The sequence below is a fragment of the Oncorhynchus nerka genome, linkage group LG14 (assembly GCF_034236695.1).
Source record: "Oncorhynchus nerka isolate Pitt River linkage group LG14, Oner_Uvic_2.0, whole genome shotgun sequence".
Taxonomy (NCBI): domain Eukaryota; kingdom Metazoa; phylum Chordata; class Actinopteri; order Salmoniformes; family Salmonidae; genus Oncorhynchus; species Oncorhynchus nerka.
Window position 1 is genome coordinate 58,189,331 of NC_088409.1, and position 71,280 is coordinate 58,260,610.

Below are 71,280 nucleotides of genomic sequence, written 5' to 3' on the forward strand. Positions count from 1 at the left end.
AAAGGCCATGTTAACTGACTGATATTATCTGATAGAACAAACTTAGAAGATGGGATCCTAAGCCTGTGTTTACCTCAGACCTCATTTTCGGGGTTTATGACAAAACCCTATTCTTTCCCCATAGGAATGGCTGAACGAACCAGTCGTGACTCATTTAAATTTTTATGGACTACAAGCTGGCAAGCTCTGGGGCTATCTATTCTGGACTGACAGTATGATGATTTATTAGCATGGCAAACTGATCCTAACCCCCATTCCTTCTTGCAATGCCTTTAGAGACCTCTAGGGGTCTGCAATAACTCACTTTGCCTTGTGGCCTAAACCCAAAAGAATAACTGTTCTTACAGAACCTCGTAATGTGGACAGAGGAAGGACAATGGGATCAGAAAAGTCTTATTTTAAGCATAAGGTTTCCTCTGGCAGAGTGGGTTTTACCTGTGCCCTGGCAGGGTTGTCTTAGTGCAGACAAGCAGATCCATAATCAGAGGCCAAAACCCCTCCCAACATCAATGTTTAACCACTAGAAAGAGATAAAATATAAACAAAATACATTACTCCATCAGCGTCATTGTGGACCGTCAAGACCCACCCCCACAAGCAAACAGGAAATAGTAGGCCTAATAGACAGTCTACTATTAGGAAACAGTGAAGCCTTACAAAACCAAAAAATCATTTGAATAAAACATTTGCTAGTGTGGACATTGTTTTGTTTGGCAGACAGGGCATCTAAAAACACGTATGGCTAAAGTATGACTAAAAGCAATGTTTTGAACAAGGTATCTAATGTCTTTCCATTTAAAAAAAAAAGACATCCCTAAAACACATCCTTCTACGTACAGTAACAAACACGAACAGGCAAACTTTCTATAGAAACACTAGGAAAGTTCATTCAGGAGCACCGCAATGTGAACCGTTTGAGAGCAGTCAGTTTGAACCACTCTCTATCAACGTTTGCTGAGAGGTGGTTGCTAGAGCAGCAGTTCAAAGGTAGAACTGGTCTATTTGCACAAGTTACTGAGGCAAGACAAGATTAATTGCAAAAGTCTCTTGAAACAGGCGTGCTCAGCGTCATGGAAACAAGTCTGGTTTCTATTCTGCCGATGCAAGTCAGTGTCAAATCCTATCAAGTCTCCTCCGGCCAAGAACAACACAGAGGGAGAATTCTTACATATCTAATGTGGAGCATGTGGGCACAGCAATATGAGCTATGGAGAAGTTATTGCAACAGTCACATTTATTAAGCACTGCTACAGTTTTGTATTTGGAGTCAGGCACGTTCAAGGTTGAACGGTGCACTCCCTATGCTATTATAATCATTCAGGGCTGTCTATAAAACTTCACCCAAGTCAAATCAAAGGTACTTTATATTGAACGTGTATTTTGGCAGGTGTGTGTATAGGCAGTTGGCACATCTTTGAGCCAAGTGTTTAAGCTAAACAAATACCTGAACAATGGGGGAAATTGACTAAAGAATCAGAGAGTTAGGAAATGGGCTTTAAATGTGTTTGGCTTTATGAATCAAGTTAATCTGAGGGAGCTCCATTGAAGACTTTGGACTTTGTGGTGTGTTGACTTCATTCACTGGGTGTTATGCGGGAAGTCAGGCCATGGGATACAGGCTATTGTACGGGACAGATTGAAATGTAGTGGTGGTGGTGGTGGGGGGTTCAACTCAAGGTGTCGCCAACGTAAAAAAAAAAAAATCTGCATGACCCTCCCTTTGTCTGTAAAAGAAATGTAACACCCTCCCCCATTATAGAATTAACTAAAAATAATGTTTACGACCAAAAACAACAACTGTAGCAACCCTGTGTTTATAAATATGGATATCGACTTTGCCACTTCAACATGCCATTGTGGCACTGTTGATACCATGCAGGGGTATGGGCCAGAAGGTTCCCCGACCACCACCGATGAGCTCACTCTCCCTGCCTGTCTCATTACACTATGATCAGAGCCAGCTGGCACACAATGATCAGCTAGGGGGGAAATCAGACTTTCAACATTTTGATGCCATATTTATAATTGTGTAAAATATATGAAAGGAATTTTCCACCAACAGGTTTCCATGCCAATGCACCAACACAACCAATAAACAAAGAATACCGCCTTCGGGGACTTCAAAATCATGGTTTGCATTTTCAACACCACAATAAAAAAAGACTATGTCAATTTTGACAAACAGAAAACACATCCCTTGTCACGTTCTGACCATAGTTCTTTTGTGTTTTAGTATTGGTCAGGACGTGAGCTGGGTGGGCATTCTATGTTGTGTGTCTAGTTTGTCTATGTCTAGATGCATGTTAGCACTATGTTTCATTAGCAGTCACGTTCTGACCATAGTTCTTTTGTGTTTTCCTTGTTTTAGTATTGGTCAGGACGTAAGCTGGGTGGGCATTCTATGTTGTGTGTCTAGTTTGTCTATGTCTAGATGCATGTTAGCACTATGTTTCATTAGCAGTCACGTTCGTTTGTTGCTTTGTTAGCTTGTTCAGTTTACGTCGTGTTTTTCGCCATTGAATAAAAGAATGCATTCATACCACGCTGCGCTTTGGTCCGCTTCATACGACGATCGTGACATCCCTCCCTACCTTGTAGGCTTCCCCAGTATCGAAGGCTTGGCTTGACAATCTCCGAAAGTCATTCAACTTTTTGGCCTTTTGTGACGGACGTCTCTTTCCGTTCATAGATTGATTGTTTGATTGATTTTATTTGTCAGTAAAAACAAATACATAAATACATAAAGATTTTCTTAAGTGACTGAGATTGCGCAATACATTCAGGGACTTATTTTCATTGTGTGTCACGTTCTGACCTTAGTTCCTTTGCTTTTGTCTTTGGTTTAGTATGGTCAGGGCGTGAGTTGAGGTGAGCAGTCTGTTTGTTTTTCTATGTTGGTTTTTGAGTTCGGCCTAGTATGGTTCTCAATCAGAGACAGCTGTCAATTGTTGTCCCTGATTGAGAATCATACTTAGGTAGCCTGGGTTTCAGTTTTGGGATGTGGGTGTTTGTCTTCCGTGTCAGTGTTTGTCGCCACATGGGACTGTTTCGTTCATTTCACATTTATTGTTTTGTATTTCGTAGTGTTCAGTTTATGTTTTAAAATAAACAGTATGGACACTTACCACGCTGTGTTTTGGTCCTCCGATCCTTCTCGCTTCTCCTCAGAGGAGGAGGAGGACGAGATCCCTTACATTGTGGTCCCTATGTTTTGCATGAACACATAAACAATTACATAGATACAAGACACATTACAGAGATACAGACACATTACAGAGATTGAGGTGAAAAAAAATGCTCAATCTCGAGATGAGTGTGAGGGGGGAGTTTAGGTACAATTCTTCCAAGCTTGTTTGGCTGGTAGCTTATTCTTTAGATGTTTGGGGCTGTTGGTGAACCATGATGTGCAGGCATACGCACTTGCCAGAGTATTTAGGGTGTCTATAGCTAGGTTCCCATCCAATTGGAGACAGATTTTCATGCAAATATTCTAAAATCTTAATAAAAACCCATATGCCATTGGTGCCGGAAAACATGACAGGGAAGATTTTAATTGATCAGACATTTGAGACATTTTACAGACGTCCATATGCATTCAGATGCGGCCTGGCGCAGCCAGCGCAAATCAATAAAAGAGGGATGTTGTCCAAATGAGCCCCATTTACATGTCCTTAAAAACAGCCTGTAACAAATGATAAAAGGGCGGATGCAGTAAAAAGCAGCAGGCCCGACTAGACAGGGCACAGAAGAGGGCCTTGAGGCTCATCCCCAGAGGTGGAGCAGCCCAACCACGGCCCCCGCCACTGCAGAGCAGGTGAGAGCAGTCTGCGGTGCGCCCTGAGAAACACCCACGACCTGTCCTGTATAACCGCTCGTACGAACTGCCTGCGAAAATGCCAATCTACCCGCTGCTGTCAGACTGTATGTTACGTCCGTCGTCGGAATGAAAAGCGCGGCATGGAAAGTGGACATCTTTCTTTATTTTAGATGAACACCAAAAAAACAACAAAAGATCAATGAACATAAAGTTCTGCAGGGCTAATACAGCAACTAATAGGCTGCCTAAGTATGGTTCCCAATCAGAGACAACGATAGACAGCTAGCTGCCTCTGATTGGGAACAATACCCGGCCATCAAAGAAATAGAAAACTAGAATGCCCACCCAGATCACACCCTGACCTAACCAAATAGAGAAATAAACAGGCTCTCTAAGGTCAGGGTGTGACACTGTGTAATAACTCTCGCTCTTAAATGGTTTTCGCAAACATTTCATTTTTTACAATCACATTTTAACATTTCAATTTCCACCATAAAAAAAATATCCTGTAATGTTTCTGTATTCTGTTTAAAGTCCATTCGGAAAGTATTCAGGCCTTTGGCACTACCCTCTGTAAAGCAACAGCTTGGCATCCGACCGTAAGGCGTTTACAGAGGGGAGTGCGTACGGCCCAGTACATCACTGGAGCCAAGCTTCCTGCCATCCAGGACCTATATAGTTGGCGACTGTCAAAGACTCCAGTCACCCAAGTCACAGACTGCTCTCTATGCTACCGCACGGCAAGCAGTACCGGAGCGCCAAATCTAGGTCCAAAAGGCTCCCGATAACAGCTTCAACCCCCAAGCCATAAGACTGCTGAACAATTAATCAAATGGCCACCCAGACTATTTACATTGACCCCCCCCCCCCCCCCACTCGCTGTTTGTTATCTATACATAGTCACTTTAGCCATAGCTACATGTACAAATTACCTCGACTAACCTGTACCTCCGGTCAATGACTCGGTACCGGTAACCCTTGTATATAGCCTCGTTGTTGTTCATTTATTTTTTACTTCAGTTTATTTAGTAAATATTTTCTTAACTCTATTTCTTGAACTGCATTGTTGGTTTAGGGCTTGAAAGTAAGCATTTCACGGTAAGGTCTTCACCTGTTGTACTCAGCGTATGTGACAAATACAATTTGATTTGATTTAATTACAGCCTCAATCCTTCTTGCATATGACACTACAAGCATGGCACACCTGTATTTGGGGAGTTTCTCCCATTCTTCTCTGCAGATCCTCTCAAGCACTGTCAGGTTGGATGGGGAGCGTCGCTGTACAGCTATTTTAATTTCTCTCTAGAGATGTTTGGTCGGATTCAAGTCCGGGCTCTGACTGGGCCACTCAAGGACATTCAGATACTTGTTCCGAAGCCACTCCTGCGTTGTCTTGGCTGTGTGCTTAGGGTTGTTGTCCTGTTGGTAGGTGAACCTTCTCCTCAGTCTGAGGTCCGGAGCACTCTGGAGCAGGTTTTCATCAATGATCTCTCTGTACTTTGCTGTTCATCTGTCCCTCGATCCTGACTAGTCTCCCAGTCCCTGCCACTGAAAAACATCCCCACAGCATGATGCTGCCAACACCATGCTTCCCCGTAGGGATGGTGCCCGGTTTCCTCCAGACGTGATGTTTGGCATTCAGGCCAAAGAGTTCATTCTTTGTTTCATCAGACCAGAGAATCTTGTTTCTCATGGTCTGAGTGTCCTTTAAGTGCCTTTTGACAATTCCTTTGACCTCATGGCTTGGTTTTGCTCAGACATGCACTGTCAACTGTGGGACTTTTATAGACAGGTGTGTGCCTCTCCAAATCATGTCCAATAAATTGAATTTCCCACAGGTGGACTCCATTCAAATTATAGGACCATCTCAAAAATGATCAAAGGAAACCTTAATTTCGAGTCTCACAGCAAAGGGTCTGAATACTTATGTAAATAAGGGGTTTCTGTTGGATTTTGGTTTTATAATTAGTAAATATTTTGTAGGAAAAAAGGCTGTAACGTAACAAAATGTGGAAAATGGGAAGGTGTCTGAATACTTTCCGAATGCGCTGTATATCACATTTTGTGTGTTTTTAATTAGTGTTTTGCCATTCTTATTTATGTAAATTCTACATTTCTTCAGTTGTATCTGTGAGCAAGAATAAATCAACTGAAAAACACCATTCCTTGTGTTTCGAGGTGTAGGTTATACAAAACTTTATAGCCAATTCCTTTTATTGCTTTTCAGGCAACTTTCTTTAAACAATAATTGTCCACCTCTCAGTTCAGCTGTCAGATATTTGAGCACTAATTGCATCAAGGCACTGCATGCATAGGCCTATAGCCTTAGGTGTCCACTGTGTGATATTCATATTTTAATAAATATATAGTCTATATAAAAGGAAGAGAAGCTTAGGCCTAACCCCAGAGAGAGTGAGAGAGCGAGAGATATGCCAGTGGCATGCTACGACACCGATATGCATTTCTTTATGTCAGATGGCTACTGCATCTGCTATGCAGATATAGATGACCAGAATTGTTTTTTTATAAAGATTATATTGTTCGATTATAGGAGTAACAGTCTTCCTCAACTCAACTCCAGCTGTTGGAGTAAGTTGGAGCGTTTCCTTCATATCAAAGGCCTACAGTAGCGAAAACGTAATAATAGCCACACCATACCAAACCTTCACAATCTTTTCGAAATTTATTAGGGTAACATCAAAGGTAAGTCAAGCCATTGTTTATGGGGAAAATACCAGCAGATGAGTGAATGTAAACCAGGGAAAAAACACACTACCCTCCCCTGTGCCAAATTTTAAAAAGCACACAACCCTCCCCAAAGCAAAAAAAAAAAAAAAAGTTTGACAACCCTCCCTTATTTTGGACATCCCTCCCCTTCAAAAAATGTCGACATATCCCTAACAATATAATACTGGGGCATGTGAAAACAGAATATGTATTTATGTATTTAACATTCTGTGCTTTCTACTAAATACTAAATCTTCTTCACGGTGTAAGTGCAATACGTCACGTTTTGACAATGCTGAACAGATTCAGTAGTAGTCCGAAGGAGTCTTCCTTGCCAAGTCTTAGTGTGACCTCAGTCCATTCTAAAGTAAAACGTGTCTTACATTTCCTCAAAGATAAGGAGCTTTGAGTTGATTGAGCCTGTCGAGTGAAAGTAAAAGCTTTGGGAGGGGGATTTTTTCTTCCCTCACGGACCGGCATGTGCCAACTTCTCTCTTTCTCCCTATGTGTGCGTCACGGCCCTCTCCACTGCTCCTGTACGGAATGCAGAGAGAGCGAAAACGTGGCTATAAAAGGAGATCACTTCCACTCATGGGCGTTGACGTCAGAGGACAGTTATTTCCCTCTACTCTACTCACTTTAGTACAAGCAAAACTAAAGCAGCTCATTCTCTGCTCTGCAGCTACATTCAATGCGCTGACTCTAAACCAGTTTAGAAGTTTGCCATTTTTGTCCTCACAGTCTCTGGCATGCCTTTCAATAAAACACACGTTTAGCTTTCTAGGGTGGAAATAAGTAGTGGTCTTTGGAGGACGCCCTTGGTCACCGGAAATCAAATGATGGTTAACCCTAGAAAAATATATATGTATCTTACGGGAGTAAAAATATATTTTAATAATTCACCACTGTGACATACCATCTCCCAAGCTATGTTTCTTTGTCTTGTGCTTTTACTATTGAGCATGTAAAATGAAGTGAAACAAGGGTCTAAATGGACTCAAAAAAGGGAAACAAGACATCAACCCCAAAGCAATGCTCTCACATAGTGAGGCCATCTCCTTTTTGAACCCTGCCATTGGCTGATGATCTGCACACGGCATACCTTGTGTCACTCTCTTCTGCAAAATAAATACCCTGTCAGCCTGTTTCACATCTCCAGTTTTAAAAAAAGACATCTTTCACAAACCGTGTGTTTAAAACCTGCAGAAGTTCAGACCGACGTTCCTGTTTGATGTTCCTTTGTGAAACCCTAGCCCTGGGTGGTCATTACGACGTGCATATCAAAAAAGGCAAACACAATAAAATCACATTTCTGGCTCCATTTTCAACTTGACCTCAGATATCTTGCACCGGGAACCCTTCAAGTATTGTCCCAGAGTTTTTTCCACTCGCACAATAAGCATCCACTGAAATAGCACGTACACAATGGTGTCCTGAGGGAATTTGACTCCACACAGTTAAGTTATGCCTTGACAAAGCCATGCACGTTTGCAGGTGTTGGTTGCACAATGAGAGTCACGCATAACAACAGCAAATAGGTTTACCTTATTATGGACTATGGGAATCCTGTGGGTGGGAATGGACCTCTGATGAAGCTTGACAATCAGATGGCATAGACTCAATAGTAATGTGCGTCTGAAGCTTTCATTGCAGCTTTATGATGTTTCTATTGTCATGTCAATTTAACGAAACTGGCAACCATTCATTCTTGTTCGTGACGATTCCCCCCAAAATACATATAGAGCCCCCCCCCCCCCCCTTCAAAAACATTTGCATTACATTGAGATCCCAAAGCAGCAATGACAGTCATGCATTTACTTTATAGGTATAGCTGAGAATGCAGTTTTGCATACAAGAGAGGAACTGTCTTAGCATAGCACAGATGGTCATACTTCAAATAGGTCATTACAATTCTGTGTTTTTGTTAGGTCTAAAATAAGCACTGGTTAGTGTTTGGAAATACAGCACATTACATTGCCATTACATGGTAGCGGACAGTGGTGTAAAGTACTTGAGTAAAAACACTTTAAAGTGCGTACTACTTCAGCAGTTTTTTTGTGTGTGTGGGGGGTGGTGTATCTGTACTTCCCTTACTATTTAAATTTTTGGGACACTTTTACTTCACTATATTCCTAAAGAAAATGACATACTTTTACTCCCTACATTTTCCATGACATCCAAAAGTACTTGTTACATTTTGAATGCTTAACAGGACAGGAAAATTGTCCTATTCACACACTTATCAATAGAACATCTTCTAGTCATCCCTACTGCCTCTGATCTGGCTGACTTACTAAACACAAATGCATCTTTTGTAAATTATGTCTGAGTGTTGAGGTGTGCCCCTGGCTATCCGGACATTTTTAAAACAAGAAAACGGTTCCGTCTGCTTTGCTTAAATTAATATAAGTAATTTGAAATGATTTATACTTTTACTTTTGATACTGAAGTATATTTAGAACCAAATACTTTTAGACTTTTTACTCAAGTAGTATTTTACTGGGTGACTTCCACTTTTACTTGAGTAAACTTTCTATTAAGGTATCTACACTTTTACTCAAGTATGACAATTGGGTACTTTTTCCACCACTGATAGCGGACAATTCTCCTTTTGTGGACAGGCTGGGTATTTGAACAGGTGTGCGAATTCTGTTAGGGTGGTATGTATAGTACGCTTTGAATGGTATATCACTGGCAGACCTCCCCAGGCATACTGTGGTAACTCGACTGCAGAGGACAGCAAAAATGATTTCCTCTCTCAGTGAAAATAATCCATCATTGGAAAAATGAAGCTAGAACCAAAAAAAAGGATGGAAGAACAATGGAAACATACCGGGAATGTCAAAACTCAACGTTAGACATCTGTTTCCAGTAAACTTCCTCTCCATCCACCATTTCTTAACATCTCTCTGGACTTCAAGAATGTATCAATTTACATTTCTCTGGTTGATTAAACAGATTGTCAAGGACCCAGTGAAACATTGGAACTGTTCCGTGGAAGAATAACTGCCCTTGTGTGTTTTGAAAGTGGCTGAGACTAAATTGCCATCTTCAAGGCTCATTATTTGCCGAGCCTAGTCTCAGAGTATCAGTGGGCCACTTCAAAAGGTGAGCACCAACTCCCAGCAACTCTTATCCTCCTGGGGAATGGGACACCTGTGTACTCACAACGTAACCCCCACTTTTCTCCCTCAGTTGGGCTTCATGATAGAGTCTACTGAAAAGCCTATTAGGACCATTCATAGTCGACGAAGGTCTACATATTACCTTATTGGCAGAGCTGCCGGTCAGACTGGACTAGGGTCCAAAATATGCAGCCCTCAGAGCTTAGTGAGTTTTTGTTGACAACTTCAGACTTGATTAACCTACGGCTGGTAGTTACTGACGACCATGAAAGGGGAACTGATACTCATGCTGACGCGCTGTGTATGATTTGCTCAATAAGCTGTGGTTTTTGTCGTAAATGTTGAACTAAGATATAGCTTATTCTCAGTATAATGTAATAATCAAGTCTGGGCTTTTTACTTCAAATCAAATCAAACTTTATTTGTCACATGCGATGAATACAGTAAGTGTAGACCTTACCGTGAAATGCTTACTTGCAAGCCCTTAACCAACATGAAGAGTTAAGAAAATATTGACCAAATAAACTAAAGTAAAAAATGTAAAATAATAAAAAGTAACACAATAACGAGGCTATATACAGGGGGTACGGGTACCTAGTCAGTGTGCAGGGGGACAGGTTAGTTGAGGTAATTTGTACATGTAGTTAGGGGTGAAGTGACTATGCATAGATAATAAACAGAGAGTAGCAGCAGTGTACAAAACAAATGGGAGGGGGGGGGGGTGTCAATGTAAATAGTCCAGTGGCCATTTAATTAATTGTTCAGCAGTCTTATAGCTTGGGGGTAGAAGCTGTTGAGGAGCCTTTTGGTCCTAGACGTGGCGCTCCGGTACCACTTGCCGTGCGGCGAGAAAACAGTCTATGACTTGGGTGACTGGAGTCTCTGACAACTTTATGGGATTTCCTCTTTGAGTTAGCGCTTTTTGCCCCTGAGCTTCTCGGTTCAAGGCATTAAATCTTGGGAAATCTTGGGCCACTGGGTGGCGCAGAGGTCTGCATCTTAGTGCTAGAGGCGTCACTAAAGACCCTGGTTCGACCCTGGGCTGTATCACAAACGGACGTGATTGGGAGTCCCATAGGGCGGCGCACGGTTGGCCCAGCGTCGTTAGGGTTTGGTCGGGGTAGGCCGTCATTGAATTTGTTCTTAACTGACTTGCCTCGTTAAATAAAGGTTATATAAAATTTAAAAAATATTGGGAAATAGTTTCAGGCAAAAAAGTGTCTGCAAAGAAACGGTTTCGATGTTTCAACCTGTTAAAATAACAGAAAGACAACGGTAACACATTTTGGAATGCTATTGCCCTGCAGCCATTCAGGCAGACAGATACAATCTTCCACATTAGCCTTAGGAAAGTAAAACAAGTTTACATGGAGACCGTGAGGGTTGCCAAGTGTTGATAAGTACAAGATACACTTTTAGCGTCAACATTGGTTCTGGCAGTACGTCAACCTCTCCCAGACATTGCGAGTCGAACTGCTACTACCCGTTGTGTGTCCACGGAAGAGTTTGGTTACTCTGCTGATGTGGGCCGAACTGAGTACAGGGGACAACGATTGAGCTGTTTTTGGGAAAGAGTTTCATTTTCTATGGTAATACTGGAGGACATGACTGGGCAACACATAGGGCAATAGATATGAGAAAAGTCTATTGCCAGGGAGAAGACTGACATGACCAATGATGGTCGTTTGTGAAGAGAGTTGAAACAGATATGATTTTTTTGTTTGTTGCCCTCATCCAGTCAAGATGCCTAGAACTTTAAGAAAAGAGGACAAACAACTAAGAATGCCTTCCTAGTATTGAGTTGCACTCACTTTTGCCCCCAGAACAGCCTCAATATGTCGGGTAATTCACTGGACTCTACAAGGTGTCGAAAAGCATTGGCCCATGTTGACTGGCCCATGTTGACTCCACTGCTTCCCACAGCTGCGTCAAGTTGGCTGGATGTCCTTTGGGGTGGTGGACCATTTTTTTTTATACACACGGTAAACATTTGAGCGTGGAAAACCCAGGAGCGCTGCAGTTCTTGGCACCTACTACCATAACCCATTCAAAGGCACTGAAATGTGTTGTCCTGACCGTTCCCCCTCTGAATGACACACATACACAATCCATGTGTCAAGTGTCTCAAGGTTTAAAAATCCTTCTTTAACCTGTTTCATCCTCTTCATCTACACTGATTGAAGTGGATTTCACTAATGACATCGATAATGGATCCTAGCTTTCGCCTGGATTCATCTGGTCAGTCTATGTCACGGAAAGAGCAGGTGTTCCTAATGTTTTGTACACTCAGTGTAATAACACTGTTACACCACAATACATGCATCCTCATGTTTTGGGGGGTTTTCATATTCTCAGTCTCATACCCATTCTGGGAATCAAGTGCAGTCTAGTAGAGCTGGCAGGGGGCGAGGATGGGAGTTGTGTTGGGTGTGAAGCTGAATGACGCATTCTACAGCCCGGGGGTGACGGAGGGAGAGCTGTAGGGTGCAGCAGGGGAACAGACATGCTTTGGTCTGCTGGGGAGACAAGCTCCTCCTTTTGAACCAGCAGGAACAAGGAAAATAATCAGAGGAAGGAGTGAAAAGGGGGCGAAGGATGGGCTTGCTTCGATGGATGGTTTACCCATTTCACAATATGGTTTGTAATTCTATAGAAACTAACAGAAACAGATGTGCCACGCACTTTTCACAAATGAGTCACCTCAACACGAGACGATGTTGCAGCGCAACACTCAAATGGTCACTCAAATGGTTAAGTGGGAATATATTCTTTACTAAGCTGCTCACGGTAACCTGAGCTCAAGCCTGAGGACAAGATATTGCTCAAAACCCCTCAATCGCACCAACTGTCAATGAGACTATCCATCTCTGATTCAGATATTCATCGGACAAAGTGGTGTTCCGATGGGCACAAGGTTACTTTAGAGGCCAGAGAACTGTTAGCTGGCAGTGAGAGGGGAACCTTTTGAAGGAAGTGATTACAGGAAACAGTGTAGCCCAAAAACAATGTTCCCGACACACACACAGGGGTTGGAGTGTTAGGGGGATTTACCTGGAATTAATAGACTTGGGTATCTCGGTTCTCAATGCAGAAATCACCAGGACAAAACCATTGTTAGTATAGACCGTACACATCATAAACTATTAAAGATAATCACTGGTTGTTTTGTGTAGTGTAGGTTATTGTTCAAAATGTGGGACAGTCAAGTTAAGCTTCCAGCTTGCTATCCAGCACTCCTGTTTTGTACCTCTTGCACTGTGATTATGTGATATTTATGAAATGTCTATCGTTGGCGAACACATAATTACTCAGTTTAAGTCTTGGCCTACTTGCGTGTCACACGGCAAATTTGCCACGACACGACGACATCCCTCAATACTAATTGAATTAGCTTTCAAGAGTTACTAAAGATCTTGTTAAATTAAGATGTTTGTCCCATGGGGCAGACAGTCCTATATTAGGTACGGGGAGACAATGATCACAGGTCTGAAGGCTGTTCCCTCTACAAAGATGTTTCATGGTAATTGTCCATTCTGGTTCAATAATACATGAGAATACATGGTTAATGGCAATACTTAGTGAGGGACTCGAGACAAAGATAGTAAATCTTCTCTCGGAGGACAAACAAACAGAGAAAGATGTCAACCGACATGATAGTATATCAATATCCATGATCACGCTCAATATTTTGTACAGTTGCCTGGATACCCAGCATTGCATACACCCATTGAACACATTGCAAAGCAAATAATAGACCGGTTGCGCACGCACAAGCGCTGACACAACCTGTGACATACAGAGCATTCAGAAAGTATTCAGACCCCTTGACTTTTTACACATAAAAGAAAACCAATTGTTTTTGTTCCTCAACAAACTACACACAATACCCCATAATCACAAAGCAAAAACAGTTTTTAGATTGTTTGTAAATGTATTAAAAAATATCTTAAATGTCCCATTGGCATAAGTATTCAGACCCTTTACTCAGTACTTGGTTGAAGCACCTTTGGCAGCGATTACAGCATTGAGTCTTCTTGGGTATGACGCTACAGGCTTGGCACACATGTATTTGGAGAGTTTCTACCATTCTTCTCTGCAGATCCTATCAAGCTCTGTCAGGTTGGATGGGGAGCGTTACTGCAGAGCTATTTTCAGGTCTCTCCAAAGATGTTCAATCGGATTCGAGTCCGGGCACTGGTTGGGCCACTCGGAGACATTCAAAAGGCCACTCCTGCATTGTCTTGGCTGTGTACTTTAGGTCGTTGTCCTGCTGGAAGGCGAACCTTCGACCCAGTCTGAGGCCTTGAGCACTCTGGAGCAGGTTCATCAAGGATCTCTCTGTACTTTTCTCTGTTCACCTTTGCCTCGATCCTGACTAGTCTCCCAGTCCCCGCCGCTGAAAAAACATCCCCACAGCATGCTGCCACCACCATGCTTCACCCGTAGGGATGGTGCCAGGTTTCCTCCAGACGTGACGCTTGGCATTCAGACCAAAGAGTTCATACTTGGTTTCATCAGACCAGAGAATTATGTTTCTCATTGTCTGAGAGTCTTTTACGTGCCTTTTTGGCAAACTCCAAGAGGGCCGTCATGTGTCTTTTACTGGGGAGTGGCTTCCGTCTGGCCACTCTACCGTAAAGGCCTGATTGGTGTAGTGCTGCGGAGAAGGTTGTCTTTCTGGAAGGTTCTCCTATCTCCACAGAGGAACTCTAGAGCTCTGTCAGAGTGACCAGTAGATTCTTGGTCACCTCCCTGACAAAGGCCCTTCTCCCTCAATTTGGCCAGGCGGCCAGCTGTAGGAAAAGTATTGGTGGTTCCAAACTTCTTCCATTTAAGAGTGTTGGAGGCCACTGTGTTCTTGGGGACCTTCAATGCTGCAGATATTATTTTGGTACCCATCACCAGATCTGTGCCTCGACACAATCATGTCTCTGAGCTCTACAGACAATTATTTCAATCTCATGGCTTGGTTTTTGCTCTGACATGCACTGTCAACTGTGAGACCTTATATAGACAGGTGTGTGTCTTTCCAAATCATGTCCAATCAATTGAATCTCAAGGATGATCAATGGAAACAGGATGCACCTGAGCTTAATTTCAAGTCCCATAGCAAAAAAAACAACATGTTTTCGCTTTGTCATTATGGTGTATGGATGGATTTAAAAAAAAAATATATATATATATATATATATATATATATCATCCATTTTAAAATAAGGCTGTAACGTAACAAAATGTGGGAAAAAAAGTCAAGGGGTCTGAATACTTTCCCGAAGGCACTGTAGGTCTGTTATTTTACAGGAGGCTTAGCTAAAACCATGACTTGCTGTCAGGTTTGCAATGGCAGCAGTAGACAACTGAGCTTCACCGATAGTGCCCCCCTCCTGTTTCGAAAATCACTGTTTTCTCACTAAACCTCATGACCCAGACCGCTACTAAGGAGTCGGATCAGCAGGAGCGCTCAGTGCTAAATGACTCTTTGACATGTTTCAGTTTATACAGTGACACACTCCTGTCCAAACAATACGTCTGCCCAGCCAAGCATTATTGCCTTTGCTAGGCAGTGTTCGACTTACATCACTGGCTTACACAACCCAGGCTAGCTTCGCAATGAACTAGGTGGTTTCCCTGTGCTGGAGAAGTCTCAAAGATACAATTGTTTTTGAAACAATACATCATCACATACTGTCATGACTATGAAAGGTTGCTGCCAAATGGATATACATTTGGTATCTATTAGTTCATAAATGTATCATCGTCCAAGTCATTCCGATTGCCATGTAAGGACCGTAAGTCCAGGAGCCCATGTTAAAGGTCTGCCATCTCTAAATAAGGGCTTCACGTTGAAATATTAAAGCCACATTTGTCCACACACACATCTGAAAACACTCACATTCACCATTCCACACATCCAACCGCTGCCACTTTATTTCTCCAAGGTAACAAACATTGCCCGATAAAGGAGTTTGGTCGATTCATAAAAATATTTGCTGCAGTGCGTAAACTAGGATGAAACATTTGAAAATAGTTTAAGCACACGTCTAATATCTGGGCAATGTCTTCAAGATTTCACAGATGTTCTCAGGCTTGAACCACCCTACCTTTTATTATCATTGGAGTTTTACTTTTTTTTTTTGAATGAACACCCACATTCTAACCAAACAACCCACTGGGTAAAAACTGGTTGAATCAATGTTGTTTCCACATCATTTAAATAAAAAAATGTATTGTGATGACGCCGGATTAACGTGGACAACTGATTGGATTTGCAAAAAGTCATCAACGTAAGGGAATTTCCTTCTTTTTTTTTTCACCTAACTTTTATCCTAAATCCAATGACAGGGTGAAATGTTTGGTTGATTTCACGTTGAATTCACATTAGTTGACAACTCAACCAAATTCAAATCAAAGCTAGATGTTGAACTGACGTCTGTGCCCAGTGGGAAACTTCCAGAGTTTGTGCTATCAGCCACTTGCTTTACAAAATACATTGGCCACCTCGATAGTAAACGCTAACAAATTACACTAGAGGATAAGGTTCACAAAACTGTTTATCCTCTTTTCATACATAAACAGTGTGGCACAAAATGTACCATCCTCCCAAATATGAAATTCACCCCTTTACAAAAGGGCATGTTGACAAAATCCTCACATACATCCAGGTTACTGTATACAGACATATCTTACACAACTGGGAAAAAGCAGTGTGGGAGAGTTCGAACGGACTCAGGGATAAATCTAACTGACAACAACGTGTGTTGCAAAACCCACACGTGTTTTAGAAGCATTTAGGGAACAAAAATGTTAGTTTTTTTCTCTTGTCAGAGTGCCTGCAGCAATGGGACAAATCCACACATGTAGTAAGAAGAGTCAGAGCCACAAAAACAGAAAGAAAAGCTGAGCTTTCCCCACTGCTCCCTCTCCAACCCCACCGTCACCAGAGAGATGTAAACTCTAAGAGGCCTGTGGGAAATGGAGCTGGCACGAGAGAACCACAAGGGTGGCCATTCAGAACAGAGCTGCCCTGTGAGCCCCCGCTCTCGTAATCTCCTCACACACACACACTTTCATGCAAGAATACGCACGCACGCACGCACGCACGCACACGCACACACACACACACACACACACACACACAAGCCTATCCCTAGCTGCATCTCTTAGGGCAAACTATGTGGGCAAGGTGATTTTCAAGTACAGCACAGGTCATGGGTTGAAAAAGTTGACCATAATGTGAGGATATTTCAAATCATGAATTTGTTACCCAAGACGAATGGCTCACACACCATTCCCGGCCCCGTTGAATGGATCTGAGGGTTCTGGTTATCCCTAATCTGCATCTTACAGTAAACACCCTCCTCTGAAGCAGAGGTTAGCCACTGAACCCTATCTACCCCCTTTGGCTATACACATCATTCAATAATAGAACGCTACACTGAGTGCACAAAACATTAGGAACACCTGCTCTTTCCTTGACATCGACTGACCAGGTGAAAGCTATGATCCACTTTAATCAGCGTAGATGAAGAGGAGGAGACAGGTTAAAGAAGGATTTTGAGGCCTTGACACAATTGAGACATGGATTGTGTATGTGGGCCATTCAGAGGGGGAATGTGCAAGACAAAAGATTTAAGTGCCTTTGAACGGGGTATGAGGAGGTGCCAGGTACACCGGGTTGTGTCAAGAACTGCAACGCTGCTGGGTTTTCCACGCTCAACAGTTTCCCGTGTGTATCAGGAATGGTTCACCACCCAAAGGACATCCCGCCAAGTTGATACAACTGTGGGAAGCATTGGAGTTATCATGGACCAGTGTCCCTCTGGAACACATGACACCTTGTAGAGTCCATGGCCCGACGAATTGAGGCTGTTCTGAGGGCAAAAGGGGGTTGTAACTCAATATTAAGAAGGTGTTCTCAATGTATTGTACACTACTGTACGTGTACATCTGATGTGAGGAAACTCTGAAAAGCTAAATATTTGTGGTTTTCAAAGTATAAAGTAGGTACACTATACTATGAACGTGTGAATGAACTTCCGTTGGGTTTCAAAATAAGTCAATCTAATTCACTCGCTGTGAGTTTGCTGCCATTTCCGGCGGCGCTTGCACACACTGGCTAAAGTGGCTGTGTAAAATAATTGGAGAGTGACATGAGCGTGACTAACACAACATGGAAAGTTCACTCAAAAATGCATTATTTGGTTGATCTCAATTCACTACGACTTAATGTATCCCTAGTGGTAATTGCTGACAACAACATGTACCCCCATTCGTCCCATGAAATTCTCAGAACTGCAAATGTTTTCAAAAAAAAAAGGTTTGCGTCACCCAGGAAGCTTCACTCACTTATCTATTCAAGTGGAGCATCGTGGAGTCCGGTGGAAAAAAAAAAAAATCCGTTTTCTCTCTGTATCAACAGGCCCGTTGTCCAGATCCTTCAGCTGATATTGATAACTGAGAATACTGACAAGATATTCCTTGGAAATTATATTCCTTAAGTATTTGTGCTCTCTCTTTTTGGTTACAGTGAACACACTCATTGTAACAATCTTAGTCTTGGGAATCATTCAGCTATATGGATTTGCAATGAAAGATTCAACATTCCATTTTTTTGCAGGCCCGAGAACATTACGAGAAACATACTTACCTCTTAAGGATCTGCCCCCTTTAAAAAAAACGTTTTCGCTTGAAATGACATAGCCAAATCTAACTGCCTGTAGCTCAGGCCCTGAAGCAAGGATATGCATATTCTTGATACCATTTGAAAGGAAACACTTTGACGTTTGTGGAAATGTTGTAGAATAAAACACATTAGATCTGGTAAAAGATAATAATAAAGAAAAAAAAACTGTTTTTTTTTTTTGTACCTTCATCTTTGAAATGCAAGAGAATGGGCATAATGAATTATTCTAGCCCAGGCGCAATTTAGACGTTGGCCTCTAGATGGCAGCACTGTATGTGCAAAGTTTTAGAGTGATCCAGTGAACTCTTGCATATCTATTCAAAATGTTGTATCAAGACTGCTCAAATGTGCCTAATTGGTTTATTCATACATTTTCATGTTCATAATTGTGCTCTCTCCTCAAACAATAGCATGGTATTATTTCACTGTAATAGCTACTGTAAATTGGACAGTGCAGTTAGATTAACAAGAATTTAAGCTTTCTACACACATCAGATATGTCTATGTACTGGGATTTTTGTTTGTTTCTTATAACCTCATACTAATCACATTAGCCTACGTTAGCTCAACCATCCCGTGGACGGGACATTTACATTACATTACATTTAAGTCATTTAGCAGACGCTCTTATCCAGAGCGACTTACAAATTGGTGCGTTCACCTTAAGACATCCAGTGGAACAGCCACTTTACAATAGTGCATCTAAATCTTTTAAGGGGGGGGGGTGAGAAGGATTACTTTATCCTATCCTAGGTATTCCTGAAAGAGGTGGGGTTTCAGGTGTCTCCGGAAGGTGGTGATTGACTCCGCTGTCCTGGCGTCGTGAGGGAGTTTGTTCCACCATTGGGGGGCCAGAGCAGCGAACAGTTTTGACTGGCCTGCGCAGGAACTGTACTTCCTCAGTGGTAGGGAGGCGAGCAGGCCAGAGGTGGATGAACGCAGTGCCCTTGTTTGGGTGTAGGGCCTGATCAGAGCCTGGAGGTACTGAGGTGCCGTTCCCCTCACAGCTCCGTAGGCAAGCACCATGGTCTTGTAGCTGATGCGAGCTTCAACTGGAAGCCAGTGGAGAGAGCGGAGGAGCGGGGTGACGTGAGAGAACTTGGGAAGGTTGAACACCAGACGGGCTGCGGCGTTCTGGATGAGTTGTAGGGGTTTAATGGCACAGGCAGGGAGCCCAGCCAACAGCGAGTTGCAGTAATCCAGACGGGAGATGACAAGTGCCTGGATTAGGACCTGCGCTGCTTCCTGTGTGAGGCAGGGTCGTACTCTGCGGATGTTGTAGAGCATGAACCTACAAGAACGGGCCACCACCTTGATGTTAGTTGAGAACGACAGGGTGTTGTCCAGGATCACGTCAAGGTTCTTAGCGCTCTGGGAGGAGGACACAATGGAGTTGTCAACCGTGATGGCGAGATCATGGAATGGGCAGTCCTTCCCCGGGAGGAAGAGCAGCTCCGTCTTGCCGAGGTTCAGCTTGAGGTGGTGATCCGTCATCCACACTGATATGTCTGCCAGACATGCAGAGATGCGATTCGCCACCTGGTCATCAGAAGGGGGAAAGGAGAAGATTAATTGTGTGTCGTCTGCATAGCAATGATAGGAGAGACCATGTGAGGTTATGACAGAGCCAAGTGACTTGGTGTATAGCGAGAATAGGAGAGGGCCTAGAACAGAGCCCTGGGGGACGCCAGTGGTGAGAGCGCGTGGTGAGGAGACAGATTCTCGCCACGCCACCTGTTAGGAGCGACCTGTCAGGTAGGACGCAATCCAAGCGTGGGCCGCGCCGGAGATGCCCAACTCGGAGAGGGTGGAGAGGAGGATCTGATGGTTCACAGTATCGAAGGCAGCCGATAGGTCTAGAAGGATGAGAGCAGAGGAGAGAGAGTTAGCTTTAGCAGTGCGGAGGGCCTCCGTGATACAGAGAAGAGCAGTCTCAGTTGAATGACTAGTCTTGAAACCTGACTGATTTGGATCAAGAAGGTCATTCTGAGAGAGATAGCGGGAGAGCTGGCCAAGGACGGCACGTTCAAGAGTTTTGGAGAGAAAAGAAAGAAGGGATACTGGTCTGTAGTTGTTGACATCGGAGGGATCGAGTGTAGGTTTTTTCAGAAGGGGTGCAACTCTCGCTCTCTTGAAGACAGAAGGGACGTAGCCAGCGGTCAGGGATGAGTTGATGAGCGAGGTGAGGTAAGGGAGAAGGTCTCCGGAAATGGTCTGGAGAAGAGAGGAGGGAATAGGGTCAAGCGGGCAGGTTGTTGGGCGGCCGGCCGTCACAAGACGCGAGATTTCATCTGGAGAGAGAGGGAGAAAGAGGTCAGAGCACAGGGTAGGGCAGTGTGAGCAGAACCAGCGGTGTCGTTTGACTTAGCAAACGAGGATCGGATGTCGTCGACCTTCTTTTCAAAATGGTTGACGAAGTCATCTGCAGAGAGGGAGGAGGGGGGAGGATTCAGGAGGGAGGAGAAGGTGGCAAAGAGCTTCCTAGGGTTAGAGGCAGATGCTTGGAATTTAGAGTGGTAGAAAGTGGCTTTAGCAGCAGAGACAGAAGAGGAAAATGTAGAGAGGAGGGAGTGAAAGGATGCCAGGTCCGCAGGGAGGCGAGTTTTCCTCCATTTCCGCTCGGCTGCCCGGAGCCCTGTTCTGTTGGGACACCGATCTGTAGAGATCCTTAATCCTCTTCGTTCCTATACGGAACATAAGGCTTTCACAAGAAAGCGCCACTGCTGCTGATATTTAGATTTTTGGGGGGATGTTTTTCCATGACAGGCCACTGCCCTTCATCTCATCTACACAGTTCTTCACCAGGTTTCCTTTGGGTTACCAAAAACAGTGACAAGTTCTGATGAAAGAAGAGAGAACTCAGTTAGCCACTCCATTTTAAACATAAACAGTAAATAATATAGCAATTTAAATACACGACATGGTGATGTGGTCATTGACACTTTGCTTCTTGAAAGTCCAATATCGTGAAAACTTGACAGCAAAACATGTTAGGACTGTATCAAGAGTGGACTAAGGAAAAAAAATATGAAAAAATGTTTTTTGAGTGGAGTTTCCCTTTAAAGGCCCAGCGCAGTCAAAAATGTGATTTCCTGTGTTTTATATACATTTCCACACTATGAGGTTGGAATAATACTGCGAAATTGTAACAGATCATTTCTTCATGTTTCTTCCTGTTTTGATGGGGTGGAGTTTTGGCCTGCCTGGTGACATCACCAGGACGTAAATTAGTCATTAGACCAATAAGAAAGAAAGTTTCAAACCTCTGTCAATAACACCTAGTTTTCAGTTTCCCCTCCCCACTCAGACACTCCTAGACACTCCCATACCTTCTCAGTACAATTGACCACACCCCAAATATTTACTCTCTAAAATGGTTGCCCTCATTCAAATAATGGACTTGTACATCAACAACACATACTCTACATTTGACATTCAGTTGAAAGCTCTCACCTGAAGTGGTCTAAGGCATGATTTGTTTACCACTAATTAGGGTCCCAGGGGAAACACTGACATAACTTTCGTTCCTACCCTGTTACATTATTTTCAAGGTGCAGAAAAAGGCCACACTTATTGACACCCGGTACACAAACTAACTTGGGAGGTGCCTCTGGTATTTGGTTGGGAATACAGGAATAACATAAAAGGACAACTCAGAAAGAGATAGACGACTCTAACCTCCAGCCATGACTACAGTGTGTTGACTGATGGTCTAAAACAGCATTTCGCTGTGAAGCCTGTATATCCTATTGGTCTATAAAACCAAGACATTGCAAATAGCTGAGCCAGAGACGGAAGACAAAGCGAGATATCCCACTCCCTCATTTTTTCTGTTTCAATGGAAGTCAATGAACTAAGTAGACCAGACCCAGCTGCTATCGCGTTGGTGTCTATGGGAGAGACACCCTTTAAGAAGACAGGAACTGACATTTTTTTGCAGGGATACGGCCTGAGTGAACTATCTTCATTTATCCACCATCTTTGGCTGAGTTATGGCGATGACCTAGGCCACTTCCTCTTTTGTGAGCCTGTGCTGCGTGTCCATGAGGGGAAGTGAGCATTGCAGGAAGAGGAAGTGAAACTAAGGCAATGGGGTCTGTGAGCGCCAGGCTGGCACCAACTGGACAGGGCTCAGAGGATCATTAACCGCCACCACACTGACCAATCATGTGATGGGAAGTGACAGGAAGTAGCAAAAATACATATATGGCTAAAAGTCAGAGCCCGGGTGTTGCTTTAGTACCAGTCGTGCTTTACCCAAAGGTGAATTCCATTGGTGGAGCGTATGTACTGTTATAAAGGGGAACTGTGCGACTCTAGAGAGCACGTACAAAAGTGTTGGGTTGTGAGTAATTTCAACATTATATATTCTTTCAACATGCTTTACTAAAATAATTCCCTTTTAGATATTTAAATAATTTCAGAATGTGCCATAAACAGATCAAGAGATAACAGAAATACTATCCATATGCAAAAATCCCCATAAATCAAAAACGTAAAGTTCACTGAACCACGACCAGCCGTAAGCAAATTATCATATATCAATTATATATACACACAACAGTAAGTGTATGCTTTGCATTGGTGAACATGTAAACGCTGACCCCTAGATGCAGTTGATTTTCTCTTTTAGGCCCAAGGCACAGCAGAATCAGTAGCAGTGTAGATCAGACTAAACAAGCCTTTACTGACCTCTGGTGGCGAACATCCTTACTGCTATTTTATGTGCAAAGAAGAATAAAATACATTTTTAAAAAGTACAGTGAAATGCCTTTCTTGCAAGCTCCGAACTCAAAAATGTAGTAATCAATATCAATGCAGCACTAAAAATAACACAGACATGCTGAGAACAGTGGAAAATAGCCTTGACTAAAAATATAACAGGTGAAGCGCTTCCATGGCTTGGAAATATACAGACGTTTCAGCTCACTTTCTGAGCACGTCAATAGGGTGCCAAGTAACGTTACAAGCTATTGTGACAAGGAGGCTTTTTCCGCAATGAAACACCACAAGTAAAGTAGCAGTAACAAAAAATAACTTTTCCCAGCAAAAAAAAAAAAAACAGCATCCACAAGGATACACCAGGCCTTTCGGGGTGAGCCACTGGAAAACTTTCTGTATTAATTCATGTTTAGACCTTTTCCCCTCGCCCTTCCTAGTGCTGAGAGGCATGGACACATTAACCTCTCCTCCCTCCCTCTAAAATATATTCCTTTCTATCCAGGAGCATATGTTTGACCCGTGGTTACCCGAGAACGTAGCCATCTGCTCCGTCCACCAGATGATCCGCGGCTGTGTGAGAATGCGCCCGTCTTTGTACAAACTCACTGGGCTCGACGTGGGAGAATCCCCCGTCCAACAATGGAGAACAGGCAACATTTTTAACCCATTCCCGGCCACGCCTTCCTCAATGGAAGCCACCCCATCCCATTGTCACGCTGACAAGGGAATGATGAACTATCAGTTTCTCATTACTGAACCGCGAACCACTAACGGTGCTGTGGGTTGACTTATATATTTTTTTATTGTGCTCCGATTCTTTGTCATTGCGATGACCCATGAAGCTCACTGGAGATAGAGGGCAACTGATCAACCTATTAAAGATGGGGAACACTTATTGGATATCATTCAACATGGTCATTTAAAGTCATTGTCTCAAGGGAGATGGAAGCCTAACTGCTCCTAGAGTAACTCAAGTAAAGAGATTGTGTGTCACTCCGTTTCACATTGAGCAACTATTAGCTTGTCGTCATCTTTAAAAATAGCAGCCCCGCAAACGGCACAGCAGTGGTTTGGCCAGGCGTCAGCTGTCATCTGAAGGCATTCAGTTTTGTTGCTATGCAGGGAGTGAGCAGAGGGGTGTAAAGATTAGGGATGAAACAAAAGCCATCTTATCTCCATATGAAATCTGATCCGCTTGGCCACCCCCCACCCTATACACACACACAGAACTCCCCACACACTCTGAATAACAAAAGGACTAACTATAGAAGAGTAGTCCCGTTACAGTAGCCAACAGATAAATCTGTGGGTCGTGTTTCTATTGAGCTGCTTTACATTGAAACAGAAGTTCCAAAGAAAATCAGTGTAGCTGTTTTAGAACTAGGTTAGCGCGACAGGATGCTGTCGGCAAACAAACCAAAAGTTTCTCAGTGTGCTATACACAAGTTATTTGGTGCGACTCAGCAGAATTTGAAGAGGCTGATGTTCATTTGGGAATTTGGTCGATATTATGCAAAAACAACGGCTCCATGACAAATTCAGTCTTTGTAAATGTAGTGCTGCATTTCACAGAAGCCACCATTGTGGGCAGATTCCCCCAACCACCTTGAAGGCAGAGGAAATACATTAATTGTAAGATTAAACAATGTTTAAAAAAAAGTTTATTTCCAGTACAACAAAATATATTAAACTTAATACAAACTCAAAAAGTTCTATAAATACATTAAAATAAATTAAACTTTAATTTACTAAAGATTCTCCATTATCACTAAACAAGCTTGAAACATGTTGGTCAAAAAGGTATTTAAATACAATGGAATGCAAAAAAAAAGAAAAAAAAAGAAGCACCCACTCTCAGAACCAACTACCAAAACATCTCAGATACAAACCATCTACCATTAGATCTCCCCAAGGACTTCTAGAAAGACACTACGATTCAATCTACTGAACCAGGTGCCGTTTAGGTCCAACTCAATAGAAACAGATTCCAACGGCAACCCAGTTGAATCATATCACTTTGTCATGCACATGTATTTTTCTGCTCATCGTGGGATTACGAGCAGAGTCTACCACACACTCTCGGTGCGTCTTCAGAACGTCTTCATACAACTTCAAACATTTGCAGAGATTACAGAAACAAGTGAGAAAACAAATTATTCATTCTCACAAGCCACCTTGCTAAGTAAAGTTCGGAAACCAATTTAAGCTTTGATCTAAAATAGAGAAGAAGAAAAAAATTCCAAGGTCCTCCTGCAACTAACAATGAAAATTGCAGTTTCCACACAACATAAAAAATAAACTGTAAAAGTTTACAGGCACTGAAGTCATTTTAAAAAAACTAGTGGGTTTTTGGAAAGGTCCATTTCTTAAGCCCAGTCAGAAGAACAGTGTACAATAAAGAAACAAATATCACAATAGTCAACCCAACATTCATAGGGGTAAATCGATCTTGGCAGAGATGCATTGTGTCCTTGTCTTTGGCTTTTTTTTTCTTTAACATTCTAAGATTCATGAATTGCTTCTCAAACTGTCATTTACATGACTGGTTCACTTCTTACAACTGCAGGTGGCAGGAATGGAGGACTTCCAGGGGCAATAACATTGATTACACTATTTTTCTCTCTCCAAAATAGTCAGTGCAATGCAACTCTGGCACCTTGCCTTGTTGTCAACTTGTACCTCAAAATTGTACAGCTTAATTTCGCTTGAGCTTAACTGAAGCACATTTCTGCGTCAAGCATCTGCTCATAAAAATACATTAGGTACACAATAGTATGCAGTCATGGTTCTTAAAAAAAAAAAAGACGCAAGTCCTACCTAGAGGAAAAAGCTAGTGCCGCTGCAGAACTCGCTGCTGAAGCCCTCGTCAGGCACTGAGAGCTGGCTGAAGATAGGCAGCCGCCGACCAGACCCATCTGGACCAGAGGAGTCAGACCCACTGAGGCTGCTGGCTGAGCTGCCACACCCACCCTCGTGGTCAGACAGGGAGGTATAGGAGAGGCTCCTGGCCCTGAGAGCAGGCCCACAGGGGGGACTCTGGCTCTGCTGCAGGCTGCAGCCCTCTGATAAGGTACAGGGGTTCTGGGAAGGCACAGGGGACAGCCCACAGAGGGAACAGCCAGAGTCAGGAGAGGGAAGAAACTGAGACTGGAGTTCATGGGCCGGCTCAAAGACACAGCCCACCTCAGAGAAGGCGTGGGAGAGCAGGTCGGTTATGTCAGATGAGGTGGGAGGGGAGACTGAAGGCACAAGGAGGAAGGGGTGGGGGAGGGAGTGCTCCAGGGGCTGTGGAGGGGCGGAGGGGAAGCCTCCGAAGCTGAAGCTCTGCCTAAGTAGAGGGGGTCGTCTGGTTCGGGGGGTTTGAGGACCAGGCCCAGGTCTGGCAGGACCAGGGCCCAGGTCGTCCTCATTGTTATGAACAAAGTGGCAGCGGATGCCGTAAGGACAGAAGCCAATGGTGTGGAAGGTGCGACAAGGCTCCGTCTTGTACCTGGGGTGTCTGTTGAGGTCACGCATCTCATCAAAGCCGTGGGCAAACTGGCACTTCCCCCCGTACTTACAGATGCCACTCTCAGCAAAGGTGCGGCAGAGTTCAGTCTTATAGCGTGAGGAGGTGGGAGACCCAGAGACAGGGCCACCAGTAGGGGAGGCTGGGGGCTGTTTAGGCTCTGTAGAGGCCCAGCCCAGGGTGCACGTGCTGGGCTCCACCATGCTGACCGAGCGCTCAGCCCGGAATGACATCTTCAATCTTGATGGGAGTGAGGCCTCTGTGTTCTGCCCCCAGTGGCTGGAGGTCATGGTTGCACTTTCTGTGGAGTGAGTAGAGAGGGCAGAGCTAGATGCAGAGAGGGAACATGGGGTCCAGGGCTTATTGTAACCAACAGGTCTCACTGGGAATGTTGACTGCTTGGATGCGTCCCGGAGGTCCAGGCTCAGAAGCTGCTGAATAGACAGTAAGAAAAAGGGGAGAAAAAAAACAACTTATACATACATCTACATTTTCAAAACAAAAAGATGACTAGTTTTCTTTAGACAACAAACCATGTTAAGCCAAGAACAGCATCTCATGTTAACTTCATCTGGAGGACCCACTTCTACGTAAAAACAATGACAGGAAATAGCAAAAACCAAGGGAAACTTAGCACAGTCAATCAACTTAGACTGTTCTATTCTGTCCAAAGGCCTAACATGAGCATGATAAACTTTGCAAGGATTATACTTTCAAATGCCCACAGAAACAGCATAGTTCAACTCAGTCGACCATCTAGTTAGGTGCTGTAAGATTTACTTCGCAAATGGCCAATTGTTAAATGTGCAAGAAAGGCTACTGTGGGTGACTTTAGCTAATGCAACTTCTCAGTTTTGCTATTACCTCTAGCTAGTTGCTTGGATTCAGTTAGCAAGTTAGCAGAATATCGTTACTATAGCTAGCTAATACCATTTTGAAGCGCGCACAAAAAGTCGTTGAAATGCACGTTGGTTAATCTACACATGGATAAAATCGGCACTGTTGGAAACGAATGTTTAGTTGAAGAGCAATCGAGCTAGTGTTAACCAACAATAGTTTGAGTCATTTCTAGTGAAACAAGTTCTTAACGCACGTCAATTAACGACAAGATGCAATTTCTCAGCGTCACTAGCAGTTGCACGACTATATGCATAGATTATGTTAGAAAATATGGCAGACAATTTGCGTCTAACATAGCTAGCTAACATGATATCACGAACCCAAAAAGGTACCACACCACTAGCTGAGGACTGCACTTGCAAAATTAAAACAAATGGCTACATATTGCAGTTCCAAAATGCAGCATTGCAAATTCACTCACTACCGGTATGCATTCGAAATCGACTGGTTGGCAAATTGAACTAATTAGGTATATAGCAAAACTATGGATATAGAATGCAGGATTTTGAGAATTTAAAAGGCATCCGTTGATTTGTGCAACATAGACTTGCTAACTAAGTAGCTATTTTTAATGGTATAAAAATCATCAAAATTACCTTGCACATAACCTCTTCCAAATCAAGAAATGTATTAAGCGCGTATGGCATTTTCTTGAGATGTGGTTCCATCGTGGACACACGGGGAAGTATGATAGCTCCAGTTGTCAAACTTTTCAAAGTTTCCTGTACGAACTGCAAATCGTGTGTTGGTCCACGTGTGGTTTTAACTCTACACTGTATACGATAGCCACACCCCCGCACCAACTCTTATCGCTCTGTATGGCCCACGGTGCAGCCGAGTAGTTGGATGCATACCAGTCAGGCAAAACAGCATATCACAACAACAAATAACATTTTGATGAACATCAATATTGGACAACATAACATTTCTCCCGTACAATCCATTTTGGTTTTGAGTGAATACGTTTCTCAAAAGACGCCAGATATATGTTGCAGTTTGATGAAGCCAGAAGCCACAAGCACATCATTATTCACGGTCGAATTGGACAAGATGATGAAGTTGGTGCGCTTTTCTCCTCACATAAATATCAATGAGCAGATGATAGGATGCAATAGCAATGTAGCAATTCAAACCAATGTCAGTGCATTGCAATGAGCAGCAGAAACTCATGTAAAATATCAGCATTCTGCATACCATCCAAGAACACATGTAATGAATCCAAACACTAAGTTGTGTCCATAACATGCTCATTCAAATGCACGGCCACATTGGCCAGCATGGCAATGCTTTTTAAACCGTTGTTTAACTAGGCAAGTCAGTTAAGAACAAATTCTTATTTAAAATGACAGCCTACCCCGGCCAAACCTGGACGACGCTGGGACGCTGGGCCAATTGTGCACCGCCCTATGAAACTCCCAATCACGGCCGGATGTGATACAGCCTGGATACAAACCAGGGACTTTAGTGACGCCTCTTGCACTGAGATGCAGTGCCTTAGACCCCTGCGCCACTCAGGAGCCCATGCTATAGTCACAAACCTTCTCACCTGTGGAGTCTGTAGCCCACATGATTAACTTGTGGAAATCTCATACTACACATCAATATATAGTTTCATCCTCAAGGCTCACCCAATTAAAACATCAAACCCGTTGTGAGTGTGTGTCCATATGGAGGAGGATCTTGAAGTACCTTGATGTCATGATCACGGGGGAGTTATGGTCCTGGTCAGATAAACGAGTGCTGGCTAGACCAGGCAGAGCCCACCAGTAGCATCAGCCACTGGAGCTCAAACATACAGAGACGACAGGCCTCCTGGAGAAAGGCCTTTGATTTCAGAGGTGGAAGGTGTTGAATGTTTTCACCCCCAGGCCAGAGATACAGACATTAAAGCCAATGATGCCTGGAGGTGACGGAAGGCAGGCAGGGGTGACGTAGTCACACATTGGGTGCAGCCAGCATTGGGGACGTTGGTTTAGAGGTAGCGCGGTCAGGGACGGCAGACTAAAAACCTACCAGACGCAGCGTGAGTGGAGATGGTCCCGGGGATGTTTGGCAGACATAGAGTATATGATCTTGGATGTTCAACACTAAGAAACTGTTGCAGGATCCTATCAATTGCAGTCTTATCCCATTGTCCCAATCTCTCTTAGTATGTAGTCAGTGACAACTTGTTAGTTCACATTATGGTCCCCTTTTGCTATACTGAGCATCGCACCTTGTTGAGGGAAAGGAGAACAGACTTGAGGAGGAGGAATAGGGGGTAGACAGAGGGTTAAGTTAGGCCAAAGGGGCTTTTGGAGACACAAAGGCACTTGAGAACAAGCTGACTTAGGTCTTATGTCCATGCACTTAAGGTCTTTCAGTAACATAACTTGAGCACAGGACAATGCCGAAAGAAAAGCTTTGTTTTGGTTATGCCCAAAGCTCAATGGTTTGTGCCCTCTCGAAACAGCAGCACATTTTAATCAAAGGTCCTCTTTGTGAGATGAATGAAACTATAGCAGAGTTCAAAACAGGCTCCTCTATCCACCCCCCCCACCCCCAGTATCAATTGTAAAAACAACTTGAAAGAAAACCAAAAATGAATGTCACAACAATTAAGAAATTAAGCCTCATTACAATAATTTAATGTAATGCTTTATTAAAGTGTTATTAAAGATTTTTGGTACGTTATCAATGTCTATTGTGATGTGCCCTGGTAAGACGAAGAAGAACGACTGTTTTCAAATTCTGGAGCCAAATGCAAAGAATAGGAAATGGAAGAAAATTGTGATTCTGCAATATTTTAACCGTTCAAAAATGAAGTTGCTGTTCTATAATCACAGTGAAATAACCCATGACTCTGGTTTCCATTAAAAGAGGACCGAAAAACATAGGGCTTAAGGGAACAGCCCTGACCACTGTGCTAGCTGTCGAATAGATTATGTGGACCATGACAAATGAAAACACCTCACAGACAAGACCTCCAAACCGTCTGGTCTAAAGACCATTCGAGTGTGGTAAACATCAATCTGTGAGTTTAAGCGGAGCATTAAGGGCTTCTATGTTTGATGCAATGTTGTCCAAAAGCAGGGGGAGTGGGTGAGTTTTGTGTGGCTAGGAAGAGAAGGCCGGGAGAAGAGGTGGATGTGCATCCTTGCCTCTTTTAGGTCAGCTTGGTTAATATGGCTTTAGTGCATAATGAGTAAGATGTTTTTGGGCTAACAATGCCTTCCTCCCCCATTGAAGATGTGAAGGGGAGTGGTTTGACTGGAAGGGACTGGGGGAGGGGTATGGTGTGATTGTTTAGGGGGAAGAGTGTCAGGAGGCACTGAAGAGCCCAGTCCCAAAACTCTTCTCCTGAGTGATGGTGGTGTGTGTGTGTTTGTGTGTGTGTGTGTGAGAGAGCATACCTGTGGGATGTGATTAGGGTTTGGCCGTCATTGTAAATAAGAACGTGTTCTTCACTGACTTGCCTAGTTAGATAAAGGTTAAATAAAATATTTCAAGTGTAATACCCACCAATACACATGATTCATCTACTCTAAAAATAATTTCCACAGTTGTGATGCAAAATGGCCAGGTTTTTTTTCTCTTTATAAACTGGGAAGTTTGGGTCATGGATGCTGATTGGCTGACAGCCGTGGTATATCAGACATTATAAACTGGGTGGTTCGAACCCTGAATGCTGATTGGCTGAAAGCCATGTTATACCACAGCAATATACTACGGCTAAAGGCTATATCTAGGCACTCCACATTGCATCGTGCTTAAGAACAGCCCTTAGCTGTGGTGTATTGACCATATACCACAACCCCTCGGTCCTTATTGCTTAAATATATCACAGGTATGACGCAAAGCTACTTGTTTACTGTTGTAATTATGTTGTTAACCAGTTTATAATAGAAAAAAGGCACCTCTGGGATTTCTGGTATATAGCCAATATACCATGGCTAAGGGCTGTTCTTACGCACAACGCACCACGGAGTGCCTGGATACAGCCCTTAGTCGTGGTATATTGACTGAGGGACTGTCATGTCCAACTTAATTGGTACAGAATATTCAAGATTTCCAGGAACATACTTATGCAATAAGGCCTGAGGGGGTATAGTAGATAGCCAATACACCACTCTGCGGTGCGTCGTGCCTAAGAACAGCCCTTAGCCGTGGTATATTGGCCATATACCATACCCCCTCGGGCCTTATTACTTAAGTATGTTTCTGGAAATCTTGAATATTCTGTACCAAGTATGTTGGACATAACAGTCCCTCAACCAGTTCTATACTCTGGCAGCTCTATCTAGTGCGTCCCTAGGCCTTTTGATGCGTCTCCTTCATATTGTTCTGTGAGGCCTATTTCAAGTCGTAGTCCTACTTCATTGCTAATGAGACAAACAACAACAGTCTGGGCCTGGAATCAGAGGCGTACCACCTGTAGCCTACTCTTTCAGGCTAGCTCCCATGATCTTCGGCTCTGGGCCATTTGCACACAGCCCGGTGACAGCGGGTCGCCCCGTTTGTTTGTCCTCTCCAATGCAAATCTGTTGTGATTTCATTTGCAGGTGATGAACACACTGATGTCCACTGTTTGACACCATACATCGGTGCCTGAACACCGGAGAGCCAGCTTGTGCTCAGGTAGCCAAAGCGATAGTTAAAATACTGTAGCATAATGCTGTGAGTGAACAGTGGTTTCTATGTCGGATTGGGTAAAAATACTGTAAATGGCTATGCCAAAGATTTGATGATAACCAACTGTAGTATTTTATGGATTGTAAATGTTAGCGGTGTGTCTAAAGACCTATATTCTTCTGTAAGAGAGTAGTGCGCACCGTTAACCGTGGATAGTGTTAACTGCCAGAGAGATCCTGAGGGGATGCCAATAGCAGGTGATACACCTCTACTTAAGACAAGCCAAAACAACCTCTCATCCTGAGGGGAGGTATTCACTCTGTCAGGACAGAATGACAGGTAAAAACCCTCCCCACCACAACCTCTCTTGCCAAGGTGTTGGTGTGTGTTGGTGTCTATGTTTGGGAGCATGAGAGTGTATGACACTGAACAGGCTGAGGGGATATGGGTGGGTGGGAGGGTGGTGGTGGTGGGGGGGTGGGTGTACTTTAATCAGCCCCAGCCCTGGAGCAGAGAGGAGTCTGGTTACCCCGACACAAACAAACGGCTCGACCGACAGATCGGGTCTCCAGAAAACCACAACCATATACAAGATAATGAACGTTTGGCAATACTCCAAAGTTTGCCCAGGGGTTATGGATGAGTTATCAAGAATCACTCTGGTTTGTTGTTAGAGGATGTGCCATCCAGTGCAGGCAATGAGATAAAGCACAAGGGAGGATGGAGGAAGATTGATTTCTGATGGTCCTTCTCACTGGATTTGTTTAGCCAGATATAATTGCAAAACCACATGAGGCATTTGGGCCTTAAACTACTCAGCATGCTCTCTTCACAAAAGTGGAGTTTTTGAAAGAGCATTAGGGAATGGCAGGTCATGGTGAGGGGTCCAAATGGCATGTACTTGGCAACTCGATCCAAGGGGTCAGCTCGGTTGTTAAAGGCCTAGTATAGCAAAAGGACCAGAAAGGGCATGAAACACTTTCCCACAATGCATTGGAACAAACACACAATCTGCAGTAATGGCAGGAAAATGTATAAATATCTAATAGAGTATGATTTCAGAGCATTTAGAGCAACGTTTTAATCAAGTGATGCTTTTTAGATCACTGAAAATCATTTAGTGACAATACTGACCTGACCTCTTCATTTTTGTGGACATTTTAATTTACTCGTGAGGAGTCAGTATATCATTTGAGCCTTGGCTTTAATATGTTCACATACACCAGCTGCAACAACCTAGCCACAAAACCCTTACTCATGGGAGAATGGAGGTAGAGTGAGAGTGGAAAAATCTTTTCTTTTTAATCTTTGTATATGAGAGGGAAGACAGTGCTTTTCTTCATTTCTCAGAGGGCCTGTTTTCTATTTTCCAGCGCTGAACCCACAGGAAGGCCCTTGTGTTCCACACGCCGTCCGCTCTGTCCCGCTCCCCGCCGGGGGCCCTATCTTACCTCACATCAGGCAGATACGCTTTCAAAGGCTGCCCCTGCTGGCCCCCTTTATGGCCACTCTTTAATGGCCATTCAAAAGCATGGAAATGTGGGTGCATAATGGGAGATGGGAGAGGGGAGGAAGGGGTGGAGGGAGGGAGAGAAATGTTTTTTTTTTAAACACGTCCTGCTGTACAAAACCCCATTGAACGAGGCTTGAGGGTGCTGCACAGCTATGCCGGTGAGGGATTTTCTGAAGGCCCCGGGAGTTATTTGGACGCTGCTGAACATCTGCTCGCAGTGAACAAGCCCCCTCCCCCTCTCTTTCAGTCTCCCGCTCCTTCCCTTTCACCACGGCCGTCCAATCATAACAAACTTTAGGGCTTGCTCTAATTAGGGCTGGCCTGCCGGCTGAGGAGCGACTGGCTGTGCATGCCTGAGCACAGTGATTGTGATTATCCGTCACGTGAACAAAGAGTCCACCTCCACCACCACTGCTCTGTAGAGGGGCTTCTCTTCTAAAGGAAATAATCCAGCTTACAGTACCGTGCTGAGGCTCATGCTCAATGAGGGAAATAGATGGTATAGAATTGTAAAGAAATGGTATAGAACAAAAGTTGTTAATGAATCTAAATGTACAGGGAACTGTCAAAATAAAGGAAACATTTCGAGTAAATGAGGGATGCAAAGTATATTGAAAGCAGGTGCTTCCACACAGGTGTGGTTCCCGAGTCAATTAGGGAAAGGGGGTACCTGGTACCTAGTCAGATGCACAACTGATATGCATTCAACCGAAATGTGTCTTCCGCATTTAACCCAACCCCTCTGAATCAGAGAGGTGCAATTAACATCCCATCATGCTTAGGGTCATGCATAAAAATGCCCAGTTGCCCATTATTTTGGCTTCCATGGCTAGAAGAAAAAATGTCAGAGACTTTGAAAGAGGGGTCTCAAAGAAGCATAGTGGGGTTAAAGGGTGCGTGTGTGTCAGTTTAGTCACCAGATCTCAACCCAATTGGACACCTATGGGAGATTCTGGAGCGGCGCCTGAGACACCGTTTTCCACCACCATCAACAAAATAACAAGTGATGTCATTTCTTGTTGGAGAATGGCGTCACATCCCTCCAGTAGAGTTCCAGACACTTGTAGAATCTATGCCAAGGTGCATTGAAGCTGTTCTGGCGACCCACGGTGGCCTAAAGCCCTATTAAGACATTTTATGTTTGGTTTTCCTTTGTTTTGGCAGTTACCTGTATTCACCTCTGAAGGAAATGGGGTTGTATCAAATGAAATGCCGTTTTTTTTTTGTGTAAAAGTAGCTAGTTGGGCATCTTGGATTTTTCCTCTCTTTTTTTGTAGGAATATAATCAAACGGATTAGATGGTTTACAAAGATTTGTTTACCATAAAATGTTCATCAATTTCCGTTGTGATAAGGTATTAGTATGAGTCCTGAAATGGAATACTGCCAGTCAACCGGAAAGAATGCCGGATGTACCGATGGAATGTATGAGATATAGATATGCAAGTTAATCCTAAACGGCAGGGACACCATTTTTGTGCGTTTCCCATCACCCATCGCTCCCAATTGTAAAGCTTTTCTAAAACTACCTCTTAGTGCTTGGTATTGTTTTGGAATATAATGTCCTTCCACGGGGGAGCAAAATGGCTGGTTCAGAGTGGAAATGGATGGGGGAGAAACCCAGGTTAGAGTGATATGACATTTCAGAGTTCCCTGTTATCGGTACAATCACATGGGGGCTGGGGCAGGAATCAGATGTCACACTGCCATGAGAGAACACAAACTGTTCTTTCATAAAGACGTTTGACCATTTATTATAGTAATTAGTGAGAGAGACAGAGTGAGTTATATTTCTTTATCTGCATCTCAGACCGAGGGAATTTCCTTGTTAGTATTTCAGCACTTTTCCGCAGAGCACCACAGTTTTGTATTCCGTCAGCATTACTTTCCCGCAATAACAATTTCTAAAAAAGCCCATATACAAAATGTATGGCTGAGGGGATGCTTAGAAAAAGAGACAGATCCCCTCCCCCACAATCCTGTGTTGCTCTACCCCCAGCACTACGTAGGTCACCATTTGAACAACTCCAAAATCTAAAACAGTCCCACACCTCACCCTCTCTTTAGGCTCTGTTGTTTGTTCCTCCTTAAGGCCACTTGACAAATAATCTGGTTACTGGGCTGATTTGTGAATCCTGAGGGTATGGAGAGAGAGGCGGATGGGGAGGAGGGAGGTGGTGGAGGGGGAGGTGTGCGCTCCACCCAAACCTCCAGCCACCCCCCAGGCAGAGGTAAGGCAGATGGGCTCTGGGTCAGAACATGTTGAGATGATTAGGCATCAACAGGCCGCTAGCTGGCTAACCATTTCCCAATTTCCAGGTTTCTGCCAGGCCTTCATGAAAATCATGGTTTTATGGCCTCTCAGCCGTGTCTGTTTGAGTCGATGTTTGTTTTAGGTTGCTTTATTGGCCTACGGTTGTTGAGATTGTTGTTTGGTTCCGTATCCCCTCACTGTTAAAGCCAAGCAAGGCCGACCCTATGGGAAAAAATATTTTTATAGGAGCCGCACGTATTGTTGGACAAATTTCATGTTGCTTCATGTTGGTGAGTATGTCATGATATGCTTAATTTCCCAAAGCATAATGTGAAGTGTTGCTACTGAAGGGTTCTAATATTGCTTTCACAAAGGAAAGTCAATAGTTGTTCAAACTTTCCATTAACACTCAAAAACAGATTGTTCGATTGTATTCTATCCTCAATTACTCCTAATGACAAACACAGATCGTAATTCGGTCACATATTTTCTATGTTTACCTTCATAACCCAGGATTAATCAGTGTGGCCAGAAAGGGGAAAAAAAACTCACTCGGGTCATGGTAATGAGTTCACCAGTGGATCTTTCTCCTTGCTCACCCTACACTAGAAAAACAGTCAGCCTCCTCTATCCATCTGGGTCCCATTAGAGTTAGCAAAATACACACAGGCTTAATTTAGCCCAACGCAGAGGCCCTGACACCCATCAGGCATGCTCAGCAGGTACCGCACAGGTGGCCTCTTCCCCACCCTTGGACTTCCCCCACCCTGCCATTCCGTTCCTTTAAACAGCAATCTTGTTGATTCAATTAAACACAAAAAAAGTGCTGTGGTGCTCCCGCACAAAGGGGCAAAGGTACAAGGCCAGTCATGGAGAGAGATGGAAGGCAAAAAGGCATCCATTAGAGCCAAAGACAGGCAAACAAATGCTCTGTGACCGGGGAGAGGCCAAATGGGTGGAGGTGGGAGGGTTGGGGTAGAGGAGGAGGTAAAGGGGTTGGACAAAGGGGTCATTATTGTTGGGGGGTAGCCCATTGGATCCCAGCAGCGATGACATAGGGTGAGACAGCTGTGAAGGACACGATGGGGGTCGACTGGCCACGAATGCCCGGATTACCACTGACACGACATTTCATTAGGTAAACATTGAAGGATAAGCAAGAGTAACTCTTCTATGGGTTTAGGGGATGTGGCTTTCTACTGAGGACTGTGTCAGTTCTGAGATGAGAAGAGACAGGGAAGGTGTCTGTTGTGCTGCTCTGCAAACAAAACACAAATGACAATGTTGAAGCAAATGAAATGCATACAGCCCTGCGATAACTTTGTATGAGGCAGAGAGAGAAAAAATGACATATTTGGTGGTTTTACACAAATATTTATTCTCGTGATTTAAATCAAACTGTTGATTTTAAAGGTTGAGCAAGCCCACACACCTGCATTTCTACCATGATGAGCTGGTTTGGAAGGTGAGAGGGCAGAACCACCCAAACTCTCCTTTTTAATCTGTCCGCCTAAAGGTTTGATCCCGAGGGCAGCATGTGCCCCCATAGCCCTCATGACGCAGTGAGTACTCTGGTGAGGGGAGGGCCTGTCGCAGTGAACCATGGTGACTATGGCCTGTGGAAAATCAATATACTGTAGGTCAGAGCTGGCAAGTTAGGCAACAAATAGAATGAGAATTTAACAAGACACTATAGAATGTTTTCAAGCTGCAGACACACTGAGGCCAGATATAGTATACTATACATTCTGTACATTCTATTACACTAACAGTACTTCAAATCAAATTGTATTTTTCACGTGCTGAATACAGCAAGTGTAGACTTTCCCATGAAATGCTTACTTACGAGCCCTTTCCCTGCGACGCAGTTAAAAAAATAAATAATTAACAAATAGATAAGAAAAGTGACCCAATAAAATAACGAGCCTATTTATTTAACCAGGCAAGTCAGTTAAGAACAAATTCTTATTTTCAATGAAAGCCTAGGAACAGTGGGTTAAACTGCCTTGTTCAGGGGCAGAACGCCAGATTTTTACCTCGTCAGCTAGGGATCTGATCTTGCAACCTTTCGGTTACTAGTCCAACGCTCTAACCACTAGGCTACCTGCCGCCCCATATACAAGGAGTACCGGTACCGAGTCAGTGTACTGGGGTACGAGGTAGTTGGGGCGATTGATTGAGGTAATATGTACATGTAGGTTTGGTGAGGTGATTGATTAAAGTGCTATGTACACGTACAACACAATCTCACATTCAATTCGTGTTGACAAGTAGGTAGAGGATGAAAAGCAGAAAGTCCAGGTAGCTGTTAATTTACTCTCAACCACTAAGAGCTTTAATGAATGTTATATCAAGTAATGTAGGTATAGTAAATAGATTTGGTCCCAAGGATTAGACAATTTATTAGGTTGTGGTGGGGAAAGGTGAAGTAGACCGTTTGTTTTGTTATCAGCCTTTGTGTGTCACGAACAGTTAACGACATAGCCTCCTCGAAGCCAGTAATGGCAAACCTCAAAAGTCACCATTGCAAATGCTTTGAGACATCCCTCCCCAACAGCACAGCATACATGCAGGCTAAACTAATTGTGAAGGTTCCAAATGGGCATTCTAATGAAATACCAGTTGGACATAGCTTTCTTAGCCATTGGCATTTGGGGCATTGTCTTCCTGAAGGACAAAAACAAGTGTGACAAAGGAAAGTGTCTGATTTGTCCAAACAATCCATTAAGTTAGCCCTGAGCTCTGTGAAACCCAAAACCCACAAGGTCTGCCTGCATTACCTTGGCACCGGAGTCAGGTCAGGGAGGGTGTGTGTGTGTGTGTGACTGCAGTCCGGGAGTTGAGAAAGTGGCGCTTATAAAGTTTATTTGAAAGAAAGGTGCTCTTTAATCCGGGGGATTCTAACGCGACCCCACCCCAGTTCAACGTAAACAAACCCGTGTGGCTCATGACGACGAAGACTACAACTTTATAGTGCGAGAGCTAAGATCCAGGAAAACAATGTCATTCTAAACAACTCTTTTCTGTCAATTCCTAGCAGTGGCACGATTAGCTTTTCAGCTTGTGTAAAGGCAAAACAATCTCATTAGCTTGAGTCGGTTTAGTAGCCTACATGTGACTGGTTGGCCCAAAATGCATCAGGTGATAAAGATTTGTTGTGGGGGGGGAAATCAGTGTTGGGATTGGTTAATACTGTTTTAACTGAATTTAGCAATGTAATTCCCAAATAATCTACAGACCAATCTACCCATTTGAATAGCCTGAAGTGATGTCTGACAACACAGGCTTTGACTGGGCAGGTTTTTGCAACGGCAACAGAACCATTTGATTTGTGAACTGCCACACTAACCCCAGCCCACACAATCTTTTCCGAAGCTTTTCTCAGGTAACCACCCCCCTCTAAGACCTGCCTTCCTATCCCCTTGATAACCTCCTATGGTCTCTGCCTGTCTATTAATTAAGAGATGGGCTTTATCTGGGGGAAGTGATTAGCCACAAGCTCGTACAAAAAACTAAAATTGTAAATCCTTTCACAAACGGCAAAAGAGAAAAAAGTCCCCCAGACGTCCTGGTATTGTAGCCAGATTTCCTCTCTCACCCACAAAGAAATGGTCATATCTTCCCTTTTGAGGAAAGAGTGGTAAATTAAAAGTTATTGTTACTCTCCTGGAGATATGGACCCCATACTCACCCACCACCCAATTCCCTCATTCCAACCTTCTGGATGATTTATTGGAGAAACAATGGGTGGAAAGTAATTTGGAGAGCGCAAATGTCAAACAGTTTGAGGTAAACCTGGAGCAGTGATGTGGGTTATATAACCCTCTACGCTGCAAACAGGATAACACAGTTAAGCTGTTTGAAGAACAGAAATCTTTCTGCATACCGTAAACTACTCTTGCAAAATTAGCCTCTCTGATGTAGCTTTCAACATTTTGATATGAGTATTTGTTAAATATTTAGTTGATTCATTGAATCAATATGCAACTCATCTTGTTTTACTGTCAGTATAGTGACTGGAAGAGAAAATCTAAGAAATATCATTAGACACAAATACACTGAATTCAGAGAGATGTGTAATAACATAGCTATGAGCATCAACAACAAAAAAGTATTCTCTGCATCTCTCTTTTGCCTTGAGCAAAGAGTGGAATCTTGAGAGAACTTGTGACGGCAGCACAAATCAGTAAAGCCTGCAGCTATGGGGCAGTGGGTGTAGGAAGGGGGGCTGCTTTTGTGTCAGAAGTACGTTGTTCACTCATTCACTCCCCAGCTGCAGACGGGTTTCAGGGCTCTGGTTCCCATACTTAGATTAAATCATCCAAATTCGAACGATAAATGAGTGTGTGTGTGTGTGTGAAGAGGTTACTGATGAAGGAGGGGGAGGAGAAAGGAAGGAGAAAAGGAGAATGATGAGGAGAGTGTTTTCCACGGTCTGGGGGGGGGGGGGGGGGGGGGGGAATGCAGGAGGGGTGGTGGGACAACCAAAGAGTCCCCTTTTCCCCTCTTGTAACTTTATTGATTACATTGTGATGCAGGGAAGGCCTGGGAACGCCATCCAGCACTATGCAGGGCAGCAGCTGGCTCCCTGCCCACTCTTATCCACAAGCTCACTGCTCCAGCACAATCAAGCTCTGGAGACAGAGACCATTTTACTAGAGTTTGGAGAAGAGGATCCTTATGCTGTCAAGCAGATCGTCTCTGTCCCTCTGACTTGTGTAAATGTTACGGCACGCGCAATGTTTTAATTTTTTATTTTTTTTTTGCAATTCATATAATTTTCCTTTCTTTTTTATGTTTTCCTTTCACTTCTCTCAGGACTCCCTTTCATGGTCAGAAAAGAAGAGTTCGGTATCAGTGTTGCAAACATTACAGAAGTTAATTCTGAAAATATTACAATGCCATACGGACAATGGAGGGTCACTGTGTATTACACTCGGCTCACTGCCAGCCTCCTAGCTTTCTGCATGTTGAATCAGTCTAACTTCTACATCACAAGACAGTGTGCCACTTCTTTCACAGTGGGCATGATGAATATATTGAAGAGTTTAAAAAAATGATCTTTATTTGGAGGGGGAAAAAAACATACAATTAAAGACCATAACAGCTATTAAAGTACAGGTACGCATAGTACAACATCCATGGTAGTAAAACAAATTGCATAGGTCTTTGAACCAGTTTCCTGGAAAAAAATAATAATCAGAAATACATTCACTACAACCAACTCTATATGGTAGAAATATAAAACAGAAACAGTACACAACACAGGAAGAAAATTTTAAAAACATTTGAGGGAAGAACCCCCCCCCCCCCCCCCCCAAAAAAAAAAAAAAATTAAAACAGAGAACTGCATCAGAAGGAAAATAAAGGAATGGAAGGACAAGAAATGAAGAGGTGGAACTGTGGAGGATGTTGACTTGAACATACATTCAGACCAGGCGGGGCGTTTGAAGTTGGCCATAGTTAATTCTCTGCTTTAGAATGGAGGAGTAGACACCGCCTCGCTCCAGCCTCTCTCTTTTTATGGCTTTAGAAAGGAGAAGTGAGACAGCTGGAGATCTGGCTCAGAGCATTTATTTACCTCTCCCTGTGGCAAAGTAAAAGTTCTCCACAAAGAGAGCCGGTGAATGGCTCACCCCGGGTAGTCTTGCCCTACGTTCTCCTTTGTGCATCTTAGTTTAAAGCCAAAGCATTCTGTATTTGTTTCTTTCCATCAAAGGGGAAAAACAGGCGTTTAAGCGAAGGCGCCGGTGAACTATGTGCTTGGATACGGCGATTTAAGACGCGTTAAGGTGAAGGAATGATCGACCTTTGGCTATGTTGAGGGGAGCAATACAAGTTTTGGTTTTGGAGGTACTGACAAATCCCTTTATCCTAAGAATGCCTTTCCTTAAAAAGGGCAAGGCAAGACATTTCCAAGTAATGTGAACCAAAGCCAAAATCTTACAGAGAATTACATAACAGATGTGTCAGTCTAATAAAGCTGGTTTTAAGAGAGCACTAATAAACCTGACTTGACTGATATGTCAAAATCAGGAAGAGGACAGGGTCTTTGAAAAGGGTATAAAATCTATCATCAGAGGTAGGGAGAGGTTTCCATGTTGAATATTTAATGGCTTTGTACTGTAAAATATTCTGCTTGATGTCAAAACGAATGAAGCCAAGATCACAAGGGAATGGATATTTGGGACACACCCCAGTCACATAGCCTACATACATCCTCCTTCCTCTTAAAAGTCCCCGGACAAGTAAAAAACTAGAAGAAGATTTATCTAACCTAGGCTAATTCTGTTGATCTGTATTTAACAATATGCCATTTTGACCATCACAAAGTTTTGTGCCAAATAGATCAATCATGTCCTGTTGGGGCTCCCGAGTGGCGCAGTGTTCTAAGGCACTGCATCTCAGTGCTAGAGGCGCCACTACAGACTCTGGTTCGATTCCATGCTGTATCGCAACCGGCCGTGATTGGGCGTCCCATATAGCAGCGTACAATTGGCCTAGCGTCGTCTGGGTTAGGGTTTGGCCGGGGTAGGCCGTCATTGTAAATCATAATTTTTCTATACTGACTTGCCCAAAGAAATGTAAGCACAATTTCATACAAAACAGAGGTTTTGGCTGTAGGTGGCTCTCCCTTTGAAATGTTGAAAGCTGAACACAGAGCCTTTCTAGAGCCTGAGGCACTGATCGTAAACAGAACAGAATTATGCATTTCAATCCATAAAACATTCTCATGGAACAGTAAGAGATGAGGTAACTTCCTGTTTTCAGGAAGTACCAAACTAGATCAAACAGTGTTTTAAAGCGGCAATCAGTAGTTGTAATAATAACAAAGTGTACTCTCAGCCCGTTTTGGTAAAAAGCTGAGGGATGGGCTGGAGAAATGGAACCACTCTGAAAATCATAGATAAAGCTATGGATGCAAGGACTGACCATACCAAATTATAGTTTTAACCAAATTAAGGCTATATAGTGTTTGTTTACATTTACTTTATTTACAAACATTGGGGTAAAAAAATCTTGTATTTGGGGTTCTGTAAGGGGTACAACAGTTGAACTGTGCTGAGGCATTTATAAATTATACTCTTAAATAATCAATAGGTACATATCATTCACAAGTACAAAAATGTAGCAACTGCAGAGTGTCCCTTTAAAGTATCATTTTGTACAAACATCATCTTCAATCCAGGTCTTAAATGTATTGCTTTTGATGCAGGGTAGGGCAGACAGATCATATCCCAAGATAATAACAGAGTCAACTTGAGAGCTGGATATCACTGCTATAATGTTCAACTGGGCTCTCTTTTCAAAGGAAAATGCACTGACACAATTCACCTGCTTGCTGTCAGAAGAGTATTTTGCAGAGACTACCCTCTAGTGGCAACAATTGTTTTGCCCACAACTATGTGTTGTTGCTTTATATATACAGTCAACAAAGAGCCAATGAAACGACATGGGATAAATATGAAAATCACTTTTTTGGTTACTACATGATTCCATGTGTGTTATTTCATAGTTTTGATGTCTTCACTATTATTCTGCAAGGTAGAAAACAGCAAAAATAAAGAAAAACCCTGGAATGAGTAGGTGTGTTCCAACTGTTGACTGGTGCTGTATATTGAGCATGCCATTTAGGTAACAACATTTCAGTCAGGTAAACTCATACTAAAGTACTTAAAGGTGGAACTTAGGTCAAACTGAAATACAGTACAACTGGGCATATGCAATAGTGAAAACTGTTGTCCTACCTTTCTCTAAGCCCGTGTCCTACTCTGAAGTCCATGCCTTCCAGAGTGAACACACACGAGGCGCTATCCTGTGGAAAGAAAACATTAATAGTTCGATGTGACAAACACACCGTTTGATGATGACCAATCTTTCAAACAATTGTTGATGTGTATGTCGGGTGGATGTCATGTGTGACGTTACGAGCTTAACCTAACGTTACCTTGTCCATTTCCCCTCTTGAGGCTTGGTCTTTGTAAATATGGGACACCATCTCTAGGTGTAGGAACGCAAAGAGTACGTCGTCGGCCATGTCTGAAATTAAAATGTTACTCTTAATACAAAAACCTAGGCAAGGATCCTGGTACATTGGGGGACAACATCCAGCTACTGTAGCTAACGTTAGCTAAATTAGTGCTCGATACTGCGGGCAATGCTTTCTTCTAAGTTACAAACTCATTTGCTATCTATGTGCAATCAATATGATCATATATTGGTAACGCATGTAAATCCAACAAAATACCTACTGTACAGCTCTGGTTTGAGGTATTTTCCCCTAACTTGCCCGCGATGTAAACAAAGCGTTACTTCCTGATTACGGAAACTGCGAAGGAGGCACAACTTTGCTTAGGCGTGTCGAAGGACACAAATAGTTGGTTTGGATGACTGATAACAAGTGAAAAGACTAAACATTTTTATTTAGTATTAAATTCAGAAGAAAAAATGATCAGAAACTCTTAATTTATTAATATAGTCACCAGCTAGGACAACAATGCAAACAGTTATTTTCTTCATCCAGCTCACACCCTTCCAAATTCATGTGAAATTCTCAAATTCATATTTTAAGTGTCACATAATCTCAATGCATTTCCTTTTAAATTGACAGGTTTAATTCTCTAACGCAAATGTTTCACTCTCTAATTCACATTTTCACAAAACGTAAAAATAAACAATTTATGTTTGGTTGAATATCTTCTCGTTTTAGGCTACCTTTTGTTACCGCTTCAATGCTATGATAAAAAAATATACAAAACAGTTTGGAGATCTTGGAATATCTGAGTCTGAAAAAGGGCGCACAAGTAATTGTCCTGCAAAATATTTTTGCATTTGAAGTAAATGTGCATCATATTTTCCTTTTGAAGTTGGCCCACATTGGACATGGCAACATGCATTTCTAATTCCAAAATGGCCAGAGCTGCTAATGAGATTTGCAATTAATATATTTTTAAAAAACAGTCCTTCCATTACATTGCATGTTCAATTCTTCACTTTTAAAAATGCAATAGTTTTTATTTTTTATGAACTGGCTTTTTATTGAGGGACATGCAACAAAAAAAAGGTCTATATACAACAGAGTTCGGACAGAAAAATGTTCAGTGGGACATTTACAAGCCAGAGAGCACCAGCATTATACAAACTAGGGATCCTGACGCAAATAATTGTGCGCCAGAAAAGGACCTTGACCACAGTCTTTCTTCAGCTCCTGGTTCCATGTAGAAAATTCAAAAGAGGGGTCTTTGGGCCTGGTAGGGCTGCCTACAGATGGGCCTGTCTGCTCAGTCCGACTCGCTGTTGTAGTCCTCTGCACCCCCTGGTGCCTCCTCCTCTTCCCCCTCCTTGTTGCTCTCCTTGTCCCAGTCCTTCATGGAGGCTCCCGTCATGAAGTCGTCTCTCAGCACGCTCCAAGCTGGCTTCTCTTCTGCCTCCCTGCCTGTCGTCTGTCTCTCTGTCTTGGTGACGACCTCGCTGCCCCCCGCAGCACGTTGATGAAGTCTTTCTTGGAGACAAGAGGAGAGGAGCTTGGCCTTCTTCCTCTCCGAGCCGCCCGCCTCCTTCACCTTCTCATCCACCGTTTTCTGGTGCTTCCTCACAGCGTTGAACAGTTGTACTACTCCCCTGATAGCAACTCTCTGCAGGTTCCTCTCATTCTCTCGGTCTTTTACAAAGTCTGGTTTCTCTCGACACATCATCTCCCATGCTCGCTTTTTATCAGTCTGTTTCTTCCTCTCCAGATTCTCCTTCTTCTCCTTTATTCTTCTTCTTTACAATAGTATCAATGACATGTTCACAGACGTTTCAGTCCATAAATAAGACTTATCATAAGTATGCCTCTTTGTGTTGTACTCATTTGGACTAGGTTTAATGTCAAGGTGCATCAAATACGTTACACTATATAACTCAATATCAAAAATGGACTTAATACAAATTGTGATTGAAGCTGGAAGTCATGTATTAAAATGACTTTTGGAGAGAGGTGGAAAATGTTCTTAAATTCCCAGTGAGGTCAGACATGTGATTTACCTGTGTCTTATATTCATTGTATTCAGACCCCTTGACTTTTTCCACATATGGTAACGTTACAGCCTTATTCTAAAATTGATAAAATCGTTTTTTTCGTCATTAATCTACACACAACACCACATATTGACCAAGTAAAAACAGGTTTAGATATTTTAGCAAATTTACTACAAATAAAAACTGAAATATCACATTCACATAAGTATTCAGACCCTTTACTCACTTTTGGCAGTGATTTACAGCCTTGCGTCTTCTTGGGTATGACGCTACAAGCATGGCACACCTGTATTTGGAGAGTTTCTCCCAATCTTCTCTGCAGATCCTCTCAAGGTCTGTCAGTTTAGATGTGGAGCATTGCTGCACAGCTATTTTTCAGATATCTCCAGAGATGTTTGATCGCGTTCAAAGACATTCAGAGACTTGTCCTGAAGCCACTCCTGCATTGTCTTGGCTGTGTGCTTAGGGTGTTGGATGGTGAACCTTCACCCCAGCCTAAGGTCCTCAGTGCTCTGAAGCAGGTTTTCATTAAAGAGCTCTCTGTACTTTGCTTCGTTCATCTATCCCTCGATCCTTACTAGTCTCCCAGTCCCTTCCTCTGAAACACATCCCCACAGCATGATGCTGCCACCACCATGCTTCACCATCAGGATGGTGCCAGGTTTCCTCCAGACATGACGTTTGGCATTCAGGCCAAAGAGTTCAATCTTGGTTTCATCAGACCAGAGAAGCTTGTTTCTCATGGTCTGAGAAGCTTCAGGTGCCTTGGGGCAAACTCCAAGAGGGCTGTCATGTGCATTTTACTGATGAGTGGATTCCGTCTGTCCACTCTACCATAAAGACCTGATTGGTGGAGTGCTACAGAGATGTTTGTCCTTCTGGAAGGTTCTCCCATATCCAGAGGCACTCTGGAGCTCTGTCAGCATGACCATCGGGTTCTTGGCCAACTCCCTGACCAAGGCCCTTCTCCCCCGATTGCTCAATTTGGCCGGGCGGCCAGCTCTAGGAAGAGTCTTGGTTGTTCCAAACTTCTTCCATTTCAGAATGATGGAGGCCACTGTGTTCTTGGGGACCTTCAATACTGCAGACATTTTTTGGTACTCTTCCCCAGATCTGTGCCTCGGCACAATCCTGTCTCTGGGATTCTATGGACAATTCCTTCAACCTCATGGCTTGGTTTTTGCTCTGACAACTAACTAACCTTTCCAAACAATTGCATTTACCACAGGTGGACTCCAATCAAGTTGTAGAAACATCACAAGGATGATCAATAAAAAAAACAGGAAGCACCTGAGCTCAATTTCAAGTCTCATTGCAAAGGGTGTGAATTCTTATGTGAATAAGGTATGTTATTTTTTGGTAATACATTTGCAAAAAATGTCTAAAAACCTGTTTTCGCTTTGTCATGTGGTATTGTGTGTAGATTGATGAGGAAAACAATTAATTTGATCAATTTTAAAATAAGGCCGTAACACAACAAAATGTGGAAAAAGGGAAGGGGTCTGAATACTTTACGAATACACCGTATATTTCCACACTATGAGGTTGGCATAATAATGTGAAATTGAGAAAATTATGATAATGACCTTTTAGTGTAATAGCTCTTTGAAAAGGACGCCTGACATTTCAGCCTGTTTTGGTGGGATGGAGTTTTGGACGCCAATGGTGACATCACCATGCGATAAATTAGTCAGTGGTGTAAAGTTCTGAAGTAAAAATAGTTTAAAGTACTACTTAAGTAGTTTGAGGTATCTGTACTTTACGATTTATATTTTTGACAACTTTTACTTCACTGCTTTTTACACCATCCATTTTCCCTGACACAAAATGACATTTTGAATGCTTAGCAGGACACCATCATTGTCCAATAAACACACTTATCAAGAGAACATCCCTGGTCACCGCTAGTGTCTCTGATCTGGCGGACTCACTAAACGCAAATGCTACGTTAGTAAAAAGTCTGAGGGTTGGAATGTGCCCCTGGCTATCCGTAAATAAAATAAAAAAATGATAATGGTGCCGTCTGGTTTGCATAATATAAGGAATTTGAAAATATTTCAACTTTTCCTTGATATTTTAGCAATTACATTTACTTTGATGCTTAAGTACTTTAAAACCAAATACTTTTAGACTTTTACTCAAGTAGTATTTTTCCGAGTGACTTTCACTTGAGTCATTTTCAGTTAAGGTATCTTTACTTTTATTGGGTACTTTTTCCACCACTGAAATTAGTTCATAGACCAAAGGTGCGTTCAGTTCACTTGAACGTTTGCTAAGTTGCGGAACGGCTTGTACTGAACGACACGTTTCCCTAAAAAATTATTGAACAGACTTTGACCGTTTGTTCCCATTTGGTGGGTGTGGTGAGGTGTGGCTTGAAGCAATGAGTGACGTATTTAATGGGCAGTGGCCATGTTGACAGTGTACCCCAACCCCTCCCCGTTTTTCGACTGGTCGTTCAGTACAGCATCGTTTTCATTCAATTGAATGTTCCAGATTGTAAAAGCGTACTGAATGCAAACCTCTCTGCCAATAACATCTCATTTTCAGTTTCCCCCTCCCCACTCAGACCACTCCCAGACATTCCAAGCAAAAATGATTGCTTAAGAAATTGCCCTTTGCTAAGAAGCTATTGCTGTTTCTTTTGACCATTTTAATTTAAAACAATCACAGTAAGGTACTAAATTGTTACCCAGAAATGATTTAATCTTGAGATAAAAACAGCTGCATTGGACCTTTAAGTTATATTATAAGCATACAGTATTAATACAGCATTTCCAGTTTTGTAAATAGTTGAGAAAAATACAAAACAATATTCTCTGTGTGCGAGTCTACAGTATCTTGACGATACCCTATTTTTAAGTCAATTGAGAGTTTGAATACATGGTCCGTCTTAAATTGCAGCCAGGTAACACATTACAAGCAAAACATGCCTAATTGCAGTACTGCCAATATGTGGTAATACAATTCCAGGACACAAATGAAGCGATCTCAAAATCTAAATAAACATGTTGGATGAATGAGTCTCTTGTGAGATTGCAAATGTAGACTTCATTACCATATTGCACTTACACACTACAGTACCTCTCATCTTCAGCAAAGCTAAAGCAAAGTAAAACAGGCCTAAATTAAAGCAGCCGTGTGTATCCAGTACTATGCAAACAGCTGTGCAAATTGAGTTCGACAAAGGCCCTTTTCTAAACAAGTTTTCATAGTAGAAATGTAGTTACACAAAATATCCTATATGCTTAGGAAAGGGAACATTTAGGGAAGAGGATACATTTGGATGAAGCCTTTGCTTTCCCAGCTTCCACATACATTTGCACGAGTTAATCAAACACCATTACATCCTCATGAAAGTGTGCTTTTTCCTAGTACGGAAACATACATTTCAACATCATTTGGGGATTCTAGCATGTCTCAGTGTATGATAACTGGCAAGTTGGAATTTCTCTTCTTGACTAGATTAAATAAACCTCTGAGCTACGGTTTGTCAAAATTATCTTGATTAAAACATCAGATGATTTACTTCTGCACATTAAAACATTTGGACATGACAAAATTAAACAAGAGGGAAGTTGTAAAAAAATTAAAATGTTTTTTTATTCTAAGACATTCTCAAAAGGACAAGTCCCTCATTCATAAATGTAAGCACCCATATATTTTTCTTCTCCAAAAAAAAAGGTTATATCTACAACCTAAAAGGGTTCTTTGGCTGTCCCCATTGGATAACCCTTTGAAGAACCCTTTTCACAGAGTTCTACCTGGAACCTAAAAGGGTTCTACCTGGAACCTAAAAGGGTGCTACCTGGAATCTAAAAGGGTGCTACCTTGAATCTAAAAGGGTTCTCCTATGGGGACAGCTGAAGAACCCCTTTGGAACCCTTTTTTTCTAAGAGTGTATGCTCTCCTCTGTCAGAGCACTGTACGTTCCACTACTGTACATTCCACTATGAAGCTACAAGAACACTCACTTGTGCTGGCACTTGTTTGAGAGTCCATTAAGCAGATCACCCTTCTGTTGGGAAGGGGAAAGCTGCTCTGAGGGGGATGGTCCTTGAGGTTCAGGCCGCCCATGGTCTGAGGGCTGAGGGTTGGATGTGTCACTAGTTGAGTTTCCATCCCTGGAGGGTGATCCTTTGTGGATCTCCAACAGAGAGACCGTCCAGGAGGGAGATGTAGGCTGTGAGGGGGAGGCCTTGCATGAGCACGGCTGGTGTCCCTGGGTTTGGACCTGTTCCACTCCTCTAAGGATGCGCACCAGGGAGTTGTGGACCTGCTGGCTGATAGGAGTGTCACTGTCGTCGGGTTCGGTCTTGACCTGGCGGTCTGTGGAGAAGTTAGAGAGCTGCTCCAGGACCTCTATCTGTCGGTCCATCATACCCAGCATACTGCAGTGGAAGGCCCTTTGCTCAGCGAGCTGTTCCCCTAGCTGATGGTTCAGGATGGTGAGCTGCTGGAGGATCAGGGTGCTGGTGTCCTCACAAGTGCCTGTAGAGAAGTGAACAGCAGGACAACTTGCATTTGTTTTAGGTTACTGCTGTAATATCTATTATCCAAAGCTCTAAACAATTGATGAATACAAAGTAAAATTCAAACATATTCATGACATGATATTAGTTACAAAGATCACATTATTGACATAGAATATAGGTGGTCATGTAGCCACTCTAAACTCATCCGTTATAAAAGCACTCACCAGTTTGTTCTTCTGGACTGCAGCTAGTGGGGTCACTAGCTCCCTCCCCATCATGTAAAGAGGGTACTGAATGTGGCTCACTCTTTACTGGGTAAAGATACTCTCCAGATAGACCCAAAGTCATAATCTCTTCTGACTTCAGGGCCCAGCCAGAAGTGCTGATGTTGGCCTCTTCTGGGATGGCGTTAGTCTTGTCTCCTTCTCCCTCTAGAGCTGGAGCCAGGCTCTCCTGCCAAGGGGCCACAGAGTCAGGCTGGGCAACATCACCTGGGAAGAGAGAGAGAGAAGAGTGAGCCGCGCAGGCCAATGCAAAGCAAACACTTCTTTACAATTCTTCAATGGAAAATATTAAATGTATAAAAATCCTAAAGCCAGAAAGTAGTACCATCAGTATGATCCTCCAGGTCCGAGTGGGTCAACACCACCATATTGTGTCCATCTGCAGTGCCTTGATCTGGGGCCCCCACCCGGGCCCTCCTGGCCAGCATGCGGTCCAGCATACGGAAGTAACGGAACGACTCGATGGCGGACAGGCGTGCAGCGGGGCTACGGTATCCTGCCGTCTTGATCTTGCGGTACTTGTGCTTTAGGCTCTTCCAGCGGTTGCGTATCTGGTTGACAGTGAAGTGGATGTCCCGCTTGGCCAGGCTGTAGCGCAGGCGGCGGAAGTGCGAGTCGTTGCGCTGGCGCTTCTTATCCAGCTCATGCACCAGGTCCAGCTGCTCGATGAGGGCCAGCATGGCGAAGGTGTCCGACTCTGTCCACCACTTGTTGGGCCTCCTCTCACTCAGGTCCATGGTCTCTGCCTCTTCTCACTGGGTGTACCTGTGCTGGTAGCAGCCCCTTGGGCTCCTCCTGGTTGGAAGTAAACAAGAACACATGGAGAGAGGTTGAAGTACTACACCATAGGCTAATGTAATTTATATACATTAGAGGTAGACTGAGGGGTAGTCGAATGATTATGATAAAATGACCCTAAAATAAATATTAAGACTTTCTACTCAAATTTTAAAAAATTGCAATATGCATTAAAGAGCAGCATCCACGTTGCATTATAATAAAGTTGTATTCAAGAAGGGAACATTGGTGTTTTTAATCAAAGGTATAGGACAACCTCACTATGGGAGAATAAATAAGTCACGACAGCATCCAAAATAGATACTGGATATAAATGAAAGGAATAAATTGTGACATAAACCACTCCAGAGATGTTCATTACAACATTCACACAAGATTACAGTGGCAGTTTCTTCTCCGGTCCCTTTGAAGTTCACCCAACAGCAAATCACGACTTTCCCACGTCAATTCCACTCAGATGAGACATGATGAGCTCAGTAGTACGCTTACAATGTGAATTTATGCAGCCAAACAGGAGTACTGTATAACGCTTTCCTCTACCCCCAAAAAATAAATACATATGCAATAATAGTCTTCCCTTTTCGTACAACAGTGAATTACTTGAAATAAAATTGATCCTGGATATTACTGACAACCACACCATACAGAGATTCATTTAAAACTAACTAAGTGGTCATCAACAGTCTGACCACTGACAACCTAACTAGCTATCACTGGCTAGTTGACAGGTGCAGTGTGGGTGCCAATTACTGACAGTGGCCGTGGACTCAGCTGGGTGGTTACAGTGGCCATCACCGGCGAATGCTGACGATGAAGAATGTAATTTCCTACAGAACTCTGCTGCCAACATTTTTTTCATACACAAACCATTGTTCTAAGTTAATAACCATAAAATAGCGCTTACTGTTACTGCTACAGATTGCACTTCATACCTTCATCTCGATTTTTTTACGCTGCGTCGAGGAAGCTTGCTCGCGTCGCACGATCACATGGGGTTTGTTGACATCAATGGTCTTGTTCGAAATTGCAGCCGACTGTGGAGGAAACTGCCGACTGATTGATCTACAAATCACCGTGCCTCATAAATAACCACTCATTATTATTTGTAGATCCGTCAGTCAGTCACTATTTACCCATGATACATCACGAATTTGATGCTCTCGAACACGGCCAATGACTGTTTATGATCGACGTTCCCAATGTCACATGTCATTCGATCTCTACTGTGATTGGTCTAAAATCTTACCGCATACTCAAGAGGGTGCGTCTGTGTGAGGAGCTGCGCAAATTCTCAGAACTACACATCATCTAAATGTTCAATTCGAACGGATTTAACAGACATCTGGTTGTAATTTGTGCATTTGTGCAGTACTTAGTGTGGGCCAACCCCCGTGAGTGAGCGATTTCCGGCTACTTCCGTGTGCTCATGTGATTCCTTTTTTACAGGACTGTGGAGGTATGAGAATTTGTTTTACATACATTTTTCGAATATTAGCAGGCTAGCTATCTATATTCGCTTTCGTGAATTGATTTTACGTAGATTGATTTACATAACATGTCAATTAGTTAAATTGAGTTCAACTCTATAACATAAAGTTATTCAACAGGGGTGGGGGGATGCATTTCGTTGCGTATCATCTCGTGCTAAAATAAAATGATTTGGGCTAGCGCTCAAATGTGGGGGGAGGCACATTCCGATGGGCAGACAGGAATCATCATAGCAGTTCCATTAAACATCAGAACATGCCCCCCTGTAACATTGAAACTATGCCTCCCCGTGAGATGGGGAGCAGTTTCTACTTCCTACTGTAGGCCTTCACTGTTCTCTTGTGTATTTAGGTGGTGTGGTGTAATGGCAAGTGACAAATACCAGATAGTGGTGCAAGGAGAGGCGTCAGAGACCGACTCAGATGATGAGGTATACATCACCTCCCTCTCTCCACATTCAACAGCCGGAGGAGGGCAAAAGGTACCAGGGGAAGCATCTGAGACTGACAGCGAGGGGGAGGTTGAGAAAGCACGGAAATGTGTCACTGCTGCAAGCTCTGAAACCCCACAAATATTACGGAAGGACTTAACTCCCCTGCTTGTGATCAGAGACAACTCTGACATTCAGTCCGTGGTAGAGGAGAGGGTTGTTTCTCAGCCCGAACACAGTGGGCTCTACTACAACACTTTACTCCAGCAGAAATTACAGGAGAGCAATGCACGTCTGTGCACGGATGTGTCCCAGACCATCAAACAGGTGTATGGTAATGCCACAAAGGAGATCCGCATGGCCACGACCCACCTGACCGTCTCCCAGAACGGCATCATCAACGCCTCCCACAGCATCCGACTCATTCTGGAGGACCTCAAGTCTGTCTCAGAGAAAATGGACATTATCACCAGCTGTTACCTTCTCCCCGATATTACCATCCCCTCCTCTCCCACTACCCCGATTCCCGGCCAATGATCTTCCGTATGATGTTCCTTGATCAATGCTTTCATATGTCTTATGTAGGCTAAACAATGGGCTGGAGTATTGCTATTTGTAAAAGGCACTTGCATTAGGTGAATAAAAGATGCATTGCTGTTATACTATTGCTGCTCCATGTTGTTCTGATTTACATTCCGATGGCTTATTCATTGTAGTTGGTCATCGCAAAGGATGCTTATTGATCTTGATCATAGCAGAAAGTATTTAGCTGGTCACATTCACAACGTCTCGTTAAGCAATGTATTTTCCCGAAGCGCCCACTTTTGTGGTGTAAGCAAAACACCGCAAGTGATGGGACTGCTGTGGTCAATTTTTGTCTAGGCCTAGAGTTGAAGTAGCTACAGAATCCTCATGTATGAACAAAATGAATCCAAGAACATTCATTGTGCATCGCTGTGTTCACAAGTCAGTCAATAGGCTTCTACTTCAGGGAACATTGGAGGAACAGTTTCAAAACGTTTAATATACATTCCATCCCTATACAGTGTAGTCTTCCCAAAGATATAGAAAGTGTTATAAAACGAAAGATCATTTTTGAATCCAAAGGGTTTGATCAGTCAGTGCTTTTGCAGAGTCACTGTCATGTCGTGTGAGGTTGAGCATCTGGCTTCCAGGAAGTGTGAGCTGAAAGTAATCCATTGTCCCAAGGTCACTGCTGCGCCCATACACCAGAGACGCTCCTTCGAGTTGATTCTCTGTCAGCAGCTGCTGATATTTCACTGGAATGTTCAGCTTCTCCATCTAGAGAACAATGCAGACATGACATTGAGACACATTGGCATATATTGTTAAATGGTGTCATTAGACATTGTTGGTCGTCATTTACTTGTTCTAATGGGCCAACGGTGGTTCATGGGAAAATATTCTGGTGTGTGGGAAGTTCCATCATTGGTGATGGCGTGCATGGGACTACCCCTCTTCAGTGCTGCTGCTATGAATGCAATGCTTATGAGCTGAGGGCTATTAGCATACTACCCTCCTGAAACAGCTTATTTCAAGGTCACTGACTTGGCATTTTCCCTGTTTTAACAAGTGCATGTCTGATCTCACTGCTTCGCCCATAAACCAGAGACACTTCATCGAGTTGATTCTCTGTAGCAGCAAACTGAGTGAAACCGTCTTACGGGGCCATTGGATTCTGTTGTGACTGATCTGTGATACAAAAGTGTAACGTTCCGCAATTATTTTAAGGCACTAATGGACTTATCCACATGAGTTGTGTAAATACCGTAAGTATGTATACATGACACTGTATACTGACCTCCATGAAATACTAGCGTCTATCATAAAATAATTCAATCGGCATAAAGATTCTTATTTTGAACTAACCTCTTTGCAGGTGTCCTCTGTGCTCATACTGATAGCTTTTCCAATCCGCAGATTGCATTTGACTTGGTTCTGTTTCTCAAAATCCTTCAGAGTAAACTGGAGGTCCACCTTAAGGAACCTCTCAAACAGCTCGGGGTCTCCATCCTGCTCTACAACGGTCTCCAGACAATCTCTGAGCATGTGGAGCTCCAGACTGGTCTCACTGAACACCTCCCATAAGGTCTTGGCCTGGTTGATGTCACCATCAGCGCCATCAGTGTCAGCCCTCTGCTGGCGGTCCTCTGAGCATTGCAGGATCCAGCCCAGGCGGCAGGGTTGGCCATCACCACCCAGGCAGCAAGGTCTTTAGCTTTGGAGAAGCCCCTGTAATCCATAGCATCCATGACGGTCATCCTTACAGAGTTTATTATCCTTCTCATATGCACATGGTTTCCCATAAGATAAACATGAGGGCTGTATTTGGTATATATGGCGTGTAAATGCCTCATTTGTTAGCGCCTTGATTTTCTTGGCCCAGATTTCCCAATGGATGCCATTTTCTAGTAGCTCAGTCTCACTTTTGCCCTTTCCAATGAAGGGCACAAGGCTGTCATCAAGCCTGCCTTTTTCAAATGCAGAGAAATTCCCAGCTCTATGTTTTCCTCTCTTAAAACATTCCCAGTCAGGCTCTAGATAGCTGTCAGCGAGGGTTTTAAAAGCTCTGCATTTGGAGTCTGGGGACATCTCAGGCACTGAGAAGGGCAGGGTGACCATCTTGTTTACAAAGTCGTACCCGCTGGATGTCAGCCCACAGATCCACATGGTGCTCTCCACACAGCCCACCACCACTCCGGGGTCCACAGCTAGGATGGAGACAAACGTGACATTCTTCCCCCGCCAGCAGAACGTTCATGGCCTCCAGGGTGCGGACCACCCTGTCTGGGCTGCAGCGGTCCAGGTGGGTGATCTCCAGCACCACACTGATCCTCCCCTCGAACACCTCCATGAAGTGGGTGAAGTCCACCATGACGCCCACCTCCTTCCTCACTTTGTTCATGAAGCCATATCAGCCATGAGGCTGATGGCCGAGCTGTTCATCTGGTGCTGGATGCTGCCGCCCATGGTGTAGAGCAGGTGCTTGGATGTCCGCAGAATAGTCCTCAGGGCGAAGACTGCGGGAGGCCCCAGTGTTGCTATGGCCATCGATTCCAGCACAGTGACCCAACTGCGTGTGCCATTTGTTTGGAGCTCAAAGCCAATAAAGTAGAGCAGGGTACATGGCTCGGACTACAACCCAGAGCGGGAGGCAGAGCAGCCTTATGGCTTTCCAATTGACCTCATCACCTTTGCTCGTGACTTTCTTTGAGTATGGATGATGGGTGGCTCTTGAGTAGGGATGATGGGTGGCTCTATAGACGCCCAGGGGAAGTTCCCCAAAGTCATCCTGGATGCCCTTGAAGAGGCGGATCGCCAACCCAGCCCAGAGTTTATCACTGCCTGCAAAGTGCCAGGCACTGAAGCGTTCCTCTTCCTCCCTCCACACGGGACAGAAGAAGATGATGGAGAGGAGGAGGGCCAAGTAGCTAATCCACGCTGGAGGAGGTCTCTTCAGCTTGTGCTTCTGGTCTCTCCACTCTGCTTCTCTGATCATGTAAACTTTGAATGTAGAAAGAGCAACACAATTAGATTTTTAGAACAAACAAAAAAACTAGTCACGTGAACTCAACCTAAGTGTTAAACTTACTCTTGATCTTCTTCAGTAGAGTTTCAGTGCGGCAGGGGCACTGGGAGAACAGACCTACGATGACCCGGAGGTGCCACCTTGATCAATGCCCTGGACAGTCCATATGCCTAGGCATCATCCAACAGGGCACCTTTTTGTTTGACCAATGTAGAGGTAGACATGGCAATCAATAGAAGCTGTTATTAGCTGTATCCCTAAATGACTAAATGTCTGATACATTTACTAACTTTCCACTTACCTTGTCCATTCATTTGTCTATGGTTCCAATACTTAGTAAATTCTGAGGGAATAAAACAGGTTATAACATTCATATGGTATAACATTAGTACGGTATGACAATATAATTTCGATTCATGATCACTGCAACCGATCTAAACTCCAATTATCAGTAACGGTTGGTTATTATTCTGCAGTGTCAATAAAATACGGGCTGAATTTTTTTCCGCCCCCAAGAATTTTGTAATTTCATAGGAATTTGTATAGATGGTTATCTATTGATGTTGTTTTAGAGATGTTTCATTAGTTATTCGACAATAATGTGTTAAATGCAGGACTTTCCGACACTGGTCAAAGTCATACAGAGTAAATGACCAAAATGTAATGAGAGGAATGAACAGAATCATAAACATTTAAGACCGCTTTTCAATAAATATTTTGTGTTGTTCAGCAGTTCAATGAGCACATTCAGGGTTAGCCAAAAGTTATATTCAATCATGTCAGTAAGCTGAAGAACTTGGCTGCTCCATAAACTAACCTTTGGTTGTATCGATAACTTAGAGCATGAGTTTGAGCAACAATAATTGCCTCATACTACCAGTTACAGTGGGGCAAAAAAGTATTTAGTCAGCCACCAATTGTGCAAGTTCTCCCACTTAAAAAGATGAGAGGCCTGTCATTTTCATCATATGTACACTTAAACTATGACAGACAAAATGAGAAAAGAAAATCCCGAAAATCACATTGTAGTATTTTTAATTAATTAATTTGCAAATTATGGTGGAAAATAAGTATTTGTTCACCTACAAACAAGCAAGATTTCTGGCTCTCACAGACCTGTAACTTCTTCTTTAAGAGGCTCCTCCACTCGTTACCTGTATTAATGGCACCTGTTTGAACTTGTTATCAGTATAAAAGACACTTGTCCACAACCTCAAACAGTCACACTCCAAACTCCACTATGGCCAAGACCAAAGAGCTGTCAAAGGACACCAGAAACAAAATTGTAGACCTGCACCAGGCTGGGAAGACTGAATCTGCAATAGGTAAGCAGCTTGGTTTGAAGAAATAAACTGTGGGAGCAATTATTACTGATAATCTCCCTCGATCTGGGGCTCCACGCAAGATCTCACCCCGTGGGGTCAAAATGATCACAAGAACGGTGAGCAAAAATCCCAGAACCACACGGGGGGACCTAGTGAATGACCTGCAGAGAGCTGGGACCAAAGTAACAAAGCCTACCATCAGTAACACACTATGCCGCCAGGGATTCAAATCCTGCAGTGCCAGATGTGTCTCCCTACTTAAGCCAGTACATGTCCAGGCCAGTCTGAAGTTTGCTAGAGAGCATTTGGATGATCCAGAAGAAGATTGGGAGAATGTCATATGGTCAGATGAAACCAAAATATAACTTTTTGGTAAAAACTCAACTCGTCGTGTTTGGAGGACAAAGAATGCTGAGTTGCATCCAAAGAACACCATACCTACTGTGAAGCATGGGGGTGGAAACATCATGCTTTGCGGCTGTTTTTCTGCAAAGGGACCAGGACGACTAATCCGTGTAAAGGAAAGAATGAATGGGGCCATGTATCGTGAGATTTTGAGTGAAAACCTCCTTCCATCAGCAAGGGCATTGGAAGATGAAACGTGGCTGGGTCTTTCAGCATGACAATGATCCCAAACACACCGCCCGGGCAAAGAAGGAGTGGCTTCGTAAGAAGCATTTCAAGGTCCTGGAGTCTCCAGATCTCAACCCCATAGAAAATCTTTGGAGGGAGTTGAAAGTCCGTGTTGCCCAGCAACAGCCCCAAAACATCACTGCTCTAGAGGAGATCTGCATGGAGGAATGGGCCAAAATACCAGCAACAGTGTGTGAAGACTTACAGAAAATGTTTGACCTCTGTCATTGACAACAAAGGGTATATAACAAAGTATTGAGAAACTTTTGTTATTGACCAAATACTTATTTTCCACCATCATTTGCAAATAAGTTCATTAAAAATCCTACAATGTGATTTTCTGGATTTTTTTTCTCATTTTGTCTGTCATAGTTGAAGTGTACCTATGATGAAAATTACAGGCCTCTCATCTTTTTAAGTGGGAGAACTTGCACAATTGGTGGCTGACTAAATACTTTTTTGCCCCACTGTATATAATGACAGATTTTTACTGTAATGGAAGTTAAAACACCCTCCCACACAAATCAACCTGCTTGTTGATTTTGCCTTAGTCTTGGAACAGAAGTACAAATAAAATGTCAATATTTGGTTAATGAATAAAACCAGACAGCACTTTCCAATGACCTTTCTATGGAGTATAACCTATCAGCTAGTTTTACAAAACATTACCTCCATAACTACGTATTAACATTGGATTAGACATTTACCCTCAAAAGAAAGTACAACTCAGTCTTACCGTGTCTGTGTGGGTCTCACTACATTGAAGTCAACATTTAAGACAGCTTTTCAATAAATATTTTGTGTTGTACAGCAGTTCAATGAGCACATTCAGGGTTAGCCAAAAATTCTATTCAATCATGTCAGTAAGCTGAAGAACTTGGCTGCTCCATTAATTAACTTTTGGTTGTATAGATAACTTAGAGTATGAGTTTGCGCAACAATAATTACCTTAAATACTACCAGTTATATAATGACAGATTTTTACTGTAATGAAAGTTAAAACACCCTTCCACACAAATCAACCTGCTTGTTGATTTTGCCTTAGTCTTCGAACAGAAGTACAAATAAAATGTCAATATTTGGTTAATGAATAAAACCAGACAGCACTTTCCAATGACCTTTCTATGGAGTATAACCTATCAGCTAGTTTTACAAAACATTACCTCCATATCTACGTATTAACATTGGATTAGACATTTGCCCTCAAAAGAAAGTACAACTCAGTCTTACCGTGTCTGTGTGGGTCTCACTACATTGAAGTCAACATACAGACTGACCCTCTGTAGAAACCAATAACACTAGTGCTGTTTACCCTACCTGACTATATACCTGACACATTATCAGATCATATGTGAATGAAAGTCAGAATTGTGTGGAATTTTCCAGATGACTTACATTTTTTTGTCTTACTACAGACCTATAGATATACATTCAAATATATTCTTTGAATGATAATGGCCCAGAAAGCAATATTTGACTGTTTAATTCTAAACAAAGGAAATGACAATGTGTGTAAATTTATAATAGGTATATTAATGACTCCATCCCCATGCATTAATATTCATAACAATGACCATACATCTATACGATTCTTGGCCTTAGGAAACGGGACAGGAGTGCTTCACGAATGCTAGACGTCGACTGGTCTTCTTTGCTTTCCTCTCTCTGATCCTCATGTCCTTCCTTATTATATCCATTCTCTGGCAAAGCTTCAAATAGCTTTGACATTTGCACACTATCCTTGTCAACCATGAATGGAAATCTCACGCTTGATAGCTCTGCCAGAGACCAATTGCTCTGCCCACGGGGGTTCCCTCTTGGTCTAATGGACGTTGGCTTCCCGAGTGAGAGCTACCCGGTACCAACCCCACCTATTACAGAAAGTATGATCTCCTTCTGTGTGTTTTCCCAATGAAAGCAAGAACACAATCCCAGTACCCCAATCCATAGACTCGTAACTCCATCATGATACAGAATTCAGTATGTCTGTCGGCTGTAGACCACTATGGGGGCCCACTGGACTCTGTGAGTCAAATATAGAATGTACATTGTGATACATGTGACACCTTCACATTCCATGTGAAGAGAGACACACGTAGGTCTGCATGTCAATTTATTAGGTACACCACCCGGTTCACGAAAATGGTTCGCTCCTACAGACAGTGAGTCATGTTGCCATGGCTTGCTATATAAAGCAGGCGGACAGGGATCGAGGCATTCAGTTACTGTTTGTTAGAATGTGCAAAACGAGTGACCTAAGCAACTTTCAGCATGGTATGATTGTCAGTACCAGGTGCAGCGGATCCAGTATCTCAAAAAACATCCAGTCAGCAGCAGTGCTGTGGAAGAAGGAGAATGGCAAGAATCATGCAAGCTAACAGGCGGGCCACAAACAGGAATTCCGGTTACTGTTGCGTCAAGCTGATGGCAGAGTCAGGATTTGTCATAAGCAGCATGAGTCCATGGCCCACTGGTGTCAACGGTACAGGCTGGTGGCGGTGGTGTAATGGTGTGGGGAATGTCTTCCTGGCACACGTTAGGTCCCTTGATACCAATTGAGCTATGTTTCCATGCCCGAATAATTCAGGCTGTTCTAGAGGCAAAGGGGGGTTTGGTACTAGATGGGTGTACCTAATAAACTGTCCACTTAGTGTATATTTACCATACACCCATACATTCGCCCACACTTATCATGCATTGCATTACAAATTATATCAAACATGAACATATGACAGTAGGTATGGAGAATGTATGCAGCGTGCAACTAACTGCCTTTGACAAATTTGATCAACTGGTTTCTGGTGATATCTGTGAGATGAAAAACATGCCATCGCTCTTTGAGCTGCCCAATTTAATTTCCCTTCTCCACATTCACATGTTGCATCATGCCTGCAATGTGTTCTCAGTAGGGTAGCAAAGCTATGGGTAATTTGCCAAAGTTACCAGAATCCAGTAATTTTGGTAATTAACAGAAAATCTATGGCAATCTATCATGACTTTGGTCATTTATACTTGAATAACTTTTAAAACATGTATTCATATATAGTATTCATTTTGTATATCTGTTCCTTCACTCTGCGGCTCGACTCATCCCAAACCATCTCAATTTGGTTGAGGTCGGGGGAATGTGGAGGCCAGGTCATTTGATGCAGCACTCATTCATTCTCCTTCTTGGTGTATCAGCCCTTACACAGCCTGGAGGTGTGTTGGTTCATTGTCCTGTTGAAAAACAAATAATAGTCCCTCTAAGCCCAAAACCAGATGGGATGTCGTATCGCTGCAGAATGCTGTGGTAGCCATGCTGGTTAAGTGTGCCTTCAATTCTAAATAAATCACAGACAGTGTCACCAGCAAAGCACCCCCACACCATAACACCACCTCCTCCATGCTTTACGGTGAGAAATACACATGCAGAGATCATATGTTCACCCACACCACGTCTCAAAAAGACACGGCGGTTGGAACCAAAAATCTCCAATTTGGAGACAAATTTCCACCGGTCTAATGTCCATTGCTCGTGTTTCTTGGCCCAAGCAAGTCTCTTCTTCTTATTGGTGTCCTTTAGTAGTAGTTTATTTGCAGAAATTTCACCATGAAGTGAATCAAGCCTCTGAACAGTTGATGTTGAGATGTGTCTATCACTTGAACTCTGTGAAGCAATTATTTGGGCTGCAATTTCTGATGAACATATCCTCAGCAGCAGAGGTAACTCTGGGACTTCCATTCCTGTGGCGGTCCTCATGAGAGCCAGTTTCATCATAGCACTTGATGGTTTTTGCTACTGCCCTTGAATACACTTTCTTGAAATGTTCTGTATTGACCGACCTTCATCTCTTAAAGTAATGATGGACTGTCGTTTTTGTTTGCTAATTTGAGCTGTTCTTGCCATAATATGGACTTGGTATTTTACCAAATAGGGCTATCTTCCCTCCCTACCTTGTCACAACACAACTGATTGGCTCAAACGCATTAAGAAGGAAGTCAATTCCACAAATTAACTTTTAAGAAGGCACACCTGTTAATTGGAATACATTCCAGGTGACTACCTCATGAAGCTGGTTGAGATAATACCAAGAGTGTGCAAAGCTGTCATCGAGGCAAAGGGTGGCTACTTAGAAGAATCTTAAATCTAAAATGTATTTTGATTTGTTTAACACTTTTTCAGTTATACCTTGTTTCCATATGTGTTCCATAGTTTTGATGTCTTCACTATTTTGCAAAGTAGAATATAGTAAAAATAAAGAAAAACCCTTGAATGAGTAGGTGTTCTAAAACTTTCGACTGGTAGTGTAAACCACATGGTTCAAGAGGAAATAAACAAATTAATGAAAAAAAGCATCTAATCAACAATAGCATTATTTTCAATTGCCTCTGCAACTCGTCCAACTATTTACTTTTTTCTCAACTGCAACAAGTTTCATGCCAAAACATTGACAACAAATACATATTGACATAAGTCAAGTAAATAAAGGTGTAAAAAATATATAAAGAATGTGTCATATTGAAAGCCTCATTAACACCAATGGTATTCACTAAATTGATGGTTTATATTTAGGATAATGTTTTACAGCTTTGTCATTCCATATATAAAAATGATGACCAGGTGGCGAATCGCATCTCTGCATGTCTGGCAGACATATCAGTGTGGATGACGGATCACCACCTCAAGCTGAACCTCGGCAAGACGGAGCTGCTCTTCCTCCCGGGGAAGGACTGCCCGTTCCATGATCTCGCCATCACGGTTGACAACTCCATCATGTCCTCCTCCCAGAGCGCTAAGAACCTTGGCGTGATCCTGGACAACACCCTGTCGTTCTCAACTAACATCAAGGCGGTGGCCCGTTCCTGTAGGTTCATGCTCTACAACATCCGCAGAGTACGACCCTGCCTCACACAGGAAGCGGCGCAGGTCCTAATCCAGGCACTTGTCATCTCCCGTCTGGATTACTGCAACTCGCTGTTGGCTGGGCTCCCTGCCTGTGCCATTAAACCCCTACAACTCATCCAGAACGCCGCAGCCCGTCTGGTGTTCAACCTTCCCAAGTTCTCTCACGTCACCCCGCTCCTCCGCTCTCTCCACTGGCTTCCAGTTGAAGCTCGTATCCGCTACAAGACCATGGTGCTTGCCTACGGAGCTGTGAGGGGAACGGCACCTCAGTACCTCCAGGCTCTGATCAGGGCCTACACCCAAACAAGGGCACTGCGTTCATCCACCTCTGGCCTGCTCGCCTCCCTACCACTGAGGAAGTACAGTTCCCGCTCAGCCCAGTCAAAACTGTTCGCTGCTCTGGCCCCCCAATGGTGGAACAAACTCCCTCACGACGCCAGGACAGCGGAGTCAATCACCACCTTCCGGAGACACCTGAAACCCCACCTCTTTAAGGAATACCTAGGATAGGATAAAGTAATCCTTCTCACCCCCCTTAAAAGACTTAGATGCACTATTGTAAAGTGGCTGTTCCACTGGATGTCATAAGGTGAAAGCACCAATTTGTAAGTCGCTCTGGATAAGAGCGTCTGCTAAATGACTTAAATGTTAAATGTTAAATGTAAAAATAAATACATCTTATTTAAATATTTCATACATTTTACACATGAGAGGGTCAGAGATAATTACAGACACCTGTGATACTCTAAAGTACCCAAAAGAGTTGCTAGGTGTCTGTGCTAGATTACATAAAATCTTAAATAAATTCTTTAAATTTACTGGTAAACATTGAAAGTAAACCGATAATATACACTCCCTTTACAACCCTAGTTCCCAGCCTCCATCTGCAAACGTTGCCTTCAGATGTATGCATTCATCGCTGGTAAATTAATTCAGCTGGGAAACTCATTTAAATTCCATTACTGGCACTTTGCAGGGGAAAGAAAAGTTCATGAGAATCAGATAGGAGGACTGCTAACGAGCAGTGTGGCCCCTAGCACAGTTCCTCCATGATCTACCGTCGCACCAATGCCATCACACTGGTAAATAGTTTTTTTTTTTTTAAACAATGAATGAGAAAATAAATATGCAACGAAAATGAATGAGGTTTTTAATGCACGATAGATGAATGTACACTACCATTCAAAAGTGTGGGGTCACTATGGTCACTTGTCCTTGTTTTTAAAAGAACATCACATTTTTGTCCATTTAAAATAACATAAAATTGATCAGAAATACAGTGTAGACATTGTTAATGTTGTAAATGACTATAAAACACCAGATATTTTATGGAATATATACATAGGCATACAGAGGCCCATTATCAGCAGTCATCACTCCTGTGTTCCAATGGCACGTTGTGTTAGCTAATCCAAGTTTCTCATTTTCAAAGGCTAATTAATCATTAGAAAACACTTTTGCAATTATGTTAGCACAGCTGAAAACTTCTGTTCATATTAAAGAATCAATAAAATGGGCCTTCTTTAGACTAGTTGAGTATCTGGAGCATCAGCATTTGTGGGTTTGATTACAGGCTCAAAATGGCAAGAAACAAATAACTTTCTTCTGAAACTCATCAGTCTATTCTTGTTCTGAGAAATAAAGGTTATTCTATGCGAGAAATTGGCAAAAAACTGAAGATCTTGTACAACGCTGTGTACTACTCCCTTCACAGAACAGCGCAAACTGTCTCTAACCAGAATAGAAAGAGGACTGGGAGGCCCCGGTGCACAACTGAGCAAGAGGACAAGTACATTAGAGTGTCTAGTTTGAGAAACAGACGCCTCACAAGTCCTCAACTGGCAGCTTCATTAAATAGTACCTGCAAAACACCAATCTCAACGTCAACAGTGAAGAGGCGACTCCGGGATGCTGGCCTTCTAGGCAGAGTTGCAAAGAAAAAGCCATATCTCAGACTGGCCAATAAAAAGAAAAGATGAATATGGGCAAAAGATACTGGACATTGGAACTCTGCCTAGAAGGCCAGCATCCCGGAGTCGCCACTTCACGTTGACGTTGAGACTGGTGTTTTGCGGGTACTATTTAATGAAGCTGCCATGTTCTTTTAATGGACAAAAAAAATATTTAAAAACAAGGACATTTCTAAGTGACCCCAAACTTTTGAACGGTAGTGTATATCTTTAAAAGTGTGTTAGTGGCTCTTTGACTTCTTGCCAAGTTTTAGCATTTTCATTTATACAGTTGAAGTCAGAAGTTTACATACACCTTAGCCAAATACATTTCAACTCAGCTTTTCACAATTCCTGATATTTAATCCTATTAAAAATTCCCTGTCTTAGGTCAGTTAGGATCACCACTTTATTTTAAGAATGTGAAATGTCAGAATAAGAGTGGAGAGAGATTTATTTCAGCTTTTATTTCTTTCATCACATTCCCAGTGGTTCAGAAGTTTACATACACTCAATTAGTATTTGGTAGCACTGCCTTTAAATGGTTTAACTTTTAACAATAAGTTGAGTGAATTTTGGCCCATTCCTCCTGACAGAGCTGGTGTAACTGAGTCAGGTTTGTAGGCCTCCTTGCTCACACATGCTTTTTCAGTTCTGGTCACAAAGGTTCTTTAGAATTGAGGTCAGGGCTTTGTGATGGCTACTCCAATGCCTTGACTTTGTTGTCCTTAAGCCATTTTGCCACAACTTTGCTTGCAAAGTATGCTTGGGGTCATTGTCCATTTGGAAGACCCATTTGCGACCAAGCTTTAACTTCCTGACTGATGTCTTGAGATGTTGCTTTAATATATCCACATCATTTTCCTCCTCATGATGCCATCTATTTTGTGAAGTGCACCAGTCCCTCCTGCAGCAAAGCACCTCCACAACATGATGCTGCCACCCCTGTGCTTCACGGTTGGGATGGTGTTCTTCGGCTTGCAAGCCTCCCCCTTTTTCGTCCAAACATAATGATGGTCATTATGACCATGCAGTTCTATTTTGTTTCATCAGACCAGAGGACATTTCTCCAAAAAGTACGATCTTTGTCACCATGTGCAGTTGCAAACTGTAGCCTGGCTTATTTAAGGCGGTTTTGGAGCAGTGGCTTCTGCCTTGCTGAGCGGCCTTTCAGGTTATGTCGATATAGGACTTGTTTTACTGTGGATATAGATACTTTTGTATCTGTTTCCTCCAGCATATTCACAAGGTCCTTTGCTGTTGTTCTGGGATTTAACTTTTTGCACCAAAGTGCGTCTCCTTCCTGACGGCTGGGTGGTCCCATGGTGTTTATACTTGCGTACTATTGTTTGTACAGATGAACGTGGTACCTTCAGGCGTTTGGAAATTGCTCCCAAGGGCGAACGAGACTTGTGGAGGTCTATAATTCTTTTTCTGTGGTCTTGGCTGATATCTTTTGATTTTTCCTTGATGTCAAGCAAAGAGCCACTGAGTTTGAAGGTAGGCCTTGAAATACATCCACAGGTACACCTCCAATTGACTCAAATGATGTCAATTAGCCTATCAGAAGCTTCTAAAGCCATGACATCATTTTCTGGAATTTCCCAAGCTGTTTAAAGGCACAGTCAACTTAGTTGTTGTAAACTTCTGACCCACTGGAATTGTGATACAGTGAGTTATAAGTGAAATGATCTGTCTGTCAAAAATTGTTGAAAAAAATGACTTGCGTCATGCATAAAGTAGATGTCCTAACTGACTTGCCAAAACTATAGTTTGTTAACAAGAAATTTGTGGAGTGGATGAAAAATGAATTTTAATGACTCCAACCTAAGTGTATGTAAACTTCTGACTTCAACTGTATATGTTGTGCATTTTGTTTCAAATGCAAACAAGTCACATGAATAGCTTACAACAGGTGGACATTTTTAAGGAGGCATTGTATTCCCATACCAACTTGATCTCACAATCAATGTGATTCAACAAAGTATTATGGAGTTGTTGTGTATTGTGACAATATTAATCAATAACCTTGTTAAAATGTATGGTATAATAAACTGTACATACTGTTTATAATGTATGATTCTACATCTGCCCTGGTCAATATGAACTACAAGTGAACATATCTCTGGGGGACCGTTGATGCAACCAATACATTTCTTCTAGCTTACAGTATATTTGCCAATTGATTAACCTGCTCCATATACCCACACTGTTTATCCAAAATTTGAAGATAGTATTTGCATGGATTATACATGATAGGAATTACATCACCCCTAAACACACTGTTTTATGAATTTTAATTACATGTAGAGTTTCTACATGTATTGAAGAGACAATCTGTATAACATTCAAATAGCTCAATTAACTTATGTACAATCATACTATCAAATACACACCCAGCCTCTCCTAAGCAAAGGTATGGCTTTCCAAACTCAACCATTTCAGTTTGACAATGCATATCTCTACAGTATTAGCCTATCAGGAGTTAAGGCTTTAGCTCCATGGTGAGATTCGAATTTCACTCAGAAACATGTGTGCTCATTCTCACTTTTGCCTGTAGGGGGCTCTCTTGCCCTGTCACTGCCTTCTCTGGTCTGTTGCTATGGGTGCCCACATTGTACAGAGGAGGGAATCTGAAGTGAACCATGACTTGGTGAAATGGTGGATTTTGTAACCGTCTTGACGTGACAATTAGCATGCAGCAACCGCTGGGGAGCTAGAAACACAATCAATCCCAATGCGGAGGTTACGTACACAGGCACTGCTTTATAATAGGAAAAGCATGGTGATAGCTCCACTGCCTTCCCTCAGCCTTTGTATAAGTGCATTAAAACGGTATTTTGGAGCTGCTATATTACAGTCTCTATTTGAACAGGATCAAATGGCAAACACAAATACAAGTGGTTAACTTAGGACAAAGTTGTGGTGAAATAAATCACGATTACAGCAAGCAATCAAAGTTAGAGAAAAAGGGAGTCATTCCTCTTATCGGCTGTATATCATTTTCAAAGGCACATAACACGTTATGTAAGAAAATGGGTAGCTCAAGGGTAGTATAGATAAGATTGATTTTGAGTTTAAAGGGCCAATCCGGATTGCAAACGATAACAAAGTGGGCACCCCGCTACTTGTTTTGGTTAACAGCTGAGGGATGGGGCTTGAGAAATAGAGCCACTCTCAAATTCCTACACAGAGCTATGGCTGTAAGGACTGACCATCCATGAGATTAAAATGATGGTTTTAACCATGTCTTGAAGCTATAAAGTGTTTGCTTTACATTGACTTTGGAGTATTCTGATGGGGTATTCTTCAAGACTCAATGGCTATATATAATTCATTTAACATACCAAAAATGTATGCAGCAACTCCAGATTGGCCCTTTAAGTGCAATGTTGGAGAAAGGTATCATATGATGCATATCTCCCATCGAAGTCATTGTTATGTAATGCATTATCCAGAGAGACAACCACCGTTGGTTTCTTGGTGGGCCATCTCAGCGGTGTGTTTGGTGAGGTATGTACTACAATGAAGTATTGATGAACAAAGCGTATGATGCAATCCTTTGAAACAGCATCCTGACCAATGACCACGTGATGCTTGCTGCAGTGGCAAACGTCTAACAAAACTCCAACGTGCAGTATGTGGCATTGGTCTACAAATCAAAATAGCTGCTTTTGAAATACGTCATATTGTAAGAACGTTGAATTAATTAAACATTCATCAGAATATCATGGAAATCCTGCCTTGTTATGTAATTGCTGATAAATATTGACGCAATTTGCAAAGGAAGGGTATATTACTGGAAGATTACCAGTAGACTACCAGAATTTTGGTATATTTCAAGGATTTTATGTCATCCATCACAACACATCCAGTGGCCCTTTTGGGTACTTAAGATAATTACAGGCACCTATGATAATCTCTGGCCCTCTCTTTGGCCTTATCATGTGTGAAATACACTGAACAAAAATATAAACGCAATATGCAACAATTTCAATGATTTTCCTGATTTACAGTTCATATAAGGAAATCAGTCAATTGGGAATACAGATATGCATCTGTTGGTCACAGATACCTTAAAAAAAAGGTAGGTGCATTGATCAGAAAACCAGTCAGTATCTGGTGTGACTACCATTTGCCTCATGCAGCACGGCACATCTCCTTCGCATAGAGTCGATCAGGCTGTTGATTGTGGCCTGTGAAATGTTGTCCCACTCCTCATGAATGGCTCTGCGAGGTTGATGCACGCTGTCGTACACGTCGATCCAGAGCATCCCAAACATGCTCAATGGGTGACATGTCTGGTGTGTATGCAGGCCATGGAAAAACTGGGACATTTTCAGCTTCCAGAAATTGTGTACAGATCCTTGCAACATGGGGCTGCGCAATTATCTTTCTGAAACGATGTGATGGCAGCGGATTAACGGCATAACAATAGGCCTTAGGATCTCATCACGGTATCTCTGTGCATTCAAATTGCCATCAATAAAATGCAATTGTGTTTTTTATCTGTAGCTTATGCCTGCCCATACCGTAACCCGACCATCGGGCACTCTGTTCACATCAGCAAACTGCCATCTGCCCTGCCCTGTACACTTGAACCCGCAATTCATCCTTGAAGAGCACACTTCTCCAGTGTGCCAGCGGCCATCAAAGATGATTATTTGCCTACTGTAGTCGTTTACGATGCCAAACAAGCATGCAGATGAGCTTCCCTTAGACAGTTTGTGCAGAAACACTTCAGTTGTGCAAATCCACAATTTCATCAGCCTTCCGGGTGGCTGCTCTAAGACGATCCCGCAGGCGAATAAGCCCGATGTGGAGGTCCTGGGCTGGCGTGGTCTGTGGATGTGAGGCCAGTTGGATGTACTGCCAAATTCTCTAAAAGCCTGTTGGAGGCGGCTTATGGTAGAGAAATTAGCATTATATTCAATGACAACAACTCTGGTGGACAATCCTGTAGTCAGCATGCCAATTGCAAACTCCCTCAAAACTTGAGACATCTGTGGCATTGTGTTGTGTGACAAAACAGCACATTTTAGAGTGACCTTTTTATTGTCCCCAGCACAAGGTGCACCTGTGTAATGATCATGCTGTTTAATCAGCTCCTTGATATGCCACACCTGTCAGGTAGATGGATGATTTGGCAAAGGAGAAATGCTCACTAACAGGGATGTAGATACATTTGTGCACAACATTTGAAACAAATAAGCTTTTTGTGCGTATGGAACATTTCTGGGTTATGTCAATAGTTGGGAGAGTTGCAGAGGTAATTGATAATAATACCATTTTTGATTAGATGCTATTTTTTCATTAATTAGGTTATTTCCTCTTGAACTATATGGTCTATCGACTAGAAACGTATGGGAAAAATGGACACTGATATAATTTTCTTTAAACTATATTTGAAAACATGTTTTAAAAGTTATTCAAGTATAAATTACCAACGTTTCCATAGATTTTCTGTTAATTACCAAAATTACTGAAGATTCCGGTAACTTTGGTAAATTACCAGTATCTTTGCAACCCTACTCATGAAGTCAAATCACCTTCATATTGCATATGTGCTTAGTGAGTGTTT

The 71,280-nt window shown here is 42.8% G+C and overlaps 4 protein-coding genes, 1 long non-coding RNA gene and 1 pseudogene across 14 annotated transcripts in view; 1 reads left to right on the forward strand and 5 right to left on the reverse strand.

Annotated features, from left to right (window-relative positions):
• The window catches only part of LOC135559659 (uncharacterized), an 8,233-nt gene extending 3,751 nt beyond the window's left edge, over positions 1-4,482 (reverse strand). Inside the window, exons 1-2 of the long non-coding RNA XR_010458499.1 lie at positions 3,126-4,482; positions 436-520 (exon numbers count right to left, since the gene is read on the reverse strand). This is a non-coding gene — a long non-coding RNA (uncharacterized LOC135559659). The remainder of the gene's footprint in view (positions 1-435; positions 521-3,125) is intronic.
• A 20,235-nt stretch (positions 4,483-24,717) lies between these two features.
• On the reverse strand, positions 24,718-44,232 carry LOC115141535 (mRNA decay activator protein ZFP36L1-like). 7 transcript variants are annotated; one of them, XR_003865378.1, is made up of 5 exons: positions 44,112-44,221; positions 43,808-43,899; positions 43,608-43,675; positions 37,292-37,475; positions 35,344-37,117 (listed from the first exon to the last, which is right to left on the reverse strand). XR_003865378.1 is itself a non-coding variant. In XM_029680487.2 (4 exons), the coding sequence occupies exon 4, from the start codon at positions 26,870-26,872 to the stop codon at positions 25,892-25,894; it is 981 nt and encodes a 326-aa protein (XP_029536347.1). In that variant the 5' UTR covers positions 26,873-27,016; positions 43,608-43,675; positions 43,808-43,899; positions 44,108-44,232; the 3' UTR covers positions 24,718-25,891. The 7 variants fall into 7 exon arrangements, 5 of the variants coding, with proteins under 5 accessions (XP_029536347.1, XP_029536346.1, XP_029536344.1 ...); XM_029680487.2 differs by lacking the exons at positions 35,344-37,117; positions 37,292-37,475 and adding an exon at positions 24,718-27,016 and having other exon boundaries at positions 44,108-44,232; XM_029680486.2 differs by lacking the exons at positions 35,344-37,117; positions 37,292-37,475 and adding an exon at positions 24,718-27,013 and having other exon boundaries at positions 44,112-44,225.
• Positions 44,233-44,907: 675 nt separating this feature from the next.
• LOC115142278 (RRP15-like protein) lies at positions 44,908-45,902 on the reverse strand (annotated as a pseudogene).
• Positions 45,903-48,560: 2,658 nt separating this feature from the next.
• Positions 48,561-52,568, reverse strand: si:ch211-116o3.5 (uncharacterized protein LOC325902 homolog). 4 transcript variants are annotated; one of them, XM_029680489.2, is made up of 4 exons: positions 52,369-52,568; positions 50,964-51,433; positions 50,579-50,845; positions 48,561-50,370 (listed from the first exon to the last, which is right to left on the reverse strand). In XM_029680489.2, the coding sequence occupies exons 2-4, from the start codon at positions 51,373-51,375 to the stop codon at positions 49,850-49,852; spliced, it is 1,200 nt and encodes a 399-aa protein (XP_029536349.1). In that variant the 5' UTR covers positions 51,376-51,433; positions 52,369-52,568; the 3' UTR covers positions 48,561-49,849. The 4 variants fall into 4 exon arrangements, with proteins under 4 accessions (XP_029536349.1, XP_029536348.1, XP_029536351.1 ...); XM_029680488.2 differs by having other exon boundaries at positions 52,341-52,568; XM_029680491.2 differs by lacking the exon at positions 52,369-52,568 and adding an exon at positions 52,191-52,334.
• Positions 52,569-52,718: 150 nt separating this feature from the next.
• On the forward strand, positions 52,719-54,019 carry bloc1s3 (biogenesis of lysosomal organelles complex-1, subunit 3). The gene is made up of 2 exons (XM_029680492.2): positions 52,719-52,892; positions 53,276-54,019. Exon 2 carries the CDS (start codon positions 53,289-53,291, stop codon positions 53,889-53,891), a length of 603 nt encoding a protein of 200 aa, XP_029536352.1. The 5' UTR covers positions 52,719-52,892; positions 53,276-53,288; the 3' UTR covers positions 53,892-54,019.
• A 1,195-nt stretch (positions 54,020-55,214) lies between these two features.
• LOC115142279 (NTPase KAP family P-loop domain-containing protein 1-like) lies at positions 55,215-57,218 on the reverse strand. The gene is given in 7 exon segments (XM_029681715.2): positions 55,215-55,561; positions 55,564-55,574; positions 55,606-56,117; positions 56,119-56,289; positions 56,494-56,879; positions 56,968-57,021; positions 57,206-57,218. Coding segments are annotated over 7 exon segments (1,479 nt in total). The 3' UTR covers positions 55,215-55,229.
• Positions 57,219-71,280: the final 14,062 nt, after the last annotated feature.

What these genes read in the sequence shown, in the direction of transcription:
- LOC115141535 (XM_029680482.2), bottom strand. Translation starts at nt 28,150, where the DNA reads ATGGAACCACATCTCAAGAAAATGCCATACGCGCTTAATACATTTCTT. An exon ending in TGGAAGAGGTTATGTGCAAG is followed by an intron (nt 27,017 to 28,078) that starts GTAATTTTGATG and finishes CTGTCTATTCAG; the next exon opens with CAGCTTCTGAGCCTGGACCT.
- si:ch211-116o3.5 (XM_029680489.2), bottom strand. Translation starts at nt 51,375, where the DNA reads ATGGACCTGAGTGAGAGGAGGCCCAACAAGTGGTGGACAGAGTCGGAC. An exon ending in CCTGGAGGATCATACTGATG is followed by an intron (nt 50,846 to 50,963) that starts GTACTACTTTCT and finishes CTCTCTTCCCAG; the next exon opens with GTGATGTTGCCCAGCCTGAC. An exon ending in CAGTCCAGAAGAACAAACTG is followed by an intron (nt 50,371 to 50,578) that starts GTGAGTGCTTTT and finishes ACTTCTCTACAG; the next exon opens with GCACTTGTGAGGACACCAGC.
- bloc1s3 (XM_029680492.2), top strand. Translation starts at nt 53,289, where the DNA reads ATGGCAAGTGACAAATACCAGATAGTGGTGCAAGGAGAGGCGTCAGAG.